This window comes from Pleurodeles waltl, chromosome 7 (genome assembly GCF_031143425.1).
Source record: "Pleurodeles waltl isolate 20211129_DDA chromosome 7, aPleWal1.hap1.20221129, whole genome shotgun sequence".
Classification (NCBI taxonomy): domain Eukaryota; kingdom Metazoa; phylum Chordata; class Amphibia; order Caudata; family Salamandridae; genus Pleurodeles; species Pleurodeles waltl.
The window spans coordinates 371,750,541-371,822,629 of NC_090446.1; positions in this window are offsets into that span (position 1 = coordinate 371,750,541).

Here is a 72,089-nt window from a genome sequence, read left to right on the forward strand (position 1 = left end):
GAGAGAGCACATGGACTTTAGCACGGATTAGCAGTGGTAAAGTGTGCAGAGTCCGAAAGTCAGCAAAAATGAAGTCAGAAAAAGAGAAGGAGGAAGGCAAAAGGTTTGGGGGTGACCCTGCAGAAAGGCCATTTCCAACATATCCTCCTTCCAGGCTAAAGCCAGCGTAGGCTAATCAACACTCTGATGGACTTCCCTGCTTCAGGCGATAGAACATGGACAATGGCCCACTACTGCAGGGGTACTTGCCAGTTCTACGCCATTCTGAACTCAGTGAGGCTCCTCTGTCTATACTCTCTGGGGCCACTGAACTGACCGATGGGGAATCCTTCTCCTCATCTAAGGACCCCATCTGTGAAGCTCCTAACTTTAATTTGCTCTCAGATGCTTCCCAGTATGCGAACAGTACCACCATGGCCAACAAAGTGATGTGGCCCATTCCACCCCTTGGGTCTGACTTCTGTCCCCAAACCAGGGAGAACTCTGTCCACAAGGACAACAAGCAAAAGAGGCCACTGACTGCTGTCAGTGTCAGGAGCCAGGACCCAGGCCATCCTCTGCTAAGTGGGGGCCCTGAGGGGGGCCTTTGGATAAGCTTCTCCTCCAGCTGTGGGGCTGGCAGGGAGCTCCCAAGGGGCTCCTGAGGCATCTCAGAATGGGGGGGGCAGTAACCCCAGGCGTCTGGAACCTTTCTCCATTGTACCTCCCACCAGTTCAGGGGTGGTACCCTGACACTGGTCAATCAGCCCAGGGTCTGTACCCTGAGGCTGTACAGGGGACAAGGGTGAGTCCTTCCTCATCTTGCCCTTACCTTTGGACTTCCATGCCCTCCTCTGGGGAGTGGTACTGCCAGACAAGTGAACTTTCAGGGTCCCCTTAGGGGTCATCCCACTCAGCTCTCCTGACACTGGGGAGCTCTCATAAGGGGAAGGTCTCTCGGTGCAGACTAGGTTACCCTGCTTGGGTCCCCTGTGGGAACAGTGCAAGCAGTGGGGCTGGAAATAGGGTACCATGGGCCTCTGCCCACCCCACCTCTCCTCCTACCTTTAGAAGGGACATGGGACCCATTTCCCCCCTTACCATTATGGGACCTATCTGGGTCACTTTGTACCCCCCCCCCACTCTGTTGAGGGGAACCTAAACCACTCTCCTTAGGATCACTCCCAAATGCCTTTTCAGACACTCTGATACACACCCAGAGGTCTGCCTCCTTTATAAGTTCCCTGGGGTCAGAGAACTTACAATCAACCAAATGTTGGCGTAGCCCTGGAAAAAAGTTACTGAACATGTGCTCTCTGGCCATCAAATTTTACAGTACCTCAAAAGTGTTTACCATACTCCCCTTCACCCAGCCATCCAGTGCCTTGCAAATGTGTCCCACAAAATCTTCCCATGACTGGTGAGGCAGTTTCCTACTGCCCCTGAATCTCAACCTCCACTTCTGTGGGGTGTAGCCATACTTCTTCACAAGGGTCTCCTTTGTGGTTGGATAGCTCAATCTGTCTCTCCCATCTAGGGCCAGAAGGGCATCCCTCTCTGGGTGGGTTGACCCCTATCTCAGCACTCAACATTGTAGTTTTGCTGCCACCACTGGACTCTACTTGTTGTGTTTTTAAGTCCAGTTCCTTCAGACTCAGTTCATGAGCCAACAAGATTTTTCTTTCTGCTAAGGCCCTCTCAGCCTCAGCTCTTCCCTCCTCTGCTAGGGCTTTGTCAACCCCAAATCTTCTCTCCTCTGCTAGGGCTTTGTTAGCCTCAGCTCTTCTCTCCTCTGCAGCCAGTTGAGCTAGCTCCAGCCCCAGGTCCCTCTCAGCCTGTCTGTCCCTAAGCTCCTTAGGGGACAGGGCATAGGAGGAAACACTGCTTCCTGCATATGATCCAGTGGGGGACTCACTCTCTGTGGGTTCCCTTTTCTCCTCTGGAGCCACTGCTAAGTCATTTTCGCCTCCTCCTCATTACAATTTTCACGGCCATCAACCCTTTGGGCCTTTGCTGCCCGTTCCTCTTACCAGGGTGCTTCCTCAAAGGCTAAAAAGGCATCCTGCAGTTCCTGCTTAGTAGATCTCTTTAACACAGCCAGCCCCCCCTCTTTGCAAATCTCCCTCAGCTCAGCCTTGGTGAGGGTTTCAATGGGGACAAGGTCTGACGTGTCGTAGTCTTCTGTGAAGCTGGAATCCATTTCCAAGCTGTTCTTAGATATCAAAGGCACAACACAAAGTTCCAAGTTTACGAAGGAGAGGTAGGATTCAAATTTGAAAAAATGACCAAAGGAGAGAAAAAAGGAGAAAAAAACTCCCAATTACCTTTAACTGTGGGTAGGTAGTGTACACATAGCTATTGTATGTCAGTGCACAAATACAAGTCCTATCCTCACCGCTGATCACCAATGTTAGAAATGGGGACTTTGGCAGTCAGGTTACCCCCTGTCCAAGCAAGGACCCTCACTGTAGTCAGGGTAAGTCACACACAATTCAAATTATCCTGTGCCCACCCTCTGGTAGCTTGGCACTGAGCAGTCAGGCTTAACTTAGAAGGCAATGTGTAAAGTATTTGTACAATAAATCATGCAGTAACACATTTGAACATCACAAAAATACACTACACAGTTTTTAGAAATATATATAATATTTATCTGGTAAGATACAGGTCAAAACGATCAAGATTCAATAAGTATACGTTGAAATATCACTGTAAAAATGTTATAAAGTGTCTTTAGTCTTTAAAAAGCAACAAGTGTCTCTTGCAAGCACAAAGTACCTGGCTTGCATTCAAATTCTCCGCAAGGGACCGCAGAGGAGGAGATTCCTGGAAAACGGGGAGGTGTGTGTCGATTTTTCTGGCACACACAGACAATGTGTCAGTGAGTTTTCACGCAGGGCTGGCTTTGTGTCGATTCCCGGTGCTTCGGCTGGAATCCTCTTCAGGTTGTGTGGTTTTTGGATGCCCTGGACATGATGCGTTGAAATCCTGGGCATGCAGTACGAAGTCGCAGGGGCTGCATTGATCCAGTGGGCGATGTGTGGAAATTTCTGCAGCAAGGCAGGCGCTGCGTCGATACCTCTCAGGAAGTCAGGCTTTGTCCTTCTGGCTTAGCTTTGCATCAATCCAGTGGGCCGTGCGTCAAATTTCCAGTCGCAACTCTGGTGCTGTGTCGTTCTCCTCTTCGGGAAGTCGGGCTACGGTTCAGCGTGCAGTGATTTTCTCACCGGGATGCAGGCTGTGCGTCATTTCTTGCAGGCTGTGCATTATTTTTCGCCGCATAAGGAGTTCTTTTGCAGAAATGAAGTCTTTTTGGTTCTGAGACTTCAGGAAACAGGAGGCAAACTCTATCCAAGCCCTTGGAGAGCACTTCTCAGCAGAGCCAGAGGACAGCAAGGCAGCAGGGCAACAGCAGGGCAGCAGTCCTTTGTAGAAAAGCAGTCAGGTGAGTCCTTTGGGCAGCCAGACAGTTCCTCTTGGTAGGTTGCAGGTTCTGGTTCAGGGATTCTTCTCCAGTGGTATCTTGTCCAGAAGTGTCTGAGTTGGTAGGGTCAGAGACCCTGCTTCAATACCCAAATGTTCCTTTGAAGTGGGAGAGACTTCAAAGATTGGCTTAGAAGTGCACAAGGTCCCCTTTAAGTTCCAGTTCCATCCTGTCTGCCAGGGTCCCAGTAGGGAGTGTGGCAGTCCTTTGTGTGAGGGCAGGCTACTTTCCTTTGGCATTTAAGTGTCAAACCCTCCACCCTCCCTGCCCAGGAAGACCCATTCAATATGCAGATGTATGAAAGTGTGACTGAGCATCCTGTCTTTGGGGTTTGTCTGAGTGAATGCATAAGGGAGCTGTCAATTAAAGCTAGCCAACGCAGATTGTAAGGCACAGAAGGATTTAAGTGCAGAGAAATGCTCACTTTCTAAAAGTGGCATTTCTAAAATAGTAATATTAAATCCAACTTCACCAGTCAGCAGTATTTAGTATTACCATTCTGGCCATAGTAAATATGACCTTGATACTCCTTTCAGATCAGATGCTACCACTCAAACAGTATATGAGGATAGCCCTAATGTTAGCCATGAAAGGAGCAGGCCTCACAGCAGTGCAAAACAAATGTAGGAGTTTTACACTACCAGGACATGTAAACTACACAGGTACATGTCCTACCTTTTGCCTACACAGCCCCCTGCCTTATGAGTTACCTAGGGCCTACGTTAGGGGTGACATATGTAGAAAAAGGAGAGTTTTAGGCCTGGCAGGTACTTTTAAATGCCAAGTCGAATTGACAGTGAAACTGCACACACAGGCACTGCAGAGGCAGGCCTGAGACATGGTTAGGGGGCTACTTATGTGGGTGGCACAACCAGTGCTGCAGCCCACTAGTATCATTTAATTTACAGGCCCTGGGCACATGTAGTGCATTTGACTAGGGACTTACAAGTAAATTAACTAAGCCAATTGGGTATGAGCCAATGTCACCATGTTTTAAGGAGAGAGCACATGCACTTTAGCACTGATTAGCAGTGGTAAAGTGTGCAGAGTCCTAAAGCCAGCAAAAATGAGGTCAGAAAAAGAGAAGGAGGAAGGCAAAAAGTTTGGGGGAGACCCTGCAAAAAGGCCATTTTCAACACTCCTCATCTGAACTGTCACTCGTCCAATCATCATTTATCCTATTCTCACTGTGTAACGGGAATTGGTGCACTGTGTTATTATTTATGTTATGCCTTTGACCTGTGACCTGTTGAAAAAGCATCATCTGTTGCTGCTCCATTGGGCTTGAGGTATTTGAGTTTGCTGTCTAGATACCATGGGAACCTGGTGTTCCATTGGCTGCAATTGTGACACTTGTGCAGAAGGCATTGACACCTGCTGCATGGCTGCAAATTCTGCACTCGATTCACATCATTCTGAAAATTTGGATTTGGACCCCCTACTCTCGGTCCTCTCACATTCTGGAACGAATTGATGTCATTACTCTGCTGAACAACACCTTCCTGCACCATCATCTGACACTCCCGTTTCCAATGTCCAACGGACCCGTAAATATGACATGGCAATAGCTTCTTCATTCCCTTCACATCATTCTGAACCACTAAAGTATTCAAGTCTGGACCAGGAATCATATTGCCTCCAAAACCTCTATGTCTTTTCTCAGACTGAAACATGATGTTTCCCTGATGCTGCTGCGACAACTGCTATGAAAAAATTCCTTGCACTCCTATCTCAGCGGCTTTAATCTGCATCACCATTGCCTTCTCTTTCAACTTTTTTCTGCTTCAACTCAATCTCATTACTACAGTATTTCGAATACGGCAACACCTCATCAATCGGCTTTGCTTGCCAAGAAATCAAATGACTCTTAATCATCTGGCTGATTTCAGGTCTCAATCCTTCCACAAATCTGAACACAAAATGAAGTATGTCTTTTGCCTCAATTGTCTCTATACCACTGTAATGCTTGAATGCATGTAACAATCTTTCATAATATGCATGTATCAACTCTTTTGCTTCCTGAGCTGTTTTGTCAATCCTCTGCCAATCAATATTTTTGGGCAAAATCCTTGATTTCAGAAATTCAGTCCCAATATATTAATATTTCATTACATCAGGGTATGGTGCACCTGTATTCTTGTCTCTCTCTGGTTCACTTGTTGGCTAGTCTACACTCCTCTTACACTCGATCCACAGATCAGCTGGAACCACTATCTTCCCACAAACACTTTGCAAGTTTCACAAATCTGTCTGTCTGATGATACCACTCTACTGGCTTTTCTTTCAATTTTGGATAATGATTTGTGATGATAAAATGTCACTTCTGCCCCAAGGTACGTGAACAAACCTTCCCCCTGGAATCTCTCTCATTGGTAAAATCTTTACCAGATCTTTCTCTTGCTGCACATTTTCAGTCAGCTCCAAAGAGTCCCTTTTTCTCTTGTCTTTTTCCTTTACCCATCTGACTTCCCATTTGTCTAAAGCTCCCCAGGTCGGAGCACTTTGAAGCAATTCCTTAAGGTGTACTTTCATTCCGGCAGATCTCATGTGTTCAAAATATTTCGCCTCAAAATCTAATCTGTAACTCCTTTTCAAATGCTTTGTTTTCTCTATGTCGTATTTCTCTGCCAGGTCTGCTAATCTCTGATGCACCTTGCTCACTTCTCTCATAATCTTTGGGCACAGATATCTCAACTCTGCCTCTGTGTAGGATTCCAACCTATTCACTCCCATAGTTCCTTCAATGAGTTCACCCGCTTCCATGCTTAGCCTAGCACAATTCAAATACTCCTCTCTTTTAGGGGCACTCTGTGGGGTATTCAGCTTGTCTACCATTCAATTAATTGCTGGCCTGTCAATCCTTGTAATGAAGTGTTACTCACTTGGGCCAATGGCACCTGCTGTGCAACTGCATTCGAAGTCTGCGGTGTCAATAATTTCAAGTTCTGGCTAACATTTGTCCCTGTCACCATTTCTGGAAGTTCTACGAATGGACTAAGGTCTAGCAATGATCTGGATCCGTCAAAAGTCTGACCCACAGGAGAGACTACCTGAACGTGTTCATTATGTCCTCCCCTCATTAGGCTCTGGGACATTGCTCCCTGTTCAATTACAGTCATTCCCTTTTGTGCAAATAATGATACAGCTGGACAAACAGTAATAGGTATCAATGTAGCACCTGGGGCTCCTCTAGCTCCTACGCTCTGTGGGAGAGCAACTCGCATATTCTGATTCATCATCAAAGTCATATCTGACTGTGTCCCTGTCACTGGAGTAAATCTCGGCATTACCTACGGCTGCACTTGGGGCAACAAAATCAGAGTCGGCACAGTCTGAACCAGTATTGGACTTTGGAAGACCTGCTCTGTGAATCTGGGTCTGCACTACAGGAGTAGTAGGCACATTAAGACTACTTTGTACCGCATTCTGTGTCAGGTTAGCATTTACCTGCACTGGACTCACTGTCCCATTAACCTGTGTCGGGGCTGTCGGATCAACACTGGTACTTTGACCACTCTCATGTACTGTACATGATTGTGGTCGATTTCTCAATAACTGTATAATGAACTCATCATCGTCTGATTACTCCTCCACAGTTTAAGACTTTCTAGCCTCCTTACTCTCAGACGGACTTTTACTAGTTTTCCTAGTATCTTTCTTTCCTTTCTTCTCATTCTCCTGCGTAATTGCCGGGAATAACTTAATCCCCTGCAAAGTCTCCATTCTCCATGCCTTCTGAACACAATCCCATCTAGCCTCCGCTAGAGTCTTTTCTACCTTTCTCATCCTCCTCTCAAATTTCAATTGCTGTTGCTATCTAGCTACAAGCTCCCAAATCACTAATGCCTCAAACGGTGCTGGCCTCAGAAGGGGCTTTGATTAATATAACACCTTCCGTAAATGCTCCAAAACCCTCAAATTGAACGTCCCATCTGTAGGAAACGCTAAGGTCCCATCTTTCTCTGTCAATTTGCACCATTGCTTCTCTTCCATTAGAATGTGAGCTGGTGTACTCTCTGGCGGTGTAGCCACGCCTACACTCGCTGTAATGTATGTATCTGCCCTTAGGGCACTTTTTAACCCCTTCGCTGCCAGGCCTTTTCCCCCTCCTGTGCCAGGCCTTTTTTTTGCCTATTTGGAATAGTTCACGCTTAGGCCCTCATAACTTTTTGTCCACATAAGCTACCCATGCCAAATTTGCAGCTTTTTTTTCCAACAACCTAGGGATTCTAGAGGTACACAGACTTTGTGGGTTCCCCTGAAGTAGGCCAATAAATTTGCCAAAATACAGTGAAAATTTAGTTTTTAAAAAAAAAATGGGAAAAAAGGGCTGCAGAAGAAGGCTTGTGTTTTCTCCCCTGAAAATGGCATCAACAAAGGGTTTGCGGTGCTACAAATCACCAGCTTCCCAGCTTTCAGGAACAGGCAGACTTGAATCTTAAAACCCGATTTTTCAACACAATTTTGGCATTTTACTGGGACATACCCCATTTTTACGATTATTTGTGCTTTCAGCCTCCTTCCAGTCAGTGACAGAAATGGGTGTGAAACCGATGCTGGATCCCAGAAACCTAAACATTTCTGAAAGGTAGACAACATTCTGAATTCAGCAAGGGGTAATTTGTGTAGATCCTACTACGGTTTCCTACAGAAAATAACAAATGAAAAAAATAATATTGAAATTGAGGTGAAAAAAACAGCAATTTTTCTCTACGTTTTACTCTGTAACTGTTTCCTGCAATGTCAGATTTTTTAAAGCAATATACCGTTACATCTGCTGGACTCTTCTGGTTGCAGGGATATACAGGGCTTGTAGGTTCATGAAGAACGCTAGGTACCCAGAGCCAATAAATGAGCTGCACCCTGCAGTGGGTTTTCATTCTATACTGGGTATACAGCAATTCATTTGCTGAAATATAAAGAAAAAATAGCTATCAAGAAAACCTTTGTATTTCCAAAATGGGCACAAGATAAGGTGTTGAGGAGCAGTGGTTATTTGCACATCTCTGAATTCTGGGGTGCCCATACTAGCACGTGAATTACAGGGCATTTCTCAAATAGACTTCTTTTTTACACACTCTCTTATATTTGGAAGGAAAAAATGTAGAGAAAGACAAGGGGAAATAACAGTTTTTTTGCTATTCTATGTTCCCCAAAGTCTCCCGATAAAAATGATACCTCACTTGTGTGGGTAGGCCTAGCACCCGCGACAGGAAATGCCCCAAAACACAACGTGGACACATCCCATTTTTTGACAGAAAACAGAGGTGTTTTTTGCAAAGTGCCTACATGTAGATTTTGGCCTCTAACTCAGCCGGCACCTAGGGAAACCTACCAAAGCTGTGCATTTTTTGAAACTAGAGACCTAGGGGAATCCATGATATGGTGACTTGTGGGGCTCTGACCAGGTTCTGTTACCCAGAATCCTTTGCAAACCTCAACATTTGGCTAAAAAAACAAGTTTTGCTCACATTTCGGTGACAGAAAGTTCTGGAATCTGAGAGGAGCCACAAATTTCCTTTCACCCAGCGTTCCCCCAAGTCTCCCGATACAAATGACACCTCACTTGTGTGGGTAGGCAAAGCACCCGCGACAGGATATGCCCCAAAACACAACTTCCACACATGCCATTTTTTGACAGAAAAAAATAGGTGATTTTTGCAAAGTGCCTACCTGTAGATTTTGGCCTCTAGCTCAGCCGGCACCTAGGGAAACCTACCAAACCTGTGCATTTTTTAAAACTAGAAACCATGGGGAATCCAGGATGGGGTGACTTGTGGGGCTCTGACCAGCTTCTGTTACCCAGAATCCTTTGCAAACCTCAAAATTTGGATAAAAAAACACATTTTCCTCACATTTCGGTGACAGAAAGTTCTGGAATCTGAGAGGAGCCACCAATTTCCTTCCACCCAGTGTTTCCCCAAGTCTCCCGATAAAAATGATACCTCACTTGTGTGGGTGGGCCAGGTGCCTGCAACAGAAAAAGGCCACAAACTTGTAGAGATTATTGGGATAGCACAGCGAGTTGATAAGCACATATTCTTCTTTTATACACCTTTAGACTCACTCTGCTTTGGGGACACACACAAGTGAGGTGTCATTTTACTTGGGAGACTGAGGGGAACGCTGGGGAGTAGGAATTTTGTGCTGGAGCAGTGATCGTACAAACGAAAGTCAGGAAAATATGCTTTTTTAAGCAAATTTTGAGGTTTGCAGAGGAGTCTGGGTAAGAAAATGTTGGGGGATCCACGCAAGCCACACCTCCCTGGACTCCTTGGGGTGTCTAGTTTAAAAAAAAATCTGGGTTTGGTAGGTTTCCCTAGATGAAGGCCACACCCAGGACCAAAAACAGAGGTGCCCCCTGCCCCCAAACACAGGTAGTTTTGTAATATATCATTTTGATGTGTCCACATGCATCTGTGATGTGCCAAACACTAAAATTGTGAAAAGAAACACACTTAGGTGATGTGAAAAAGACCCCTCACCCACCAACCAAGTTGGTGGCATGCTTCATCATCGGGGTCCCACCTGAGACACCTAGCATGTCACAAGTGTGCTGCGACGCCTGATTACAGCGGAGCAGGTTTTGTCATTTGTACCACACATACTGGTTGGATTTGGCACGAGGGTGAATGATGGTTCAGTAGATCAAATTTTATTAACAAGAGATTTCACAAAAGAGAAATGCACTGGTAATAACTGAAAGGCACCAACTGCTTTTCAGTCCATTCACACACCTTTCATACATGACATGCACAAGACCATTCACGCCGCCAGCCACGGGCCCAGCACATTACAACACTCGCATCGACATAAGCGCCAGTCAAGGGCCCATCACTTTCATACGCCCACATGCCTGATACAGCAATCACACCAGCTGATGAGTGTGTGGACTGGTGTTTGGCTGGCACCGCTAGCCAAGCGCCACCCCACCCATACTGCCAGCCAAGCGCCACCCCAAGCACACCGCCAGCCAAGTGACACACCACCCATACCGCCAGCCAAGCACCACTCCATGCACACTGCCAGCCAAGCACCACCCCAAGCACACTGCCAGCCAAGCGCCACCCCACCCATACCGCCAGCCAAGCGCCACCCCAAGCACACCGCCAGCCAAGCGCCACCCCACCCATACCGGCAGCCAAGCGCCACCCCAAGCACACCGCCAGCCAAGCGCCACCCCACCCATACCACCAGCCAAGCGCCACCCCACACACACCACCATCACTTTTCTTTTGTTTACAAACAACAAAGAAACAACTAACTAATTATAAAATAAGTACAAAACTACAAACACAAAAGCTCTAACTAAATACATGACAGTAATGCCAAACGTGAAACTGAACATATGAAAATATAAAATAGGCAGTTTATGCTCACGGTATTTCCCAAAAAGTTTTCCTTGTGTGGTAACTTCTAAAACAGCTGGACACACACAGCCCAGGCTTTAAAGGGCATTCAGGGCAGTACATCCGGCTCTCCCTCCGGATTGATCTCCGGGCACATACTCTACATTTCTTAGTGGGCAAGTCTTTTTTGGGAGTGGGAGGAATGTGATCTGGAAAGTGGCGATCTTTTAATCTAGCCACTTCCTCCACCACTTCTGCTCTAGGAACTGTTGCCCGTTCCATCACAATAAGGCTCTCTATCACTGACTCCTGAAATTTAACAAATGTCATCCTTGACTCAGGTGAACAATCCTTGAACACAATAAAAGCAAGGCACTGCACTGTCCCCTCTCAAGTTTTTTACAGACAAGCTCCCTTGGATAGCCTTTCCGGTTAGAACAGATTGTGCCACAAGCAACAGTGTCCACTCTAAACAACTCCTTGAACAACTTCACTCCAGTGTAGAAATTATCTACGTACAAATGGTGACCGTTGTTAAACAGTCGTCTACCAAGTTCCCACACAATTTTTTCGCTAACTCCAAAAGTGGCCAGACAACCAGGAGGGTCAATACTGGAATCCCTACCAGTGTATACCTGGAAATTATACACATATCCTGTACTGCTTTCTGACAGCATATACAATTTAATCCCATACCGTGCCCTCTTACTAGGAATGTACTGCTTAAAAACTAGATGCCCCTTGACAAGGACCAAAGACTCATCCACACTTATCTCTTTGCCTGGAACACAGACCTCTGAAAAACGATCTACAAAATGATCAAGGACAGGCCTAATCTTAAAAAGACGGTCACAATCAGGGTGATCTTGTGGCAAGGCTAAAGCATTGTCTACAAAATGCAGCATACGAAGAAGAAGCAAATAGCGATTACGTGTCATAGTTGCAGGAAATATAGCTGTTGCCATCAAGGGACTAGTAGACCAATAAGAAGCCAGTGACCGCTTCCTGATCAACCCCATCAAAAAAGTCAAACCTAAAAACGTTTTCATCTCTTCCAGATATGTGGGAACCCAATGAGTAGCTCTAGGCTGAGGCCTGAGTCTGGCAGCGTTGCCCCTCAAATATTGCTCTGCATACAAATTAGTCTGCTCCACAATCTTTTCCAAAAATACATAGTCCATAAACAAGTGAAAGAAATGGACAGGCAAAAAGTTTTCCGTATTGACTCTACACCGTAGGAGACCAGTAAATGCAGGTAACTGTGGCTGCTCCATGTTTAGGGCAATCCAGGTGTCAGGTCTTCTAATGGGAAACCCTTCAGCCCCAGGCTGCTGCACTCTTGGCACATCAATGTCCTCCTCTAAAACAGGCCCTTCATCTGCACTGAGAGTAGCTTCCTCATCAGAAGAATACTCTCGGACAGAAAACTCACTGCCAGAATCTCTCACTTTCTCCTCTGCCTCAGATTCAGGTCAGTCTCGTAATCATGGTCTGAAGACGACTCATAGAGCATGACAACAACCTGCTGAGCGGTCACTCTGCGGCTAGCCATGATCCTCACTAACAACAAATGGATTGCCAACAACAACTATCACTAAAATAAGTAGTAAACAAAGTGTAGCTTTATCACAAAGAGTTATGTACTAAAAAAAACATACCACTCACTTGCCTGAACAAGCTACTCACCAGCAACTACTCTGCACAGACACAGCAATCACCAATGATATCCCACTAAAAAGAAAAAAGAAAAAAGCAAATTAGACATATGACAACACAAATATCATTGTGCTCAAATCTAAGGACAGTTTCACACACAAAACTGCATTTAGTACAAAACCTACAATCATGTCATTCATGCATGTCAACAATACTCCTTTGGAGTAAATTGCTTTCACTTACCTAAAACATGCAACTATGCAAACCGGAGGACAACTACTGCCAAAACTGCAAGGATCCACAGCAAAGGAAGCAAAAGCTTTGAACTAGAACAAAAAGAAGAAATAAACTGTTATAATCACAAATACAAATACTTATCCAGTTGACAAAGACCCCGCCACCAAGAACTTAGAAATTGTCCCTGGTGCCTAACTGGCTTCTGCCCCACTAGGAAGCAGATGGGCCTAAAAAAAATAGGCTGATCTGCCTCCAAGGTGGGCAGAAATGGCCATCACTAATGTGCCCCCTTAGGGGGGGCGACCCTTGCTAAAGGTGCCGCCCCCCCACACAAAACACACAGACACACAGGATCTCTGGTGCCCAAGTGGTTTCTGCCCCCCTTGGGGGCAGATGGGAGTAAAACAATTGGCCGATCTGCCCCCAAAGAGGGCAGAAATGGCCAACAGCTCTGTACCCCCTTTAGGGGGCGACCCTTGCCAAAGGGGGTAAACGGGGGACACCCCCAGCACTAAACAAATAAAGGGGAACCCCCCAAAAAAAATCCCTGCGGTATTGGTGCTTTCTGCCCTCCTTGGGGGCAGATGGGCTTACAAAAATACGCTGGGGGCAGAGATGGCCAATACGATATTTCCCCCCTTTGGGGGGCGACCCTTGCCCAAGGGGTCCCTGGTGCCTAGTGGGTTTCAACCCCTCCCCAGGGGCCAGAATGGCCAAAAACATGGCCTATCTAGCCCCGGGGGGGCCGAAACATATAAAAAAATTATTGCCCCCGGGGCAGCGAGCCATGCCTAAGGGGTCGCTGCCCTAAAACAATAAAAATAATTTCCCTGGTGCCTAGTGGTTTTCGGAACCCCCTGGGGGCAGATTGGCCGAAAAATCTGCCGATCTGACCCCAGGGGGGCCGAAATAAGAATTTTTTTTAGCCCCCAATGAAAGCGACCCTTGCCAAAGGGGTCGCTCCCTAAAATACATGCCCAACATAATTTCCCTGGTGTCTAGTGGATTTCGGGCCCCCGGGGGCAGATTGGCCAAAAAATCGGCCGATCTGCCCGGGGGAGGGCCGAAATATGGAAAAAATTAGCCCCCCATGGGAGCGACCCTTGCCCGAGGGGTCGCTCCCTAAAAAACATTTCAAACATTCTAAAAATAATGTCACTGGTGTCTAGTGGATTTTGCCCCCCGACCCCCGAGGGCAGATCCGCCGAAAAATCAGCCAATCTGCCCCCTGGGGGGGCCGAAATTCAGAAAAAATTAGACCCCATGGGAGCGACCCTTGCTCAAGGGGTCGCTCCCAAATCTAACACCCAAAAGAGCTCCGTGGTGCCTAGTGGGGATTCCTGCTCCACGATCGCGAGCCCCTCCCGCGATTGTGGAGCAGGAATCCACTGAAAACAGGGACAGGGGGAAAGAAAAAACCCTCTCTTACCTTTTATCTCCTTTCTTCTCGATGTCCCTCAGCAATATTTGATGACGTCAGCGCACTGTAAGCGCGCTGACGTCATCGGATTGCCGAGGGGGGGGGGGTCGGGGGTGGAAGGGGAAGAAATTCCCCTTCCATCCTCGACGGGTGTGTGTGGGTGGGGGGCCCGGGGGGGGCGCTAGCGCTCCCCCCGGTTCCCGGGTGCAGTACGAGGTGATCTCGTCCACGGCACCTGGGAACTAGTGCCTTGGACGAGATCACCTTGTCCAAGGCACCCTACGGGTTAATGAATTGAAAAACTTCATCTTTTCTATCCTTTTGTTATTTAAAATCAAATCAGGAAGTGACTTTTAATCTCAAGATTCCTTTCACCTACGTTCTCAACCAATTGCTCCTCACGGATGGCGGCCAATCCGTGCGTGACCCTTCTCACTAACTGACCTATCCCATTGCAGCTCCAATGACGTCACACTCACACGTACTGCAGCTGACAAAGTTTTGCGCCTTGTCCTCCTAAACTCCAATTCACACAAAACAAATGCAAAATATTGCGAACACTAATCAAAAAACAAAAAACAAAAACAAATCTGGTTTACTACAGGAAAGGTAACACAATTGCTTCAGAAACCTTATGGATTTTTCACAGATGGCTCTTCGCACACTTACAGCTACTGCTTCTTTCTCGATCTCCCAGATTCGCAAGACCGGTAAATGTTACTCTCAACTGATTAATGGGTCTGTCCTGGTGCAAGTAGGACTAACCAAATCTCAGTTTAAATTTTCTTTTACTCACTTTAACTCACACACTGACTTGTTGACCACGCCCGATCAACCTTCTAAAAGAGACAGATTACAACATAAAACCATGTGTCTCATACACTTTCATTATACTCCCGAGTCTTAGACCATGCAGGGTCTGTACATCAACAACCACCTGGACAATTTTTCAGCACAAAGCCGCACACACATATGAAGTTTGACGACTTCCCTACTCTCACACTGCGGAGTATGCACACTCCTACTACAATTTCATTAGGAGTACTCAAACTCCCTAAAATCCTCACAAACATCACACTTCACCTGTGATTCGCATAAGCTGTGCAAGCGCAATTTATTACACTCACACTATCACAAGAACACCGGGAACATCCTTAAACACCCATTAGCAGGATCCAGGATCTCTGAAAGTCATTTCTGGGCTTAAGGGAACATCATTTTCTCTCCAATTATCATCATTAAAAAAACAAAATCCAAATTTCAATAATAATGAACTCTCAGAGAACAAACTCATTAAGCTGCTACCATCTCTGGGAACACCTGCTACTGTGTACTGCACATCTATGGTAAGCTCCAAAGGAGACAAACCATCAGTCTCTTACCATCTCTGTTATCACTCTGTACTGGAAATCTATGGCAAGCTCTTAAGTAGACTAACCATCCTCTACTACTATCACTGTTAGCGCGCCTGACCTTAATAAGTAAACTTACAGGGGGACGCAAATAGGTCAATGAACCTTTTGACTCGCAATTAAGATGTTCTTACCATAGCTCCAGTACATAATCAATGATCAATACACAATAATCAACAATCATTAGTAATCAATAAAATCAATAATCAATGGAGTCAGTAGTTGTCACGCACCATATCCTTTCAGCCATGAATAACCACACCTTTTAGTAAAAGTTTAGAATAATTATTTCCCTATATTAGGAATGCTAGGGTCATGTAGGTTAATCTCAAAATCAGATGAAACTCATACAGAAACAGCACTGGTTGTCCTTGGAAGAAACGTAACCTAATCAAAGCTTGAACTACAACACATTCTAAGGTTATGGTTCAAATCAATAGCAAACTCAACAGCGTCAGTGTTATAACATACATGGAATTCAGCAGAGAAATTCCTCAAGCATTAGTCCCTGTTATCGTAAGTGAGGATCCTTAACTAATGTCAGATTAGCATCAGCATGTTGGGCTTCATGCAAAACAATTTAGTGACAGAAATTTGGAGAACACCTAACTATGGTTCTATCAAAATAGCGCAGTAGGTACCTAGAAAGAAAAAGCAAATATGCATGGTAATCACAGTTCAAAATATACTTATCCTCAGGGTGGATCAGCAAAGCAGAATCAGTCTTTGTCTGCAGGACATCGGTCGATCAGCAAAGCTTCAGAATTATAAAGGGCAAAGTCATTAAGTATTAAAGTTAAGCATGTCTCTAGTAAAGACACATAAGAAATATAGACCTTTTGGTGAGCAAGCAAATGTGCAAAAATGTCTGCATGAAGGCAAGGGCAGAATGTCTAACTTCTCACTGTGCAGTGTTGTTATATCAAAGTTACCTAAACTATCCTCTAATTCCCTATTGGTCAGTTAATCGTATGCTCATTCTCTGTCCAATAAAACTACTATCCCAAATCTATAAATTCTAATATTTCTCTGTTCTCATATTGTTGATTGGTTCGTCTTGCGATGTCCTCGCCATCTGGCTTGTCAGGTAACAATATTGTTGCAGCTTCTACTCTAGTCAGTATCTTCATTGTTCTTAACCTGGGAAAGTCAGTCTCACATTACACATAAAATGTTGCATTAGCAAGAATATCATCTCCTAGTAGTCGGTTCACACGTAAAGCTTTCGTTATGAGCACATTTAAATAATACAATAGACATTTCACAGTTTAATTCACTTGGCCAGCATTTTCAAACGCTAAGAAATACAGCTTTACATGAGGCCGGGCAAATAAGCCAATACACTCGCTAAATTAAGGCCTACAATTAATAAGCTAAAGCATACTTCATAACCCTCAATATAACATATTACTGCATTAGTCTAACATATATTCAATATTTCATACTATTTAATCATTGATGAATACATTTCATTAACATTGGTGGCCATTCTTCGTAATCACATTTTCAAATGTGTGCATTATTTTCTCTGTTATTACATTTTCTACATCAACTTATTATTCAAAATACATGAACACTCATTAATAATTTTCTTTAAAACACCTACGCTAGCACTTTCAAGAGCTTCCCTTGTGAGAGAACTGAACCAAAGTGCTACAATTTTGTGGACGATCCTGCCAGGCATCAGAAAGGGTATAAAGATAAGAGAAACACCATAGGGAACCACAGCGAAGACACTGGAGTACTCGACAGATGTCTAAATCAACAGACTTTTAATGGTGAAGCCACAGGAGAACAATTGAGATGCTCAAACATATCTCAAATAGATCAGGTGACTCCAGTTGCCTGTGAAACATTCATAATTTAAGCGGTTACAAGTTATTTGAACCCAGAGGGTCGTTTTCAACTCGACGCTATACAACTGAAAACTAGCAAGGTCTGAGCAACCTTCTGAATGTAGAAATGGCTACAAGTAACGGGTGCAGCAACACAATTAAACATTTTTTCAGCTAAATTGACTGTGTGGTATTAATATGGCTACAGGATTATTTTGAAGGACAATGAGGCCTCTTTAGGGCGAAGCGTGTGCTGCGCAGCCACTGAGTGGAATTAATTTAATCATGATACAAGCACGTGCAGCGCGAACATTACCGATGCCTGATATTCTCCGCTGAATAAGAGAACCTGCAATCTCTGCTCAGGCCACTGCTCAAGTCTGTGTAGAAATCAGTGTCTACAACAATTATGGGGGTCATTCTGATCTTGGCGGGTGGCGGGAGCGCCAGAAGACCGTACCGCGGTCAAAAGACCGCGGCGGTCATTCTGAGTTTCCCGCTGGGCTGGCGGGCGACCGCCAGAAGGCCGCCCGCCCAGCAGAAAACCCCCTTCCACGGGGATGCCGGCTCCGAATGGAGCCGGCGGAGTGGGAAGGGTGCGACGGGTGTAGTTGCACCCGTCGCGATTTTCAGTGTCTGCTATGCAGACACTGAAAATCTTTGTGGGGCCCTGTTAGGGGGCCCCACGACACCCGTTCCTGCCAGCCAGGTTCTGGCCGTCAAAACCGCCAGAGCCAGGCTGGCGGGAAGGTGGTCGGAATCCCCATGGCGGCGCTGCCTGCAGCGCCGCCATGGAGGATTCTTCAGGCCAGGGGAAAACCGGCGGGAAACCGCCGGCTTCCCTTTTCTGACCGCGACTTTACAGCCGCGGTCAGAATTGGCCTGGATGCACCGCCAGCCTGTTGGCAGTGCATCCGCGGTCCCCGGCCCTGGCGGTCTATGACCGCCAGGGTCGGAATGACCGCCTATGTCATTGTTCAAGCACATGCGGCACAAACATTACTGTAACCAAATACGCTCTGCTGAGTGAAAATGGATACGGTCTCTGCTCAGGCCTTATCAACGTACCTGTGAAATTCAGCATCGACACGATTTAAACGGAGCAGTGCAGTATCATTTGCCATTACGCATACACTTTAAGAAAACACTATGCAATGAATGTAACAAATGCCATAGTGACACCCCCACCATACTTTATTATACCTGGAGACCCACCTGTAGTGTGGTAGGGCTCGAGTGATTGCTATGAAAATTACCTAGTGGCTCTTGATGGCACCAGGTTGTCCTCAATAAGAAAGAAGGCGTTATTGTTTGTTGTGGCTATTAGGGAAAGAAGGCCAACATATATAGATACTTTGCATGCATAGTTAAAGAGGAAGATGTATACAAGGAGGCAGTACTAAGATTGCAATCTAGGGGCCAGTTTTATTGAACTTTCCCTGCGCCCCTCAGCACCCCCCTACCGCCACCATGTGTGTGCCATATTTAAAATACAGCACACCATTGCACAGGGTAGGGGGCAATAGCATAATTTTCGTACTCTGCAGGAGTAGCACCAAACTGTTGCCGCTACTCCTCCAGAGTACATAGGGGCCCATTATAAAGAATGGAAGTCCCCTTTTTACGCCGGCTAAAAGCAGGCGTTAAAAGTGCTGTAAAAAATGGTGCAAGGAAATCTCATAGATTTCTTTGTGCCATTTTTTCGGGCCTCCTAATGGGAGAACACCCCCTTTGTATAATAATGTACTGCAAAGAATTACAGAGTGGCGCACTGCATGTATTGTGCCACTCTGTAAAAACGGCGCAAGATTTTGGCCTTGTTGGGCCACATTAATGTAAAAAATAGTTACGTTAATGTGGCGCAAGGTGACGCTAGGGGATTACAAATATACCCCTAGGTTTGCTAAACAAGTAAATGTAGTCCTGTCTTGGCACAAATTTTATACATGGCCACAGTGTCCTGCTGAATCTATTGATGATTTTGTGGCCAGATTGAGAGAGTTATCTGTGAAGTGTCAGTTTGGACAAATGACGGAGGAAACAATGAGGGATCAATTGATTGTTCAATGAACTAGCAAGAAGATACAAGAAAGATTCTGTGCTGCTAGTAACTCTACTTAAAATGATGCTATAGCCATTGTTAAGGTGGTTAAAGAGTCAGAGCGGTTCATGCGTGAGATGAAAAGGGCAATTCAGCTGGCCGAGGGCAGATCCAACAAGGGCACAGGCAGAATCAGAGCACACAAAGGTGGTGACGGAAATACAGCACACGTGTACCCTACCACTGAGTACAAAATGGGCTGAGCTGGCTCACACCCTTGAAGATCAAGATGACTCTTCCCTTTAATCTGTGCCTGGTGAGGAGTCTGAAAAGGGGCAACTGGTGACTCCGATGACCACAGACCTGCTTGTATGAATCTGCAAATTTCAAGGGCCTGTCAGGTGAAGCTGAGCCATGTGCTGGACATGAAAGACCTGACTCTTCAAGGACTCCGGTGGGCATGAGTGGATATACCAGAAGGGTCACACTCTCGCACATCAATGGACATCTGAGAATCTGTTGTAGAAGCATAGCTTTCTGAATTACTTCAAATTTTATCAAAACATTGGGGTGACAGGCATCTCAGGCATTAGGGTGGTGGGTAGTTTTAAGGCCACAGTGCAAGGTGATTAGGAGTTGTGTGTTCAGGATACAGGGTTTGTTTCAACGAGGACATGCACAAGATGACAAAAATTCAGACGGGCTGGAATGGACAGATGCAATGAAGACTCCAAGGGCCAATGGAGGATGAGAAGAAAGAGGTCCTGAGCCGGGTCTTGACCCTGAAGCTTCACTCATGGAATGTTAATGGCCTGGGAACAAACTCAAGAGAGGGATGGTAAGAAAGTGCCTGATCCAACATGACTAGACATAATCCTGTTATAGGAAACTCACTTGCTAGGCAACAATTGTTAGTTCCTTGGTAAAGGCAGGTAAAAGGTATTGACACACACAGGATTCACGAAGGGATCAGGGGTTGGGATTCCTGATTCTCCACTCGTTACCACTGGAGTCCTCTGTACCTGGGACAATAAACACAGCTGTCAGGCTGCGATCCATGGCTGCTGCTAAGGGAGGATGTGGTCATTGGTCTTATAAATGAAATAATCCTTATGTTGTGGTCATTGGGTCATGGTACTCTCCCCTAGGACTACAATCTAGGAGTCTGGAGTGTATAGGGGTCTGGCTGACAAGTTGCCCGGACGCATTGACCATCATTGGTGGGGACCTCAATCTGACATTACAAGGGGACATGGACAGGGTGACCAAATCTGGAGACCTGGCGAGACCTGACACGAGACTGGCCACTTCTGTGGAATCTATGGGCCTGGTTGATTTGTAGCTAGCGACAAACCTTGATACACGCCAATACTCACACACAGCGAAGTCACTGGGAGTTATGACCCAACTGGACTACTTTTTAGGTCCCACATTTAAGATGGCTAGGTTCTCTGGAACCGCCTTTCTCCCCTGGGGCATATTGGACCATTCACCACTGCTCACCAAGGTTCACATAGGTGTCCCGAGCTGAAAGGGAGCTTGGAGGATGTATGGGAACCGAAAGATAGAGAGACAAAAACAATGGTGGCTACAGTGACAGCCAGCTACTTCACAGAAAATGATGGTAATGGCCGATCAGCCACGACCTATAGCAGGCATATGACGTGGTCTTGAGGGGACAATTGACTGCGCGTAGGGTAGGCCTGAGAAGGGATAGGGATGAGGAATACCGGAAGCTGGAGGAGAAGTTTTTGCAGTTTGAGGCCGATCATGTGTCCACCCTCAATGGATTGCCTAGCATGGTTGGCAAAAAAGGTAGAGGGGCAGCCCTGTGTCAATGGGTTTAGGACAGAAGGCATGGCTTTGTGGACACCCTGGGCTATTGCACAAGAAGGGAGATGTAATGGCAGCTATCTCACAGCTGAACAATGGTAAAACTCTGAGTTCCAATGGCTTCCCCATGGAATTCTATAAATGTGTCACATCAAAAATGGTGACGCAGATGCTGTCATGTTTAATGCAGCCTGGGAAGTGGGCATCCTGCCGCATAATCTTCGAGAAACCACATTTGTCTTGATCCATAAAGAGGGGAGGGCACCTGACGATTGTGTCTCATACAGACCAATCTCTCTGATCAATACAGAGACTAAGGTGGTCATTATGACTTTGGAGGTCTTTAAGGAAGACCGCCAAAGCCACAGGTGCAAGAAGACCACTGGTGGTCTTCCAGCCACCATATTAGGCGATCTGCTAGACTTCCGCTACACTTTGGGTGGAAATCCATCAGTAGTCGTGCTTGTGGGCAGAGGCGCTGGGGCAGTTCCACTACTGGCCCCCCCTGCCAGAAGGACCCTGCCTGCTGTATCATGTGGAATAATATGGTCTGGTGGTGCCCTGGAAGTGGGGCACTGCCGGAGGTGGAAGCACCTGTTCCCGACCCCTGCCAGATGACCTCCTCTCTGGACCAGATAAGTCGATCGTCCAACATGGGATGGGGAGAGAGAGGGGTGCTGTGTCTGGTGGGGGGCGCTGTGTACGGTGGGGGTATGGGAGGTGCTGTGTCTGGAGAGGGGTCGGGGAAGTAGGGCGCTCTGTCTGGAGGAGGGTTGGGGGGGTTTAGTGCTTGGTGGGGGGGAGTTGCCTACCGGTGACAGTGAAGAAATTCCCTGTCACCGTTATCCTTTCTACCAGGGTTTTCGTGGCGGTGCTTCTGCTGCGGACACCCTGGTGGAAAGGTGTCCCGTAATACCGCCAACAGTTTTCTGTGGACCGTCGTGTCAGAGATGCACATCTCTGTCCCAGCGGCTCCGACTGCCATAGCGGAATGAGCAGAGATGTGGCGGCTTGGCAGAGGCCAACCCGCCACACTCATAATGTGCCGGTCTTTACCACCAGCCTGTTGGCGGTGAGACCGCCACCTTTGCCCTGGCGGTCAGACCACCAGGGTGATAATGACCCCATAAGACTTTGACCAAGATTCCAGCAAGCCACTTAAAACAGCAGATCGACTCCCTTAATGCTCCTGATCAATCCACCTTCATGCTGTACAGAGGCATGAGGCATAATCTGAAGAGATTAATGTGCCACTTGGCCCACAGTGAGTGCCTGCAGGAGCTGGGGGTCTTATTGGCTTTGGATGCTGAGAAAGCCTTTGACTCCCTAGAATGGCCATACATGTTGCCCGTTCTTCAGAAGATGGGCTTAGGTCCGTATTCCTGTCCTGGAACAGCCTACTATATAAAGACACAACGGTACAGGTCTGAGTGAATGGGGTCCTATTGGATCAATTCCGTCTGTCTGGGGTTATGAGGCAGGATTGCCCGCTCTCCCCCCTGATATTTGTGGTGGTCCTCGAACACCTGGCTTCGTAGATCAGGGTGGACGCACAAATCAGGGGCCTTTGGTGGGACCCGGGGTTGGAGGATGTTGTGTCTTTATCTGCTGATGCCTGGAGGACCCCCAGCAATCAATACCAAGAATCTTGGATGTCCTAACAATCTTTAGGTCCTGTGAGGGTTCCCACATTAATTGGCATAAGTCAGTGGCCTTTCCAGTGAGGAAAGATGCCCTGGCAATGGTGGGGAACCACCCATTCTCATGGCAACCCAGGGCTTCCGATATCTGGGTATTTTTGTAACATCGGTTGTAGTCCAAAGCATACAGGAGAATCTAGAGAGGGTTTTGGACACCTACCACAGGGACGGAAAGAGATGGAGAAAGCTTCTGCTTTCTGTCTTCGGATGAGCATCCCTTTATAAGATGATCTACTTACCCTAATTCCAATATATCCTACAGAATACCCCCTATCCAGTCCCAGACACCTTCTTTTGCAGGGTGGTTAGTACTACTAGAGTGCTGCTCTGGGATGTCAGGATACCTAAATTAGCCCTACCAATACTGACCAGATGCCAAACAGAGGGGGCATTGCCCTTCCAAATCTTTGGCTCTGCTACTGGACCTCACAGTTGTTGACTGTTAATGACTGGGTCCACTTGTCCCAATAGGAACATTCCCTGCAGACAGATCGCACTGCCTTGGCCTCAGAGGGATACCTCTGGAGACTTCATGTGGGGGGGGGGTGCTCCCCTCCCCATCCCAATAAAGGCAGTAGTACACATTTGGAGGAGGGCAACAGGTGTGTTGGGGTGGCTGGGCAGGGTGCCATTGCAGACCTCCCTCTGGGACTCGGATCTCTTCCACGGCCTAAGGAACATAGAGAATCATCAAAAATGGGACCTGTTGGGGATTTCCCAACTTGATGATGTGTGGAGGGACAGTGCAGTAATCCTTTTTGATGACCTGAGTGCGAAATGTCAAGTAGTCCATTTTTTAGATGCCAACAGAGGCAGTTTTTGCTCAGCATATGTGAAGCACTACAGTCTGAGAGAGAGGAGGAATCCCGGTTGGAATGTAGGTTTTTGGGTTCTTGACAAATCTGGGTAACCTGGAGGGTGATGACTGAAGCCAGGCATGCACGTATCCCGGAGAAGTTGCGATCAAGTTGGGTTTCCGCCTGATGCAATTGAAAATCCTGCATAGGGCCTACTACACGAGATCCCAGCTGTTTAATATGGGCCTGGCTCCTGGGGATGTCACATGAGGCGCACCCTAATCCAAACGCTCTGGGAGTGCCCGAGGTAGGGGGCATATTGGAAGAGGATGGGCAAAAAGATTTTGGAGACCCTGGGTGAGGAAGTGAAGCTCATGCAGCAGCTGGTGTCCCTGGGAATCTGGGGTGACAAAACCTTGAACCACTAAAGCTTGCTGTTCAGCAACTTGGCCCTGGTGGTGGCCCAGAGAGATATCCTGAAACACTGGGAGGTGTTCACCTTGAACACTGTGAGGGAATCAGGAGGAGGACCTAGACCAGTGTATGGGGTTGGGAAAATTGGTATATCAGGAGCAAGGCTGTCCATGCAAATTTTAGAAAGTCTGGGGCCCATGAAGAGAGAAGAGAGAACAGGAATATTAGGGGAGACTGGAGGACGCCTGCCCCACAGACAGGTGCACTAGACCTCAACTGTGGGTTGACTGAGGGGATCCCCTGACCTGCTGAAATGATCAACTAGAAAAAGTCTTATTTGCCACACTATTATCCGGTCCTAACCCACCCTGAGTGGTTACATGTAATTTTGAATGTATACTATATACTGCCAGTCCTCGAAGTTGGGGGAGTGTGCTTTGTTGTTTGCCTTTATGCAAAACTAAAATAGAGTTTTAAAAAAAATTGCAATTCAGGAGAAAGCTTCAAATGTGGCAGCAGTGCGGGATGACAGTGACCAGGTCAATGTGGTCAAGAACAAATTTCAGACTACCAAGTATAGTACAACAAGAGGCTCTCCGCTGTCAAATTCTCCAGGGAAGGTTACGCCTTGTGTCTGTCACAGGTGTGGCAGCAACTATTACTTTGCAGATTCAAAAATTGATTTGTGCTGATTAAAGATTGTCACAAGTGCAGCAAGAAAGAACCCTTTGTACTCGTGTAAAGGTGTGGAGAAGGAGGAAGCGTTTGCGGGTGAGGGGGAATCTGAACACAGAGTACTCAGGGTAGTGATTGTAGTATTGGTCTTGAAAAGTGAAGGACATGTCCCAAAGCTGAATTTGAAGTCAACTAGAAAATGTTATTACTGGTGGTAGATACAGGGACTTGTCCACGATAATACCAAAAAGGATGTACAATGCTGCATGGCCAGGAGGACAGTTGGTGTCCACTGATGTCAATTTGAAACGATACCAAGGAGCTGACAATGGAGTCCTGGGTTTTATAGTGGTGTTGATCAAGTTTGTAGCACAGCAGAGGATAGAAAAAGTGTATGTTGCTCCTGATGATCCTTTAGTTCTAGGATGGTCACATCAATATGATCTCCATATTAAGGTGAACCCAAGAGCAGACAACCAAGTTATGGTGATTGATGAAAGGGACTAGAAGGATATGTTACTCCAACATGAATGCTTCCTTGAAAATAAATTGGGAGAAGCAAAAGAGTACATGCATGAGATCAAGTTTAGGGAAAATTCAGTTCCTGTTAAACAGGTTGCCAGAAAGATTCAGATGGCAGTAAGAACACAGGTGAAAAACATAATACAACAACTCTTGGATGACAAAGTAATAGAACAAGTGGAAGCAGCTGAATGTTTATTCACATCAGTTTCAACTAAGAAATCTGAGAACTCCCTCAGATTTTGTGTTGTTGTGCTCAGTTTAAATGAGAATGTGATTAATCTCGTGTAAAGAGAAGTGTGTCGACCTTATGCAAGAGGTGAAGTATTTTGGGTTGCCTCCTCACATGGGAGGGGGTGAAGCCTAAACACAATTTGGGGAGTGCCATTGTGAATGCCAAAGCCCCAAATCAGAGGGATAAACTTAGATCTTTTATGGGCCTAGTGGATGATTACTCCAAGTTTGTGCAAGATTTCACAAATAAAATAGAGCCTTTGAGAGCATTATTGCATAAGGCCAATACATTCATAGGGCAAACAAGAACAAGCAGCCTTTTCACTGGTCAAAGACAATATTGCCCATGCAGGGGTTTTAATACCATTCCAATCTGCTTTAAAAAGCAATGGGATGGTTTTAGCAAAACTGCATGTTAAGTTATAAAAAACTATGGGCTTTGCTTCACTCTCGTTGACAGATACTGAAATGAATTATTCCATCATTGAGCGGGAAGCATTGGCAGCTCCTTGGGCAACTATGTATTTCAGGGTGTTTCTATGGTGAAGTGTGTTTTTCTTAAGGATGGATCTCAAACTCTCCTTAAAGTTTTGGGAACTGGTGGCACAAAGAATTGTTCAGGGTGGTTAGCAAGACTTGCAGACAAGTTACAGGAATATGAGTCTAGAGTGGAGTTTGTGCCGGTATAGAAAAATAAAGGAGTTGAGTATCTCTCTAGATTGCCTGACAAAGCTACTGAACTGTCGGAGTTGGCAACTGAAGAAGTGGTGGCCAGCCGAGATGATGCCACAGAAGGGTAGGCTGTTCAGTACCGAAAAAGTATTGAACCAGAGCGATGGAGCAGGTTGATATCCTTAAAAGTGTTGTGAAAGTGGTGAGAGGACGGAGAGTACAATACTGGATAGGATAAAGCCATTAGTCAATATGACTGATGGACTTTCTGTTCATGATGATTGATTACTGATGAGAGGAAAAAGATGTGTTCCTCCAGAAGCAATTATATCTTAGCTAATTAGACTGGGACACGAGAGACACCTGGGGGAGACGTTGTCCATCATGACAGTTAAGGAGATGTTTTGGTGGGCAATAATGGACAATCAAGTCAAAGAATAGGTGGAAAGGTGTGACATCTACAAAGATTCTGAAAAAGGTTGAGACTGGGTATTGGCAAGGTGGAAGGGAACAGCATATGCTAGAAGCTGATGAGGTGTCGCAGGAACTATGTTAAGATTTTTCTGGGCCGTTTCATTTTTCTCCCTGATCATAACAAGTTTGCTGCTGCATTGGTGGATGCAAATTGAAAATGAGTTGAGGTAGTTTTTATGAAGTGTATCACTGCAAGTGCAACCATTGACTTTTTGAGTGAGGTGTTCATAAGGGAGGACATATCCACAGTACTACTTACAGATATAGGCACACAATTTATTTAGCAGGAGATTGGTTGTTTTTTAGACATTTCTTGTGTAAGGCATGCATGTACATCATTATATAATCCCCAAGGAAATGGACTAGTCAAGAGGGTCAACACAACGGTGAACACTACTATGCAATTACTGTGTAGTGCAGGTTCACCAGTGCAGGATGCGGTCAAAGACATGCTAAAGGAATTTTGCTACATAGTGAATGCTAGTACAGGGAAAAGTCCCTATGAAATGATGAGGGGTAGGCAACCTGGGACCAAATTGTTTCCATCTTTGATACGTGAAGGTACTTCAGGAAAAAAAAACAGGACTGCTTGAAAGAAGATTTACAGAAAAGGCTCATTCAGTTTGAAGATTGGGATAAAGTTAAACCCTGTAGTGTTGGAAAGGGTTTGACGAGCTTTCGAGGTCCGTACAGAGTTAATTCTGTTGGCAGGAATGGGGTCAAATTAGATAATGGTAAACCTGGAATTTCCGAAGGGTAGGTTTGTACCAAATTCAGGATGGGATGGTAAGGACATTGGGTGATGTTGCAGGTCAATCATCTCATTGGCTATTAATGAATGACCAGGAATTTACAACTCTTCCAGAAAAAGTCAGGCCCCAGGTAACAGCAGATAGTCATTGTTAGAAATGGAGTCTTTGGTTGGCAGTCAGGTTACCCCCTGTCCAAGCAACAAATGTACTGCAACAAAAGTGCCAGTTTCCCACATGTGAGAATCCTGAACCAGAGTACTATAGTGTGGTTGCTCTAGATTGGAGAATGGTTCCCCATTAGGCTTACACCCTACCACTCTGTTTATCCATGATCTTACTGTTGTTACTGAGCCTTTCAACCACGGAATAGTGTAATAGTCCCTGCTCTGCATCCCATTGGTCTTGCCCTTCAACATGAAGCATCTCAGCACTGCTCTTGCATTCAGTTGACTGCCTCATGCTGCCAGTTACTAGGTTCATACAAACCCATCAAAGGGTATGTCCAAATAACCCAGATATGACAGGTCATGGGATAACTTAATCAAATGTTAGGAGACGTGCTGAGGAAGTAGCATATATGATTATTCAGCACAGTGAGACCCTAAATTAGTCACTGAGTAGATCAATGAATGTCATGAAAGATTTATTTTTCAGCCTAGTATTATTTTTATGTGTGTCTATCCCAATCACTTTGAAGCCCCATCGGATTTGCCGGATATTGATTGATGCTCGATTCAACCAAAGCCCATTGAAACTGGGTTTGTGGCACTGTCATCAGAGATCTCTCTCAAAATTAGCCCTCCCTGTCCTGCTCCAGATAAGCCATCTTCAGAAACTAATTCTGACATAAATTGCAGTAATAGTATTCAGGGTTTGCAGTTATCTTGGAACATGGCAAGGGTTTGTGACAAACTTCTTAACAAGGACTGACTGAATTACATTACTAATTTCAACATTATGGCCCTCATTCTAACCGCGGCGGGCGGTGGTAGCCGCCCGCAATGCGCTAACCGCCATATGGCCGCTCCACGGTCAAAAGACCGCTGGGGCCATTTCAACTTTCCCGCTTGGCCGGCGGGCGCTAGCCAAGTTAGCGCCCGCCGGCGCAGCGGGAAAGGGGCCTACAACACTGAAGCCGGCTCCGAATGGTGTTGCAGGTGTGCGACGGGTGCAGTAGCACCCGTCGCGCTTTTCACTGTCTGCTAGGCAGACAGTGAAAAGCAGGCTGGGGTCCTGTTAGGGGGCCCCTGCACTGCCCATGCCATTGGCAGTTAGGGGGCCCCAGGACACCCGTTCCCGCCATCCTGTTCCTGGCGGTAAAAACCGCCAGAAACAGGGTGGCGGGAAGGGGGTCAGAATCCCCATGGCGGCGCTGCTTGCAGCGCCGCCATGGCGGATTTGGGCAACCGGGGGAAATCCAGCGGGAAACCGCCGGACCCGGTTTTCTGACCGCGGCGGTCAGAATGGCCCAGGAAGCACCGCCAGCCTGTTGGCGGTGCTTCCGTCACCCGCGGCCCTGGCGGTCTATGCCCACCAGGGTCGGAATGAGGGCCTATATGTTGCCAGGAAACATGAGCCTCCAATTCTGTTATATTAAATGTGTGTATATCTCATTGCTCGCCCATGTTCCATCGCCTTCAGTAAGAGGGAAGGGGGGCTTAGCAATTTTATTATTGTGTGCATTGGATAACCTAAAGGTTAAGGTGACAGCTCCCACCCCTAATTTTCAAGTCCTATATCTGCAAGAACTTAAAGTGCTAAACCTGATTTTAATAAATTTTTATCATAATGATTTTGCCTCAAAAGCAGCTGTGATTGTTGAGGACTTGGAGAAGACACTGGCAGTGTTCCATAATAGACAAGAGAAACCTTTTGTCCCATTAAAATGGGCAAATGATTTTAATATTACAAAATGTCGGTTTAGCAAGGAACGCATTTGTGAGATGTATGATTCACAGGGGGATGTTAATGGCCATTTTTTCCATTCTGCGTATGGTGAAACCATATGACACCAGGCCCCCTACATTGATGGGGAGAGGCAGGGGAGGCACAATTGATTTTGTTCTAATATCTTCTATTTTGGCACATAGGGGGTCATTCCGACCCCGGCGGTCAAGGACCGCCGGGGCCGGGGATGCGCGAGCACCGCCAACAGGCTGGCGGTGCTCCTCAGGACATTCTGACCGCGGCGGTTCAGCCGCGGTCAGAAGAGGAAAACCGGCGGTCTCCTGCCGGTTTTCCGCTGTCCTGCAGAATCCTCAACTGCGCCGCCATGGGGATTCTGACACCCCATACCGCCATCCTGTTCCTGGCGGGTCGCCCGCCAGGAACAGGATGGCGGTATGGGGTGTTGTGGGGCCCCTGGAGGCCCCTGCAGTGCCCATGCCAATGGCATGGGCACTGCAGGGGCCCCCGTAAGAGGGCCCCACTTTGTATTTCAGTGTCTGCTTTGCAGACACTGAAATACGCGACGGGTGCCACTGCACCCGTCGCACATACCCACTCCGCCGGCTCCATTCGGAGCCGGCTTCCTCGTGGGGAGGGGTTTCCCGCTGGGCTGGCGGGCGGCCTTCTGGCGGTCGCCCGCCAGCCCAGCGGGAAAGCCAGAATGGCCTCGGAGCGGCCATATGGCGGCTCCCTCCAGGCGGGCGGCGACCGCCGCCCGCGGGGGTCAGAATGACCCCCTTAGTGTGGTTTTTTTTTTAATGTGCACTGCTTACCATTCAGTGCTTGGTAATTATCAACCCAGCTTAGTTGAAGGCCATTGTACACTGAAGAAGGACACATTGTAAGGGCCCTCAACATGGTTTCAGTGCTGAGCTTTATGTGGCTTGATAACATATCAGAGGTAAGAACATGCTTAATATGGCTAACTAATCCCCAGCATAGGTTTTATATGACAAGGTTGAGGTTTAATTTAATTCACTATCTGGTCGTCACTTTTCCAGTGGCCGGTCAAGAGAAACTATTGCACCCGATGTCCCTGTGATAGTTTCAACCCAATCTATGACCCACTTTATGCTCGTCTGTAAATTGTACTCTGTGTTAAGGGGATATTTTCTTTGGCTCATATTAAAACACATGCACTTTACATCTCATATACATGGCTTGAGGTACTTGCAATCTGCTGCCACACAAAAAGTCTGCTATGCTTTTGTGAGTTTCATTAGGGCCGCCTTAAAATCATGGAAGTTATATGGTAATGCGGCTTGAATGTTTACACTGCTTTAACTCATTATGTCTAGGATAAAGTTTTAAGCAATTTTAGAATGTGGGGGTCATTCCGACCCCGGCGGTCAAGGACCGCCGGAGCCGGGGATGCGGGAGCACCACCAACAGGCTGGCGGTGCCCCGCAGGGCATTCTGACCGTGGCGGTTTGGCCGCGGTCAGTAGAGGAAAACCGGCGGTCTTCCGCCGGTTTTCCGCTGCCCTGGGAATCCCCCATGGCGGTGCAGCTTGCTGCGCCGCCATGGGGGATTCCGACCCCCTCACCGCCATCCTGTTCCTGGCGGCTCCGGCCGCCAGGAACAGGATGGCGGTGAGGGGTGTCGTGGGGCCCCTGGGGGCCCCTGCAGTGCCCATGCCAATGGCATGGGCACTGCAGGGGCCCCCGTAAGAGGGCCCCACTTTGTATTTCAGTGTCTGCATTACAGACACTGAAATACGCGATGGGTGCCACTGCACCCGTCGCACATACCCACTCCGCCGGCTCCATTCAGAGCCGGCTTCCTCGTGGGGAGGGGTTTCCCGCTGGGCTGGCGGGCAGCCTTCTGCCGGTCGCCCGCCAGCCCAGCGGGAAAGCCAGAATGGCCTCGGAGCGGCCATATGGCGGCTCCCTCCAGGCGGGCGGCGACCGCCGCCCGCGGGGGTCAGAATGACCCCCTTAGTGTGTTTTTTTTTTTAATGTGCACTGCTTACCATTCAGTGCTTGGTAATTATCAACCCAGCTTAGTTGAAGGCCATTTGTTTACCTATTGCATAACAAGCAAATAAAGGGGTTCGAAGTGGAATAATGTCAATCCAGATGCCTTTTTTAACAATTTAATTAAAAATGGGATGAATTATTTATTTCCTGTGTGTTCCTAGATAGGCCCCCTAAAGACATTCCTTGGAGTTTTTGTAATATTAGTAGGGAGGTGGCATGTCAATTAACTTCTAAAATGCAGCTAAGAGAAGGTTTCAACAAAATCTTGGTTGAACCATGAGTGCACAGCAGCGCTTAAAGCACTAAAAAAGACTATTACCTCCATGCCACCTAACCCAGAGGCCATAGACAGCACTTGAAGGGCTTACAAAACAAGCTGTATTAAAAAGGAAAAATGAGCTGAGGATCAAGGCCTGGGAGGATCCTGATAGAGCTGCCAAGTTAAATGACAGTAAACTTTTCTGGGAGACTGTTAACCAACCGCTTTTTACAAATGATTTTTCTTCCAGGATTGAGTGTCATATCAGCAGCCAGGATTGGTTAGACCATTATTCTGTTATCTTTAATTCTGAGTAAGCTCCAGAAATACAAACATAAGCCTTAGATTCCTTACCTAATACAGTTAGCTAAGAATGGTTAGTTGATCTCATTAACTACACTTCTGTTGTTAATGCAATGAAGAGTGCAGCTAACCGCAAGGCTCCAGATGGGTTCACAATTGACTTATATAAACATAATATCAATTTGTGGACCCCTCTAATGAATAATGTGCTCAGGGCAGCTGTTAAAGGCAACCTGAAGGATTCTTGGAAATAAGCTATCATTGTTCCCATTATAAAAAAAGGTGACTGGAGTCTGCCTATGTATTATCGCTCGATCTCCGTATTAGATTCTACAGTGAAGATCCTCGGGCAGATAATTCTAGACAAATTAGAGACCTGGGTTAAATCTTCTGCCGTATTTTTCCCATTACAATATGGTTTTAGATCAAACTTGGGGATAGTAGAGCAGACGTTAAATTTGACTCTTGACTTGGGGAAGTGCATCAAAGCCAGGAGAGGTTCTCTTCACATGGCATACATGGACCTCTTTGCATTTAATTTAGTGGATTGGGTAATTTTATAGGACCTAATGCATCAGGCAGACATCGACCTCTCACTTGTGGAATTAGTGCAACATTTATTTACATACAGGTACAACCACAAAGGTGTGCTATACACTTTCTGGTGAATGTAAGGAATCATTTGGGGGATCCAGAGGTGTGAGACAGGGTTGTATTTTAGCTCCTTTTTTGTTCTTATTGCATGTTAATTCCTTAGGCCCCTTTTTAGAACCATATAGCCCATATATTCCCCGAGTTGGTGCACTGGCGGTTCCAGTCCTTCTCTACGCAGATGATGCTGTCCTCTTGTCACTAAGTGCTAAAGGTCTTCAAAAACTGCTGAATGGGTTTTATGACTTCATGTCTAAATTAAAACATAAGGTCAATTTTCAAAAATTGTTTATTATGACCTGCAGCCCCAACGCTACAAAAACTAAGGCCTTCTCTATAGGAGGAACTAAAATATTAAAATTGTCCTTTTTTGGTACTTGGGTATTCTCTTTGATACCCGTTGGCCTTGGCAGAGGCAGATTGCCCAAAGAGTACTTAACATGGGGGCAGCCTCTGACGCCCTATTGAGATTTGCTAATCGGCTTGTCTGCAAACCTATTCGGGAACTGGTTAAGCAGTCCACAAGTGATGCTTCTCACTTGGGGTGACTAGTGCTCATGTGTGGGGCTGTGTATCACTGGGGCAAGTGTAAGGTGTTAAGAATAAATTCCGCTGTCGACTGTTAGCGCTACCACAAAGTACACTAAGGGCCTGATTCTGACCCCGGCGGTCACGGACCGCCGGGGCCAGGGTCGGCGGGAGCACCGCCAACAGGCTGGCGGTGCTCCTCAGGACATTCTGACCGCGGCGGTTCAGCCGCGGTCAGAAGAGGAAAACCGGCGGTCTCCTGCCGGTTTTCCGCCGTCCTGCAGAATCCTCCATGGCGGCGCAGCTTGCTGCGCCGCCATGGGGATTCTGACACCCCATACCGCCATCCTGTGGAACAGGATGGCAGTATGGGGTGTCGTGGGGCCCCTGGGGGCACCTGCAGTGCCCATGCCAATGGCATGGATGCTGCAGGGGCCCCCGTAAGAGGGCCCCACAAAGAATGTCAGTGTCTGCTTTGCAGACACTGAAATTCGCGACGGGTGCAACTGCACCCGTCGCACCTTCCCACTCCGCCGGCTCCATTCGGAGCCGGCTTCCTCGTGGGAAGGGTGTTTCCCACTGGGCTGGCGGGCGGCCTTTTGGCGGTCACCCGCCAGCCCAGTGGGAAACCCAGAATAACCGCAGCGGTCTTCTGACCGCGGTGCGGTATTCTGGAGGGGGGAACTCTGGCGGGCGGCCTCCGCCGCCCGCCAGAGTTAGAATGACCCCCTAAGTTCTATCCTATACCTTGAATTAGGCGTGGACTATATTGAGGATTTTGTGGGTATGGGGCCCTTGTAGTTTTAGATATAAATTAGGGGTACCCCAAAGGCTAAATTCTCTTGCCTGGTATTAGCATATTGTTTAAAGGTGGATAATTGGCATACCATTCTATGGCTGGCATATGTCAAAAGCCTTTTTTACAATCTTGACCTGAATGCACTTTTCAATTTTCCTGACAAGATCCGGCCCCAGTTCAAAGAATGGGTCAAAAGGCGCTTTCTGCATTACACTGAAGAAGGACACATTGTAAGGGCCCTCAACATGGTTTCAGTGCTGAACTTTATGTGGCTTGATAACATATCAGAGGTAAGAACATGCTTAATATGGCTAACTAATCCCCAGCATAGGTTTTATATGACAAGGTTGAGGTTTAATTTAATTCACTATCTGGTCGTCACTTTTCCAGTGGCCGGTCAAGAGAAACTATTGCACCCGATGTCCCTGTGATAGTTTCAACCCAATCTATGACCCACTTTATGCTCGTCTGTAAATTGTACTCTGTGTTAAGGGGATATTTTCTTTGGCTCATATTAAAACACATGCACTTTACATCTCATATACATGGCTTGAGGTACTTGCAATCTGCTGCCACACAAAAAGTCTGCTATGCTTTTGTGAGTTTCATTAGGGCCGCCTTAAAATCATGGAAGTTAAATGGTAATGCGGCTTGAATGTTTACACTGCTTTAACTCATTATGTCTAGGATAAAGTTTTAAGCAATTTTAGAATGTGGGGGTCATTCCGACCCCGGCGGTCAAGGACCGCCGGAGCCGGGGATGCGGGAGCACCGCCAACAGGCTGGCGGTGCCCCGCAGGGCATTCTGACCGTGGCGGTTTGGCCGCGGTCAGTAGAGGAAAACCGGCGGTCTTCCGCCGGTTTTCCGCTGCCCTGGGAATCCCCCATGGCGGTGCAGCTTGCTGCGCCGCCATGGGGGATTCCGACCCCCTCACCGCCATCCTGTTCCTGGCGGCTCCGGCCGCCAGGAACAGGATGGCGGTGAGGGGTGTCGTGGGGCCCCTGGGGGCCCCTGCAGTGCCCATGCCAATGGCATGGGCACTGCAGGGGCCCCCGTAAGAGGGCCCCACTTTGTATTTCAGTGTCTGCATTACAGACACTGAAATACGCGATGGGTGCCACTGCACCCGTCGCACATACCCACTCCGCCGGCTCCATTCAGAGCCGGCTTCCTCGTGGGGAGGGGTTTCCCGCTGGGCTGGCGGGCGGCCTTCTGGCGGTCGCCCGCCAGCCCAGCGGGAAAGCCAGAATGGCCTCCGCGGTCTTTCGACCGCGGAGCGGCCATATGGCGGCTCCCTCCAGGCGGGCGGCGACCGCCGCCCGCGGGGGTCAGAATGACCCCCTGTGTCTTCATGTTTTATTTTTTTGTAGATTGCTAAGGTTGGTGTTATACTTTTTTTATTATTATCTTTTCATAGGACCTATTTAGCTTGAGACATTGATAATTGTGGTTTTAAACATTTGGAGATGACATGTTTTTATGAATTAAATGGTGGGTCGATCATAGTTTTACGACAATGACGATTGTTCTATGTCTTATCAGTCTTGATGGGCAGAAATGTAACATATTTTAATGTCAAAGTGACCTGCTCCTATTTTGACTTTGCTCATAAGCCGGTTCAGCCATGAAATATTTGGATGGCTCATACCTTTGATCAATATGCATAAAATGCCTGCCTTTAATCATGTTCAGATTCAGATTTAGAGGTTCATTCTGACCCGGGCGCCCCGTGGTCAAAAGACCGCGGGGGCCATTCTGACTTTCCCGCTGGGCTGGCGGGCGCCCGCCAAGGGAGCGCCCGCCGGCCCAGCGGGAAAGGGCCTGCAACACAGAAGCCGGCTCCGAATGGAGCTGGCGGTGTTGCAGGTGTGCGACGGGTGCAGTAGCACCCGTCGCGATTTTCACTGTCTGCTATGCAGACAGTGAAAATCATGCTGGGGCCCTGTTAGGGGGCCCCTGCAATGCCCATGCCAGTGGCATGGGCAGTGCAGGGGCCCCCAGGGGCCCCACGACACCCGTTCCCGCCATCCTGTTCCTGGCGGTAAAAACCGCCAGAAACAGGCTGGCGGGAAGGGGGTCAGAATCCCCATGGCGGCGCTGCTTGCAGCGCCGCCATGGAGGTTCAGCCCAGCCAGGGGAAATCCGGCGGGAAACCGCCGGATCCCCTTTTCTGACTGCGGCTTTACCGCCGCGGTCAGAATGGGCAATGAAGCACCGCCAGCCTGTTGGCGGTGCTACCGTTGCCCGCGGCCCTGGCTGTCTTGGACCGCCAGGGTCGGAATCAGGGCCTTAGTTTTTAGATTTTTATGAATATGTTGATGCCTTAATTTTACTTTTATGGTCTAACTGGGACTTAATAAAGTTATTGAATTATTTTTTTTAATTAACTGACTGGCATCACACCATGTGGCAATAATGCCTACTATTATGTCTATATTGTCCATAAAATTAAACTTTGGATTTCCTCTTGTCTGACTCATTCAAACAAAAAGTGTTGACGTGTTTTGGTGGCCCCTAAAGCTTCTGGTCCCCCTCAGGATTTAGGGACAGGTGAAATGACCTAGTGATTAAACATCAAATGTATTTAAATAAAATTGACATATAACCACATCTAGTGCTAAGGACACCCAGGTGAATCCTTTATTCCTAGTGAGTAGCCAAAATAAAAAAGTGAAATCTCACATGCCATCCGTGCGCCAACCGTGAAGCTCACAGCCATCCCTGAAGACCCAACAACCAAGTGTATCCTATCAAAACATATCCATAGGTATATTTTCCTGCTCCTTGGGCAGATATATGTTGTGTATGGAAATAGTCCCAGATGCCATAGCTTTAACAGTTAATAGCATCACCCATGCACACATGGACACAGAGTAGGTGCAGTGGTACCTTTCATTGCAAAATTGCCATCCCTTAACAAGACACATTAAATATTTGTGCCTCATTATTCATTTTTTAGGAGAAAAGGAAAAACTCTCAATAACTTCTTAAAGAGGAGCCAAACACTGACCAACTTACGTATGACAAAATTCCTGGTCGAACTGTTTTAGAAGAAAAGGACAGAAAACTATTCCCAGGTCAAAATAGAAGATCATTGTGAAGTAATTCTGGAGTTATCTGATTACTCCATCCTCCAGTAAACTCTAATTGTCTGTTAAAATCAACCCAAGCCATCCTGAAGCACGTGTATAGGGTGAAATATTTAAATGAGATGACTCCAGAGTCATCACAAAAACTGCTCTGGGATGAGCTTCTGATTACTTCAATTGAAAGTGTGTGATTATCTTCTACTACTGTAGGAATACCAACTGACAACTTCAGGAAGAGTTTTTATTACTTCAGGATGATACCAAGACAGCTTCAACATAAGAGCAGGTTACTCTAGGGTGAATCTGTGACAACTTTTGGATGAGTGTACATTACACTAGGATGACTTTGTTACAACTTCAGGATGAGTGCAGATTGCTCCACAATGAATGTAAGATAACTTCAGGATGGGTGCAGATCACGCCAGGATGAGTCAGTTTCAGTTTCAGGATGAGTGCAGATTACTCCAGGGTGATTGTAAAACAACTTCAGGATGGGTGAAGAAGATTCCAGGATGATTGTACGAGAACATCAGTATGAGTGAAGAGTACTTCAGGATGATTGTCGAAAAACTTAAGGATGAAAGTAGAATACTCTAGGAAGATTCTGTGACAACTTTAGGATGAGAATCAATGACAACATTAGAATGAGTTACAATTGTGCCATGATATTGTTACCACTTCAGAATAAGTGAAGTCAATAGAATAATCAAAAAACCAAACATCTGATGGCACCAAACAAGAGAAGCGAGTGAGACAGACCCTCCACAGAAGAACCCCCTTATCACTGCCATCCAAGCACCTATCTATTAATTCTTTCACCCTTCCATCCACCCACTAATATCCACCATTTCAGCTTTAGATGCAGTCATCCATTCACTCTTTCACCATTCACTGGCACCACACTAAAACTGAAGCGCAAACTACAACGAATCCAGAACTCAGCAGCACGACTCATCCTCGACCTCCCCCGACACGAACACATCTCACCACACCTCAGATCGCTCCACTGGCTCCCCATAGACACAAGGATCACCTTTAAGACTCTCATCCTCACACACAAATCACTCCACAACACGGGCCCTGCCTACCTTAACGAAAGAGTGACCTTCCACACGCCCACACGCCACCTCCGCTCTGCCGACCTCTCTCTCGCCTCTGTCCCTTGCATCAAGCACACCACCACCGGAGGCAGATCCTTCTCCTACCTATCCCCCAAGGCCTGGAACTCCCTCCCCACCCACCTCCGCAAGAGCCAAGACCTACTACTTTTCAGGAAGAGCCTCAAGACCTGGCTTTTCGAACAGTGATCCCCCTGCCCCTACCCCTCTCCCACCCCCCCAGTGCCTTGAGACCCTCACGGGTGAGTAGCGCGCTCTATAAATCTCTTTGATTGATTGATTGATTGATTCAGCTTTTTGCCATTCCACTCAACCGCTCCATCCATCTTTTCACTCATCCTTTACCCATCCACCGTTTTTTCCATCCTTTCACCCATTCACCTACCTATGCATTCTCTCACCCAATCGCCCATCCAAGCATCCTTTCACCCACTTGCCCACTGAGACATCCTTTCACCCATTTGTCCACTCATGCATCCTTTCACCCATCAACCCTTTCGCCCATGCTTTTCATCACCCATGCATTCTTTTATCTAGTCATCCTTTCACATATCTTTCATTCATTCACATATCTGTTCACCCAAAGACCCTATCACCCATTCTTTCATCTATCCACTATTCACCCATCTTTTACCTACCCATGCAACCTTTCACTTCTATCTTTTCTTTTTTCGATCAATCCATCTTTCTTTAGCTTTAATTATGAGCTGTTGTCTTCCTAGTTTCAGAGAGCCGAGACCCATAAAGATCCCCACCCCACTGTAGCTGCTAAAATGTGTGTGTGTCATAGGGAGTGGGGTTCATGATGCCCCTGAGTGAGATGTTCTACTTGATGATTCCAACACAATGTCAGAATACAGCAGAGATATTCAATGATGAGCTCCCTCCTCGCCCCCCATTTTTGTCAGGGTAATGACAGAGGCAGCCACCTTCATGTCCTCCACCCAGTGGCTTTTAAGTCCTCCACAACTAAAGACTGTTATCCTCGCAGTTATGTCATCCAAGGCAAACTTCTAACTTGTATCCTATCATTCCGTGTCAGCATTTGAGCATCACCCCTTCACCACTCAGATAAAGAATATTGCTAAGTAGTAACAAAGGTAAGTGTGATAAGGTTAAATGTGGTGAAATGGCAGGAGGCTCTGCTAGTGACATTTTTATGAGAAGACAGAGCAATATGGCATGCTTAGCATTAGAAGGAGAGCAATAGAGACTGAGCAAAGTTGTAAAAGAGTAGCTTTAAGTTAGCAAATGAATTGGAAGGAGAATTTGTAGAAGAGTGATGAAGGCTTGGGAAGCAGTGAGTGAATGATTGTGGGTCAAAGACAAAGGGTGAGCAAAATTGCAAGAAAGTGGACAAGCTCATAGAGAAGTTGAAGGAAATATTGTGAGTGGACTTGAGGGCAGGGAATGACCATTTGTAGATGAGCAGGTAAGGTAAGTTGTGAATGGCCTATTGCTTATTGGTGAGCAAAAGGGAAGATGGAGTGTTGTGCTAGACGGTCTAATATCAAGGAAATGGGAAATGTGGTGAACATAGGGAGAGTAAAGAGGTTAGGTCATTGCGTTTTGGGGACAATGTATGTGTGCAAATATGGGTGTGCATAAAAGAGTCTGGGATCCTACAAGTGACTGAGCATCTCTAACATAGCATGAAAAAACACAGATCACTGCAAATAACAGAGTTTGTAGGTGGCTCTTAGAAGCAAGATAGGCTGAGAATCTCGAGAAATGCCTGTTGGTTGTTCAAGTTAGGAGAATACCTTATGTGTGGTGTACTAGGTGACTAATTTAGGTAAAGAAAGTTGTAATCGATTGTCTATAGGTGAACTATGTAGGCCTGTGGAAAAAGTAGATGAAATTTGCAGGTGAGTGTAGTGAGGTGATTGAAGGCAGGAGAATCTGAGTTTGTTAATGTCTCAAGGAGCAAATTAAGAAGGAAGGTGTGGGTTCCTGTGGTTGAGGTGCTAGTAACTAATCCAGTTTTGTTTTTCATTTGCATCTGGATATTTTTTAGTTCTGTTTTTTTCAATTATGAACACATGATTGGAAGTAACAGAATGCAAAGAAAAACCGGGGTAGATTACCTTCTCATATTTAGCAAGAGATTACATAAGACCTCTGCTTTTGAGGACAGAAGATGATGTGAGATGCTAGGTACAGTGGCAGGCCTGGATGCCTCTGGAGGCTTAGCCCCAATGTGTGTAGAATCCTTACAGAGTTTATACCTGCTTGCCGATATGGTTGTCTGAAGTCAGCATTTAGGCTCAAGCACCATAGTGGGTATTGGAGTCTGAGCCCCATGTTTTTGAGAGATTTGGGAGCTTGGGAACTATGGCGGTCATTACAATATTGGCGGTAAAAGGCACTTACCGCCATCCAGAAGACCGGCAACACACCGCCGGGGAATTCCACCAGAACTATTATGACCCACATCTCGGAATCTGGCAAAAGTCAGACACCCACACAAGTCCGCCACACCAAAGGTCAGTTATAAACTGGCGAAAACAAAACCTCCACCGTCACACCAACAGAAATACGCCCACACTATCACGACACACGAATCCAGGCGGCGGTCTTTCAACCGCGATATTCCACTGATGGTACACACCGCCGCGCTCATAATACACACACATATACAAAACACAGCCACATTGGACAATTCAAAATACACACACCTGATACATATACACACACCACTCCCACACCAAATACAATATAAAACACACACCCACATCACCCACAAACCCCTATGACCAAAAATTCAGAAAGAAGGCCAGAGAGAGACACCACCAGCAAGAACAACAGCATCCACAGGCACACAACACCATTACCCACACAACTTCCACGCACCTAACACACCTCACACAACACACCACTACATATCACCAGACTTCTCACCACACACTCCACCCCACACATCACCTACACCACCCCATGGCACGGCAAAGACACCCCAGGTTCTCGAAGGAGGAGGAAATCGTCCGGGTAGAGCCACAGCTATTCGGATCACAGGTGCAGCACACCTCCATAGCTAGGAGATGGAGCTATGGCGAAGAATAGTGGACAGGGTCAACGCAGTGGGACAACACCCAAGAAATCGGGAGGACATCAGGAAGAGGTGGAACGACCTACGGGGAAGGTGTGTTCCGTGGTCTCAAGACACCACCTGGCGGTTCAGCGGACTGGCGGCAGACCCCCACCTCCTCCCCCACAACTAACAACATGGGAGGAGCATGTCTTGGCGATTCTGCATCCTGAGGGCCTCGCAGGAGTAGGTGGAAGAATGGACTCTGTTAAAACAAAGCTTTACTATTACATCCCCCACCCTACCTGCATGCTATCACATACCCCCACCCTCACCCTCCCCACCAGCACCCCAACTCCTCACATATGTCCCAACATCACAAACCACACATCCCAACACCAAGCCCTGCATGCAACAACAAAGCATGGACACCCATCACCAAAGCATGCCCACTGCACATACCCATACACCCCCCTAAACCATCATCACACAAGCTCCCACATAGGAATGCTGGCACTGGGGTACACGGTCACCCACCCATTGCACACCATTACACACACAGATTTAATAAACATCCTTTTATACCCTTGCAGGACCCTTACCCAACGTCACCGGACAGGAGGGTCCACACATGTCCACACCACCAACCGAAGAGGCCCACAGTGATGACAGCACCTCTGTCCAACTGGATCTAGATGATCAGCCCGGACCATCGGGGACCTCTGGACAGTCGGTTCCCCTCACAAAGGCACAGGCCACCACAGACCTTCCACCCTCTGGAAACACCAGCACAGCACCCACCCAGTGGGCCCATACCTCCGTCCCCAGGCCACGTCAATCAGCTGTATGTCCACCACTACAAGGAACCCAGGATAACCCACCACCCCAACAACAACAGGGACCTGCGGGCAGTGGTAGGGGGCACACGGTCCAGGGGACGGAGGCCCAGGAACACAGGGGAACTGGGAGGGCTGCTGTGCGACAGGGGCCAAGGGAACCCACTCTCCATGAGGCCCTCTCCTCCATCATGGGAGCCTACCACCACTCCCAGGTGACGATGGCAACGGTACTGGCCAAGTTTCAGAAGACCCAGTGCATGCAGGAGGAACAGTATATGGGCTTCAGGGAGGAACTCAGAACCATCAGCTCCACCCTGGGCACCATCGTAGGGGTGCTGAAGGAAGTACTCAACACCAGGAGGGACACTGTGGCACTACAAGGGGCGCCTGACACTAGCATGGACGATGAACTGCCCACCACCTCCGCCGGCGCTAGTGGACAGGTCGCCCCGCCACAGGACCACCACACCAGCACCCCACCCCCTGCAGAGGGAGAACCACCCCGCAAACAGTCACTGAGTTCCAGGACAAAGATAGAGCACAATGCCAAGACCCCTGCCAAGAAATGAGACCACCCTAATTGTCATCCTACTGTCCCACTTTGTCACCCTGTCCATAATTAAACTGCCCCAGCTCCACTTCCTATGCCCATATGGGCAATGCACCTGTGTCTCACTGGAAATATTGCAGGATCACTGAGTCCCTGTTCTGCATGTCTTCTTCCTCTGCTTCCTCCTCATCACTGTCCACAGGCTCCACAGCTGCAACAACACCGCCATCTGGACCATCCTCCTGCAGAAAAGGCACCTGGCATCGCAAAGCCAAGTTGTGAAGCATACAGCAGGCCACGATGATCTGGCACACCTTCTTTGGTGAGTAGAATAGGGATCCACCTGTCATATGGAGGCACCTGAACCTGGCCTTCAGGAGGCCGAAGATCCGCTCGATCACCCTCCTAGTTCGCCCATGGGCCTCATTGTAGCGTTCCTCTGCCCTTATCCTGGGATTCCTCACTGGGGTCAATAGCCATGCCAGGTTGGGGTAACCAGAGTCACCTGCAAACGGCGAGGGGCAACTGTTAGACACACACTAACCTGGAGGGATAACCCCAGACCCAGACAACCATTCCCACTGACTAGCTTCCAGGTGCTCACCTAATAGCCACACACGGTGCCTCTGGAGTTGCCCCATCACATAAGGGATGCTGCTATTCCACAGGATGTAGGCGTCATGCACTGAGCCAGGGAACATGGCATTCACATGGGAGATGTACTGGTCTGCCAAACATACTATCTGTACATTCATAGAATGATAACTCTTCCGGTTTCTGTACACCTGTTCACTACTGTGGGGGGGGGACCAAAGCCACATGGGTCCCTTCAATGGCACCTACGATGTTGGGGATATGTCCCAGGGCATAGAAATCACCTTTCACTCTAGGCAAATCCTCCACCTGAGGGAAAACGATGTAGCGCCGCATGTGTTTCAGAAGGGCAGACAACACTCTGGACAATACGTTGGAAAACATAGGCTGGGACATCCCTGATGCCATGGCCACAGTTGAAAAGAGCCACTTGCAAGGAAATGGAGCGCTGACGGCACCTGCACTTGAGAGGGGATTCCTGTGGGATGGCGGATTGCTGACATCAGGTCTGGCTCCAACTGGGCACACAGTTCCTTGATTGTGGCACGGTCAAGCCTGTAGGTGATTATCAAATGTCGCTCCTCCATTGTCGACAGGTCCACTAACGGTCGGTACACCGTAGGATGCCGCCATCTCCTCACATGTCCCAGCGGACGGTGCCTACGAAGGACAACAGCGAGCACAGAGTCAAACAACTCAGAGGTACGTACCCACAGTTTACCCAGAACACCAATCATACACAAAAGGTGGCCTGTATGTGTGTTGAGTCTAGGCCTAGGTATGTGTGATGCAGTTGAAAATGAAGCCATGTGGGCCCCTGCCTGACCTGTAAAGTGGGACAATGGGATGTGAGGTAACTGCGCTGGCGTTGTGCAAGGTCGTGGTAGGCGGTCGAAGACCGTGGCGCAATGCTGCATTGGTTAACATTGGACCCTAAGGGTTCCAGGAGCCAATGTCGATGTACGCCGGCGGTGACGGTACACACCGCATCGGACGTGAACACCATTTTCTATCTGTGCAATCACTCGATACCTGATCTTCGACAGGAGAGGACCTACACTGCAAGTGCTGCTGTGACCTCGGTCTGGAAGAGACAATGGCTCGTGCGTCTGGGGAAAGGGCCCCTGCCTTCACATCGGAGGAGTTGGAGAAGCTCGTGGATGGGTTCCTCCCCCAGTACACGCTACTGTACGATCCTCAAGACAAACAGGTAAGTACCTAGGGAGCATGTAATATGGGCTATGCCTGTGTGGAGAGGGCTGGATGTAAGAAGGAAGGGGCAGAGTGCTGCGTGCATGAAAGACAGTGAATGCATGTGCCACATGGCAAGGGTAGGGATGGGGGCCAATCACTTTGACGTAGCAGTTGGTAATGACTTCTCTTCTTCGCCTGTACATTTCATGTAGGTCAGTGCCCACCAGAAGAAAGATATTTGGCGTACCATCGCCAAGGACGTCCGGACCCTGGGGGTCTACCACAGACGGAGCACCCACTGCCGGAAAAGATGGGAGGACATTCGCCGCTGGAGCAAGAAGACGGCGGAGGCTCAGCTGGGGCTGGCCTCCCAACGTGGGAGGGGTGCCCGTCGCACCATGACCCCCCTGATGTTCAGGATCCTGGTGGTGGCCTACCCGGAGTTGGATGGGCGCTTGAGGGCATCACAGCAGACACAAGGGGGTGAGTACACTCTCATTCTGCTGACTTTGCGCGCAATGGAGATGTCTGGGTGGGGGAGGAGGGCTGTGGGTTTCCCTGGGCAAGGGCGAGTTCCGTAGGCAAGGCCCCTCCATAAGGCAGGCTAGGTGGCACCCCACCCCACCTCTGTAGAGTGACAACTACACCTAGTCATGCCCCTGTATCATCTATGTGTGCAGATGTCATCCATAGCCTTGTAGGCCATTTCCCAGGAATTGAACAGTGGAGCCCAAGAGCGTAGTGCAAGGGGCTTCTGTGTCTGTCGTGTCCGCCAACGGTAGCGGTAATCCATGCACTCAACATGTCTTTCTTCTGTCGTCCCCCCTTTTTGTGGTCTCCCTGTTCTTGTGTGCATTAGCATCATCAGACGGAGGAGCAGTGGCACCAGAGCACGAGGGAGCTGCATCCCACATGGCCCTGGAGGGCGAGACTACGGACTCGGAATTCATCAGTGGGACGGAGGGCGAGGGGAGCTCCACGGCGGGGACAGCCGCTACCAGCACCGCCCTCCCAGCAGCCCTTCAGCCTTCGCCCCGTGCCCGCTCAGCCAGGAGGTTGGGCATCACCTTCGCCCCAGGCACCTCAGGCCCTGCCCTAATCTCCCCTGCTGCCCTCAGTGAGGAGGCCATTGACCTCCTCAGGTCCCACATTGTTGGGCAGTCTACCATTTTGAATGCCATCCAGGGTGAAGAAAGGCAGTTGCAACAAACTAATGCATTCCTGGAGGGCATTCATTCTGGTCAGGCGGCCCTTCACCGAGCTTTTCAAATTCTGGCCTCAGCACTGATGGCAGCCATTGTCCCCGTCTCTAGCCTCCCCCCTCCAACTTCCTCCACCCAGACCCAATCCCCTGTACCTCTCCCTATCCCAAGCACACCATCAGACCAGCCTGCACACACCTCAACACACAAGGGAAGCTCTGGCAAACATAAGCACCACACATCCCACAGGCACTCACGCAAGCAACACACACATGCAGACACACCAACATCCACTGCCTCTACTGTGTCCCCCTCCTCTCCCAGTGTGTCTGTGACGCCCCCTCCCAAGATACACAAACGGAGGCACACACCCACCCAACAGCCATCCACCTCATGACAGCCTCCAGCGCATGCACCTTCACCCAGTCACCAAACGAACACCTCCTACTACCACCACCTCTTCCTCCACTCCCAAACCCCATCCAGCTACCCGTCCTGGTGTTTCCAAAAAACTTTTCCTGTCCAGCCTTGACCTTTTTCCCACACCTCCCCACCCCGTCCATCTCATAGGTCCTGAAGTAGCACCTCAGCCAAAACATCTCCGGTACCAGTGCTGCCTGTAGTCACCGGTATGTGGAGTGCTCCGACCACCAGGACAGCCAGTGTGGCACGAAGCCACAGCACAGACAGTCCCCCACCTGTGAAGCATCAGAAGTTGGCCAGTGCCCAGTGGGAGAGGGAAAAGACTCCAGCCACCAAAGCCGCTTCCAGGGGTCCCGGTGGGAGTGCGGAGTCAGCTGTGACACCTTCCAAGGTGGGAAAGGGCCACAAGAAACCCGGCAAGTCTGGGAAGAGCTGCACGGCGGAAAAGACCACCACCATCCCCGCTGGACAGGAGGCCACCACCAGCACCAGCCCCGCTGGGCCATGAAGGACCGCTAGCACAAGCCCCGCTGGGCCATGAAGGACAACCAGCAAAAGCCCTGCTGGGCCATGAAGGACCGCCAGCAAAAGCCCCCCTGGGCCATGAAGGACCGCCAGCAAACCCCCCGCTGGGCCATGAAGGACCGCCAGCAAAAGCCCCTCTGGGCCATGAAGGACCACCAACTCAAGCACCGCTGAACAGGGCACCGCCAACTCAAGCACTGCTGAACAGGGCACTGCCAACTCAAGCACCGCTGAACAGGGCACCGCCAACTCAAGCACCGCTGAACAGGGCACTGCCAACTCAAGCACCTCTAGCCCATGAGCGGCAGGGGCACGGGGTGAGTGATGCACTCTGGCACCAGTCCCCCTCCGGAACCAGTGGAGTGATCCTTCCACTACCTCTGTCCTTAACAGGATGAAGCACTCTGGGCACCAGTCCCCCTCCAGAACCAGTGGAGAGATCCATCCACTACCTCTGTCCTTAACAGGATGAAGCACTCTGGGCACCAGTCCCCCTCCAGAACCAGTGGAGAGATCCATCCACTACCTCTGTCCTTAACAGGATGAAGCACTCTAGGCACCAGTCCCCCTCCAGAACCAGTGGAGAGATCCATCCACTACCTCTGTCCATCACAGGATGAAGCACTCTGGGCACCATGCCCCCTCCAGAACCAGTGGAGACTGTTATCCACTTGAGAGACTGTGGCTTTGTACTCCCCAGGATTGAACAGTGGGCAAGCCACCCACTGTAGAGACTTGAGAGACTGTGGCTTTGCACTTCCCAGGATTGAACAGTGGGCAAGCGACCCACTGTAGAGACTTGAGAGACTGTGGCTTTGCACTCCCCAAGATTGAACAGTGGGCAAACCACCCACTGTAGAGACTTGAGAGACTGTGGCTTTGCACTCCCCAGGATTGAACAGTGGGCAAACCACCCACTGTAGAGACTTGAGAGACTGTGGCTTTGCACTCCCCAGGATTGAACAGTGGGCACACCACCCACTGTAGAGACTTGAGAGACTGTGGCTTTGGGGGGCGTGGCCAACTGCCTGGAGATGGCGCACGCTTAATCTCCTCGCTCCGGAGGGGCCGCTTTAATTTATGCCTATAAGCGTGCAATGCCCGGGCAATTCAATGCCTGAAGGCGACTGCTGAACTGGGGACGGGCCCTGGATGCGGCCGGGTCCCCGCCCTGAATCTGGGACCTGCAGGGTCGCAAATTCGGCCCACCTGCTCCGAGGCTGGCCTGCGGCCTTTCCCGCCACGGTGAGCCGGGGCCTCAGGTGGGGCCAAGAGCCGCGGCCGGGCAAGCGCAACCGGCATGGACTGGTGAGGCAGAACCGGCCGGGTGATTCCTAGTGCGGGTGGCCGGAAACCGGGAAACTCCTCTGGGAAGAAGCGGAGGCGGGACTGGGCGCCACCCGGTCTCAGGTGGAGCGGTGTGAACCGGAGGTGCCCGAAGGAGGGGACTCGGGCCGCCCTCTCGCCCGATGGGGTCCGGGGCTCCGAGGACGGTCCCGGAGGAGCGTGGGAGATGGCGCTGGGCGGCTGGGGAGCCCCCCAGAGAGACGCCATCCCGGGGGGGGGCAAGAAAAACTCTGAAAAAAAAAAGAGTTAAAGAACTCTACTGAAGGGAAAACAAAAAAAAAAGGAAAAGAAGAGTGGTAGAAACCAAAAAAAAAAGAAAACAAAGAAGAAAATAGAGGCCACCCTGACGGGAGCCCCCTGGGGACTATTGCCAGAGTGGCTGAAGACAGAGCCCAGCAACGGGCGGAAGGTGTGGATTCTTCCGGCACTGTGACAAACAGGCCCTGCCCAGCGCCCGTCCGGAGTCCGAGATCAGGTCCGCGCTTGGCACGGTACGAGACCACGGGGGAAAGAGGGCCTGTGAAGAAGCTCGGGCCTGCGCCTTGGTGGTGCGGTCCTCCCCACCCATCCTTGCCGATGCCCTCCAAGGCCCGTCACAAGAAGAAAATCATGGACACCGCGTCCCCACCTGCACGCAAAGAAATTGAAGAACAGTCCCACCCACAATCCAACGTGCAGGAAACCCTGGACAGAATACTGGGGGCTCCAGGTGGGACGGCCCGTTGGTGAGAACGCGACTGCGGGCCGGGCTCGCCGGGCTCCCGGGGCGTGGAGACCCGGGAATCGACCGAGGCTGGCGCCAACACAAACGCAAAAGGAAAAAGACAAGAGGGCGGCTCTGGAGGCGGCGGCCCGAGTCAGTGGTGGCACCTCCCCCCCTGGGGGCTCGGGAGAGGATTCAGATGATACAGTGGTGTCTTCGGCTGGGGACTCAGTCTGCTCGACACGTGCTCCCGGGGTGACGCCGCGGACCGCTGATGAGCTTGGATAAACATTGCACGAGTGGACCTGGCGATGCGCCACAACAGAAAAACGTGAGGCCCCTCCGGACCTGACCGCCCCCCGATCCAGTACCTCAATGGTCTGGCTAGCCTGGCGAGAACTGTAGCTATATATTTCAACAAGTTGCACTGTTGCGTGATTTTCTGGGCTACCTGCAGGTTAGTTGGTGCCCTGGGGTGGGGGAGTTGGGTTTTACAGTTATCAGTTAACACGGCTAAGTGGGTGGCGATATGCGATGGTAGTAAAGGGTTGAACATGGGTAGGAATAGAGCAGTAATCTGGGGGCACCAGGGACGCTATTATCAAATTACTTTATTAATGTGGCAGACTATAATCTTTTAACATGGAATGTCAGGGGGATGAGCACTCCGGCCAAAAGACACAGAATCCTCTCCTACTTGAAGAGAGGAGGGGTGCAGGTGGCAATGCTGCAAGAGACCCACTTAATAGCTGGAGAGGTTGAGAAACTGAGACGCAGATGGAGGGGACAGGTGTTTGCCACAGAGTACTCAGCTTATGCGAGGGGAGCCTTGATATGGGTCAGGGCCGGGGTCCCACTGATAATAGACTCATCTGACATAGATCGAGAGGGCAAGTTTGTGGTGGTGGAAGGGAGACTACATGGTATTTCAGTTGTCATGAGTTGCATTTATGCTCCCAATCAGGACCAAGTCCCCTTCCTGACCAAGCTATCGAGCCACCTCACTCGCCAATGCGCAGGAGAATTGCTAATGTGGGGGGACTTCAATGCAATATTGGACATTAACAGGGCGCAGTGTCCACTAGAATAGCCAAAAATCTCGAATGGCTGGACTCCTGGGGGCTTGTGGATGTCTGGCGGGAACAACACCCAAAAGACAGTGACTATTCTTATTATTCAGGCCTCCACCGGCTGCACACTAGAATTGATAGAATGACATGCACTGTGGGCCTTGCGCATTATGTGACCCACTCAGAGTAGCTTGGTCGCACACTGTCAGACCATAACCCCTTGCTGGTGACACTGAGTATTTTAGAGGACAGAACCCCAATACCATCATGGAGACTGTCCCCCACTGCGTTGGAGGATCAGTCGTATAGAGAGGCCCTTAGTTGCCACTTGACAGAACATATCAAGATTAATAGTGGATCCACCACGTCTAGAGCCACAGAATGGGAAACACTTAAAGTGGTAATGAGGGGCTTCTGCCTGGGTCAATCAGTGGGGGTGAAACGCACACTTGAAAGGGAACTGACCTCCTTAGAGAAGAAAATACATGAGTGGGAAGTGAGACAGGATTCTGAAGCCCAAGAGAACGAGGAATATAAACGTGGTCTTCGCCGCCGGCATTCGTGCTCCTGGTAGAGGAGCAGGAAGACTATCGCAGGTAGGATTTGGAGTTCCGGTTCCATGGTGTCCCCGTTTCTCTTGGAGTGTGTAGAGGTGAGCGTTTTCCCTTCGAAATTCCTGTTTCCGCCGTGTTTTTATCCATGGTGAATCCTCCCCGGAAAAGGTGGTGGATTGGCCTGTCATAATAGTGTGGGCTGTACATTGTCTCCCGCCTGTCTGTTGGCGTTGACCGCCACGCTGTTTGTTTGTACCACCGTGGCGGTCGGAGTGTTAAAGTGGCTGTCTTTGTTGCCGGTTTCTGCCACGGTCGTAATTGCAATTTTTTTACCGCCGACCTGTTGGCAGTCTTACCGCCGCTTTAACACCGTCCGCCAGGGTTATAATGACCACCTATGTGTCATGGTTGTGTTGGAGGATTTAGCCCAAGTTCTGGAACTGGGAGTCTATCACTATGTCTGTATATCCTACCAGGTGATAAGCCGCACTATGCAAATCTACATAACATACCATGATACATGTATCAGTACCAGGAGTGTGGCACTTCTGTCAGTGATGGGAAAGTAGCATCTTTGAGGTAGGGGCAGAAGTTCATATGTTAAAGACAGACAGCCAACATCCCCATGTCAGGCGTGGAAATCGAATGCCACTTTGTCAGAGGAGGACATCCAACGCTCCTCTGTCAAAAGCATGGATTATAGTCCAGGACCTGAGCTGCTTCTGGGGGTAGGGACATAGTCTAGGGCCTGGGTTGTGCCTCAATGCACAGACCCTTGAACCTCTATAGTGTGCTGGTTGTCAGATACCAGGGCCTGTTTGGTGTGTCAGTCGTGAGAGAACAGGGATTGTGCCAACAATATATGTCATGTATTGGTGGTCAGAGCCCAGGGCCTGTGTAATGTGCTGAGCATAAGACCCCAGGGCATAGAATACTTAGGACCAGTTTTACTAATATTTAACGCACTGCCTTGTGTCATTCTAATAAAGTAAAAATGTGTATTATCTACTAAGATATGGGACATTTTTCCTCTCACCTAGCACTGGCATAATTTTCTCTCTTTGCTTGTGTCCTGTACAATGCAGCACACATGCAAAGTTGAAAAAATAATGGAGAAATCAAAATATTCCTCCTTTTTACTCCTGCCTCAAGGAGGCATAAAGTTTTGACAAAATCCAAATTTTTGTTAGAGTGGAGGTTGTGTCAAAACCCATGATTAGTTGCATGGGAACACCCATAGAAAACTATTTTGACGTTGACACATAGCACAACTTTAGATTGCTTTGAGGAACTTTCCAACACAAATCCTTGGTTGCATAGTAAGTCCCACCACAACTCCTTTTGCTTAGTTTGTGTCACTCTTGTTTCCAGTGCAAAGCTTTAGTATATTTGGGCCTCAGAGTGCAATGGGTTATTATTTTAAACTTCAGGGCTGAAAAAAGTGTCTTGGTGATTGGCGTAGTCTTGCTCTACTTTGGTTGGGGACAAGGGAGTAGCCAGAAAATTAAACTATCCTCCCCAACTTCGAACCAAAGTACCAAGCAAGTGACGCAAGTAATCCCATAACTCAGCAGAAAAGCTTTCTTGCACCCTCCATCCAAGAGTCTATCTATTCATTCTTTCAAATACCCATTGATTTCCACCATTTCACCTTTACATTCTGTCATACGTTCATTTTTTCATCCATCATTCAGTCATTCATCATTCCGTTTGCCTGTCCATCGTCCACTCATCTATTTCTAAACCTATCCATTCATCTCCTAATCTATCTATCAAATGTATCCATCCATCCACCCCTACACTTATCCATCCATCCACCCTTTCACACACCCATCCATCCACACTTTCACTCATCCATCCACTCATTCATCCATCCACCCTTACACTCCATCCATCCAACCACCTATCAATACCCCTCTCACTCATCCATCCATCATTTCACTCAACTATCCATTCACCCATACATCAATCTACTCATCCATCCATTTACCCTTTCATTCATCTAACATTTCATCCATTCATCCATCCATCCTTTCACCTCATTCATCCATTCACACTTTCACTCATATATTCAGTCATCCATCCAACCTTTCACCCATCCATCCTCCCTTTTACTCATCCATCCATTCTTTTAGTCATCTATCAATACTTGCATCCTTTAACCCATTCACCCATTCATTTATCCCCCTTTTACTCACCCATCCATTCATTGTTTGACCCATCCACCCATTCTTTCTCTCATTGATCCAGTCTTCCACCCATCCATCCATCCATGCATCCACACACTCATGTATCCACTCTTTCACATTAATTATGGGTGTTTGTCTACTGAGTTGCAGACAGAAGCGGCCCATCAAGAGTTCTACCCCCACCATAGCTGCTAAAGCACTGGATTCAGAATGCCCTGGTTGGGGATCTGAGTTGTGAGTCAGCAGGAATGTCTGGGTTTCTCAAAAGGAAAGCGTTTGTCAACATGCACCTAGCTTAGAATTTGTGTATGGGTGTCAGAATTAAGAGTCAGGGAATTAGTATCTTGGTGGGAATTGAGTCTTTGAGCCTGGATTGGGTTTCAGAATGGCTGGCCAAAGAGTTGCTACCTGACCGGTATTGGTCTTTATGTTTAGGTTCATGCAAGTAAAGTTAAAAAAGCATATTTGGAAAAGCAGTGGCATTTTCCATTTTTGAATTAAAAACCTAAAACAGCAAACACATGAGCAAATAACTCAAAATGTGTCTGAAATTTCTCTAAATTATGTTTAAAGCAAACGGGAATACAATAGAATAATGACGAAATCACTTAAATTATTTTTAAACCTAGAAGCGCAAAAGTAAACAAATGCCCTATATTGTTTCTGAGAATGGTGGAAACTCGAACTGACGGGAGTTCAATTTTATGTGGTGTAAGGGGTCTGTGCTATATGTCCTGGGGCAATTCTAGGTGTCTGTATGCCAGACAGGATGTGTATTTTGGGTACAGTATTAGAGACATGTATATCCCTATGTCTCGATCAGTTATGACTTCTTCGTCAGGGGCACTTTGCATGTGAATATGAGCCTTGAACTCCCGACTTTAACTTTCCCAAAACAGGCAAGGAAAAACAAAACAAAGAAAAGGGTCATGAAAGGGCCAAAACACTAGGACACTTTAAAGCTCTGGACATGCATACAATTTGCACTGTCCTCAGTCCACTCTTCCCTTTTAATGCCAACCTCTTGCAGCCTGTCCAGTGAATGCCGAACAACCATTGGGGGTACGGACAGCCACGGTCAGCAATGGGCCCCGCCAAAAACAACTCTACACATTGGCAAGTTTGAAAAGCACACACCTGACCCACATCCACAACACTTTAAAACACACACATACACATCCCACAATGCTTTGCAATACCAATAGCACAACAGATATTGACAACACAACAATGCACACTGAAGTCACCATCACACAAGTCACACACACAGAAACACCACCAAAACACAGACATAGCACAACAACTGTCACAAGCCATACACCCAACAACACAACAGCTCCCTCACCAATACACCTACAACACACCACCCACAACAGACACCATGGCACCCCCTAAGCAACTCCGCTTCACAGATAGAGAGCTAAGGATCATGTCAGACGAAATACTCAGGGTCGAACCACAGCTATTTGGAGCACAGGTGCAGCAGACACCTGTGGCCAGGAAGATGGAGCTATTGCAGACTATAGCCAACAAGGTCAACGCAGTGGGAAACCATCCACCCACAAGGGAGGACATCAGGAAGAGATGGAATGACGTTTGTGGGAAGGGTCGGTCCATGGTATCCAGGCACAACATCGCCGTACAGAAGACTGGCTATCCTGTACCCGGACAGTCTTACTGGACTCACTGGAGGACTGTACTAGGGTAAGTCAACTACAATACCTTAACAGTCACCACACCTATAATGCATATATCACCCCATCCCTCTCACTACCACCAGGACCCCATCCCCTACCCAGTCCACAACACCCACACACTCACATCCAAGTCACCTGCATGCTCACAATCCCCCTTACAAATCACCATCCAGCCCCCTGTGTGCAGTCACCAAACCATGCATGGAATGCCAGTGACACTACAACACCCACACTGCACCACCACCACCCTCAATAAATGCATCTAAATGTACACCAAGGAACCTTGCATGCCACTACACGGTAATCCAACCACCAAATACTGCTGACCAGTGCTGCAATTGACAGGAAAGTGCAGGACACCCACATCTCTATTCTCTCACACACAGGCACCACCACCCATGCCACCTGGACGGAGACATCAAGGAGTGCCAGTCCTCCAAATAACGACAGAGGACCCTCTCAGGACAGTGTAGAGGGATGTCTGGACACAGAGGAAATCCCTAGCCCATCCCACACCCTTGGACAGTCACCCTCCAGAAGTCCCACCCAGGACACCACTGACACCCCTACCACTCAGCCACCACCATCAGCTCTGGCAAAGCTTCCCCACGCCATTGTCAGAAGGCCACGGACTGGCTGCCCACATGTACAGAGGCCAGAGTCTCCACCCACCACCAGGCAGGATGATGAAGGGCCAACTGCAAGTGGGACTGCCAGACCTGTGAGGGGGACACAGGCATGGGGGCCTAGGGCCAGTGGGAGGGCATCAGTGGCACAGGGGGTGGCCCAAGGATGGATGCAGCAGCCCGGGAGGTGTTTTTAGGTCCTGGGAGCATACCACCATTCCCACAACAGGATGGGCTAGATCCTGGCCACCTTGGAGCAGAATCAGAGGCTGCAGGTAGCACACCACCATGAGGCCATGGAGCAATGAAGGCAGCTCAATGCCATTTCAGGGGTGCTGCAACACCAGACAAACATCCAGCATGAGTCCTCCAACAGCCTGCAGGCCACTTCCAGTAGCCAGGACACTGCCCTGCCATCTACATCTGCAGAATTCACTGGACTGGTGGCACCGCTGAGGACTCAGAGGACATCGGCACCCCTACCCCTGCAGCCCAGCTGCACCTTCACAAACATATCCTCAGACCCAGACATCCCCCTGAAACACCAGCCAAGACAAAGCCCAGTGCCAGAAGGTGAGTCTACTCTGAACTTACTCCCTTGTGTGCCACTGACCTACCTAGTTGACATACCACTGCCATCTCACCATCTCCCAATGGCCCCATGGATGATACTCTTGTGCAACCAACAGCTGAGCATTTGTACCTGAGTATGTTGTTCACCATGTGCCCACTACCTTCCACTGTCCCAACACTCATGGATGTTTTTACTTTGAATAAATACACCTGTGCACTCAAAATATATCTTCTTAATCAATATGAGAGATCAATTGTGAATGTGAATGCATTACCAAGTTACCATCAAAATGCCACTTTTATTGCAGAGGGGATCCAATACACTGTAGTGTCTGAAGTATGTCACACTGTACATCTCATTGCGTGCACTGGCATCCGCCACTTCAGTCATGATTTTGCATTTTCACTGGTAAAGGACACCACAATACTTAGTACATGAGTCAGACTGAAACAATGCAGTGAAGCCATCCACATCATAGAACGGTACCTGAGAGTCACTGGAAGTATAGGATGATTAGCTGGGTCCTGGAGTTGATATTTTCCCCCTCTTCTTCACCATCACTCATCCCTCCTCTGAGGTGGCATGGTTGGTTAGACAGCATCATCCTCTTCCAGAAGTGAGCTAGGTTTTCTGATAGCCAAGTTGTGCAGCATGCAGCAGGCCACCACTATCTTACACACCTTGTCAGGGATATAGCACAGGGATCCTCCAGAGAAATGGAGGCAACAAAATCTTGCTTTTAGAAGTACTATGGTGTGCTCAGTCACCCTCCTAGTATGACCATGAGCCTCATTATAATTCCTCTCTCCATCTGTCCTGGGATTCCTCACAGGTGTCAGTAGCCATTGCATGTTGGGATAGCCAGAATCCCCTGCAGTAGTGGGTGAAAGAGGGTTAAAACGCACGTTACTTACATACAGGCTGGCTGTCAGCCATGTAACTGATCCAGTGTCATACACACTCACCTATGAGCCAAGCTCTGTCCCCCTGTAGTTGTCCCATCATGAGCGGCACACTGATGTTTCTCAGGTCAAAAGGATCATGGACTGATCCTGGGAACCTTGCATTGACATGTGAAATGTACTGATCAGCAGTACACACCAATTGGACATTCATGGAGTGATAGTTTTTACGATTCAGATACACCTGTTAATTCACTCTTGGGTATAGTAGGGCTATGTGGGTTCCATCAATGGCACCTACCACATGGGGGATATTAGCAACGGCATAGAATCCTGATTTGATGGCAGTAAGACCAGCCCTTTGGAGAAACTGGACATAACTTTACAAGTGTTGAACAAATGCATCCAGGAAATTGGACAGGACGTGGCTGAACATTGGCTGAGATACCCCTGAAACCATGCCCACTGTCACTTGAAATGAGCCTGGGGCCAAAAAACGGAGTACAGATAGCAGCTGTACAGTTGTAGTTATGGCATGGTGATTCCTATTGCCCGGCTTCAGAACAAAATCCTTTACTGCACAGAGTCAAGGATTGTAGCTCGATTAAGTAGGTAAATTATGATGATGTGATGTTTCTCCATGGTGGCCAGATCTACTAGGGGTCTGTAAACAGATGGGGCTCTGCGTCACCACATGGGTCTGTACCTATGGGTGATGAAAGAACACATTTTGAGTTTGGACATACACTTGCATCACATGGTGTCACAATACATGTCTACAATCGACACATATGTAATGCACACACACACACACACAAAGAATGAGGTGGTACCTCAGGCTAATGTGTAGTGAGGTGTCTCAGTCATACTGGCATCGCAGTGTAGACACACTTCCAACCATGATTATATGTGGGGGACCAGTACTCATGTCAGTACTCGACAAAGGGAGAGATAATGGGGCCATGGATGAGGCCCGTGGCCAGGCTATGGTGATGTAGTGGAAGCAAAATGGCAGCCTCCTGCCATCCAGGTATTGTAGTGTGGAAGTGACTTAATTCCACTGGCGTTAGTAGTCATGGCGGTAGGCAGTGTACACCGGTGTGCTCCTGATCATTGGATTACATGGTTGTCAATGGGGAACCTGGGCCCCTCATGATAGCCGCCAGCAGTGACGATGCACACCGCCGCGGTATCTACCGCCATTGTGACAGACCCGAGACACTTGACTCCTGCATTACGAGAAGGGATAAACTCCACTAAGTGTGCTGCTGTGTCCTGACTCTGGTCCCTGAGATGGCATGTGTGACAGGGGAACGGGCCCGGCCTTCGCTGTGGAGGAGCTTGAGAAGCTGGTGGACGGGGTCTTACCCCTGTATTCCTAGTTGTATTGGCGACCAGAGGAACAGGTGAGTTGCTATCTGTTCTCCTTAGATATGTGTGAATGTGGCAGATGCCTTTATGCATTTTTGTTCACTGTGTGACTGCTCACCCGTAGTGTGTCTGGCAGTTTCTGCTTGTAATTTGTTAATATGCATGTCTTTATGGGCCATGTAAGTATGAATGGGGATGGCATTTGTGTATGGGGTACCCACACTGATTTCTGTTTCTTTACTCTGTGTGTCCCATGCAGGTCAGCGCCCATCAGAACAGGGGCCCATGGCAAGCCATGGCCAGGAAGTGGGGTCCCTGGGGGTCTACAACCGACAGATCACCCACTGCAGGAAGCGGTGGAAGGCGATGAGGCACTGGGCCAGGAAGACCAGAGAGGCCCAGCTGGGTAAGGCCTCCCAACAAGGGAGGGGTGCCCAATGGACCCCGACCCCCCTAATGGCCCGCATTCTGGCGGTGGACTATCTGGATTTGGATAGGCGCTTGAAGGCAACACAGCAGCCACAAGGGGGGGAGTGCCAACACTGTTGTGATGCCACTATGATGAGTGTAGGTAGATGCTAAGGGGTGCATGCATAGTAGTGCCAGGCTCATAGGCAGTTGTGTCCCTGCAGTCCTGCCCCCCTCCAAGTCTGTGGGATAGTGTCATAGCTAGTTTTGGCAGGGTCTGTAGGGGTCCCCTGTTTGTACCATTGAATTCAATGTAGCCTCATAAACTTGTAGATGTGTTGGCTTGCCATCGTCTCTCATTGGTTCACTTCACAAAGTGTATCAGAGTAGTGGTACAGGATGGGAATATAGTGTATTGTGGGCTCATGCCTACTAGTCAGGGGCACATTAATAACATGTGTTGTGTCTGCTGAGGGTTTGTGACTGAGTTGGGTGGGAGTGTATGTGTCCCAACATGTACATATTTCCTGGAATTGACATACGTCTTTCTTGTTTTGTTTCCCAACCCCTGTGCTCTTGTGTCCCTGTGTACATTAGCATCTGGCGAGGGAGCTGAGGCACCGGTGAGTGGGGATGCTGCAGCCCACAGTTCCCAGGAGGCAGAGTCAACCGATGCCAAGGGGACCAGTGGGTTGAAGGGTGAGGGGAGTAGCATGGGGAGGCAACTACCACTTGAGTTAGTGACTCCGATACCTCCTCCAATGACAGCTACCTGGTCGTGGTGAACCCTACTTGGCCCACCCTTTCTTTTTCATCTCCCCCCATACCATCACTGCCCTCCCAGTTGCTCCCCACTGAGTTGCCCGTGTCCGCTCACCCAGGAGAGTGGGCGTCTCCTTCGCCCTAGGTACCTCATCCCCTGGCCCAGTCAGCCCTACTACCCTCACAGAGGAGGCTATTGACCTCCTGAGAAATCTCTGTAGGGCAGACAACCATTGTAAATGCCATACAGGGGCTAGCATCCCAGATGCAGCAATGCAATGCTTTCCTGGAGGGCATTCACCGTGCCTTATCTGGCCTACAGGGATCTTCTCAGACTCTGGCCTTCTCTTTGATGACAGCCAGTATCCCTGGTCATTCCGTCCCCCCTCCCACCAACTCTACCCCTTCCAACACCCCACTCCCTTCACCCACCCCAAGCACACATACAGACAGTCATGCACACAGATCAACACACAAGAAGCAAACAGAGAAACACAAGCACCACACTTCCCACCACAGGCAGGCACACACCCAACATACCAAAGCAAACCAAAGCACACACAACAACATCCACCTCCCCCACTGTGTCAGCATCCCCCTCCTCCTTGTCTGTAACTTCACCATGCACACCAACATGCACTGCACCCTCAGTCACTGCTGCTGCCCCCATTCTTGCAGTCACAACAACATCTGACATCCAGTCATGCACCCCAGACACCACACCTGCACTCACCACGACTACAATCATAAACACTTGCAGCACACTCACCAGATCTGTAGACACCCACACAAAATCCATCTACACTGGCAGCCTATCTTCTCCCACTGTGCCCACCCCCCTCCTCCCAAAACACTCAAACACTTACACTCATCCACACAACACACATCCACCATACATAAGCATACTAAGCAGGCACCTACATCCAGGTCCAGCACACCTCATACCACCACTTCCCAACCTCCTTACCCAGACCTGGCTCCAAATCCTCTCCAACTGCACCTAAGAAGCTTTTTCTCTCCCGTGTTGACCTGTTTGAACCCACTGGCCCACCCGTCTTGTCCTAAACGTTCCCAAGCCCTAGCCCAGTCCACTCCGTCCTCGTCTAAGTCCGCCCCAGTTCACCCTTCCCAATCCTGTGCCCCTTCCATATGGAGGAAGAAGCACTGTGTTGCCCCAGGTCCCTCTGTGACCCCCCCAGTCCAGCCCAAACCCTCTCCTCCTCTAACCCCTAAACCTAAGCCCAAGACCCACCCTTCAAGAACTAAGTCCCCACCCGCCACCCCCTGCCCCTATTCCCTGAGGTACCTGGCTGCCCCATTGATGCCCTTTCTCAGTGGAGTTTCCTTTGATGCACGTGGGCCTTAGGGGAGGCAGATTGCCCAAGGAGTACTTAACATGGGGGCAGCCTCTGACGCCCTATTTATATTTGCTAATCGGCTTGGCTGCAAACCTATTAGGAAGCTGGTTCAGGTGTACAGAAGTAAATGCTTCTCACTTGGGGTATATGGTGCTGGTGTGTGGGCCTGTGTAACACTGGGGTGAATGTAAGCTGTTGAGTATAAATTCCTCTGTCGACTGTGAGTGTTACCACAAAGTACAGTAAGTTTTATCCTACACCTTAAATTAGGCGTCAACTATATTGAAGATTTTGTGGATATGACTCCCTTGTAGTTATGGATAAAAATTAGGGGTACCCCAAAGGCTAAATTCTCTTGCGTAGTATTAGCATATTGTTTAAAGGTGGATAATTGGCATACCATTCTATGGCTGGCATATGTCAAAAGCCTTTTTAACAATCTTGACCTGAATGCACTTTTCAATTCTTCTGACAAGATCCGGCCCCAGTTAAAAGAATGTGTCAAAAGGCTCTATCTGTCTTACACTGAATAAGGGCACATTGTAAGGGCCCTCTACATGGTTTCAGTGCTGAACTTTATGTGGCTTGATAACATTTCACGGTAAGGACGTGCTTAATATGGCTAACTAATCCCCAGCATAGGTTTTACATGACGAGGTTGAGGCTTAATTTAATTCACTATCTGGTTGTTGCTTTTCTAGTGGCCGGTTCAATAAAAACAATTTGCACCGGATGTCCCTGTGATAGCGTTTCAACCCAATCTACGATCCACTTTATGCTCTTCTGTAAATTGTACTCTGTGTTCTGGGGATATTTTCTTCAGCTCATTTTAAAACAAATGTACTTTACGTCTCAGATCCATGGCTTGAGATACTTGCAATCTGCTGCCACACCCGAAGTCTGTCATGCTGTTGTGAGTTTCATTAGGGCCGCCTTAAAATCATGGAAGTTATATGGTACTAGGGCTTGAATGTTTAGACCTGTTTTAACTCATTATGTCTAGGATAATGTTTTAAGCAATTTTAGAATGTGTCATTAAGTTTTTTTTTTTTTTTTGCTAAGGTTGGTGTTATTCTTTTTTCTTATTATCTTTTCATAAGACCTATTTAGCTTGAGACATTGATAATTGTGGTTTTAAACATTTGGAGATTACACATTTTTATGATTTAAAAGGTGGGCCAATCCTAGTTTTAAGACAAAGACGATTGTTCTATGTCTTGTCAGTTTTGATGGGTGGCAATGTAACACATTTTAATGTCAAAGTGACCTGCTCCTATTTTGACTTTGCTTTGGGGGGGGAGTCACTCATAAGCCGGTTCAGCCATGAAATATTTGGATGGTTCATACCTTTGATCAATATGCATAAAATGCCTGCCTTTAATGATTTTCAGCTTTGTATTTAGTTTTTGATTTTTTATGAATATGTTGATGCCTTCGTTTTACTTTTATGGTCTAACTGGGACTGAATAAAGTTATTGACTGATTTTTATAATTAACTGACTGGCATCACATCATGAGGCAATTATGCCTATTATTATGTCTATGTTGCCCATAAAATTAATCTTGGGATTTACTCTGGCTCCTCCAAACGAAAAATGTTGATGTGTTTTGGCCCCTAAAGCTTCTGGGCCTACTCAGGATTTAAGCACAGGTGAAATGAACTAATGAATAAACACCAAATGTATATACACAAAATCTAACGGAGGGGCCTAGCCTACAGAATGCGCCCTGGCCTGGAGATAGCCACAGCCCTCCTCCCCCACCCAGACACCTTCACTGCGCGCAAAGATAGCAGAATGTGCTGATACTCACCCCCTTGTGTCTGCTGTGATGTCCTCACGCGCCCATCCAAATCGGGGTAGGCCACCGCCAGGATCCGGGACATCAGGGGGGTCAATTAGCGGCTGGCACCCCTCCTACGTTGGGAGGCCATCCCCAGCAGAGACTCGGCGGTCTTTCTGGTCCCGCGGCGGATGTCCTCCCACCTCTTTTGGCAGTGGGTGCCCCGTCTGTTGTGGACCCCCAGGGCCCGGACGTCCTTGGCGATGGCACGCCAGATGTCGATCTTCTGATGGGCGCTGACCTATGTGACATGTACAGGGTGGTCAAGGAAATTGCATCAGTTTTCTGCCTGGTCAATGTGAGTGGCCCCCCCCCTCCCCAACCTTGCCATGTGGCACATGCTCTCATCTTTCGTGCGTTGCACTCCTCATTCGCTCCCCTCCCCACCATCTTACATACACCCCACTCAACACAGGCATAGCCCATTCAATGTGCACCCTGTGTACTAACCTGTTGGTCTGGAGGACCGTAGAGTAGCGCATACTGGGGGAGGACCCCATCAACAATTTTCTCCAATTCTTCGGAAGTGAAGGCAGGGGCCCTTTCCCCAGTCGCAGCAGCCATTGTATCTCCCAGACTGAGGTCACAGCAGCACTTGCAGTATAGGTCCTCTCCTGTGGATGATCAGGTCTCGAGTGATTAATCAGATAGAAAATGGCGGTCACGCCCGCGGCGGTGCGTACCGCGGCGGTGCGTACCGCGACCGCCGGCGCACATCGTCATTGGCTCCTGAGACCCATAGGGTTCAATGTTAACCAATGCTGCTTTGCGCCGCGGTCTTCGACCGCCTACCGCCACGGTGTGCCACGCCAGCGCAGTGACCTCACATTCCACTGTCACACTTCACAGGTCAGGCAGCCGCCATTTCAAGGGCCCACATGGCATGATTTCTACTGCGTCACACAGGCCTAGGCCTTGCATTACCACTCATACAAGCCATTCAATGCATAGCGATTCGTGTACTGTGCAAGCTGTGTGAACGAACCTGTGGGTTGCTTGACTCTGTGCTCCATGTTGTCCTTCCTAGGCACTGTCCGCTGGGACTTGCGAGGAGAAGGATGAATCCTCCTGTGTACCGACCACTGGTGGACCTGTCGACAATGGAAGAACGACATATCATACTTACATACCGGCTTGACAGAGCAACTATACATGAACTATGTGCCCAGCTGGAGCCAGACCTGATGTCCCCCATCCGCCAACCCACAGGGATTCCCCCTCTGGTGCAGGTTCTGTCAGTACTCCATTTTTTGGCAAGTGGGTCTTTTCAGACAACAGTGGCCATATCATCTGGGTTGTCTCAGCCTATGTTTACTAAGGTTTTGTCCAGAGTGTTGTCTGCCCTGATGAAATACATGCGGAGCTACATTATTTTCCCTGAGGTGGGCGAATTGGCTACAGTGAAGGGTGATTTCTATGCCCTTGGACACATCCCCAACATCATTGGTGCCATTGATGGGACCCATGTGGCTTTGGTTCCCCGCAAAGAAAGTGAGCAGGTGTACCGTAACAGAAAAAGTTATCATTCGATGAATGTCCAGGTGGTCTGTTTGGCTGACCAGTACATCTCCCATGTAAATTCCAAGTTCCCTGGGTCAGTGCATGACGCGTATGTCATGCGAAATAGCAGCATCCCTTATGTGATGGAACAGCTACAGAGACACCGTGTGTGGCTAATTGGTGACTCTGGTTACCCCAACCTGTTGTGGCTACTGACCCCAGTGAGGAATCCCCGGACCAGGGCAGAGGAACGGTACAATGAGGCCCATGGGCGATCTGGGAGGATCATAGAAAGGACCTTCGGGGTCCTGAAGGCCAGGTTTAGGTGCCTGCATATGACAGGGGGATCCCTCATGTACTCACCAAAGAAGGTGTGCCAGATCATCGTGGCCTGCTGTATGCTTCACAATCTTGCATTGCGACGCCAGGTGCCTTTTCTGCAGGTGGATGGTCCAGATGGTGGTGTTGTAGCAGCTGTGGAGCCTGTGGAGAGTCAAGAGGAGGAAGACGACGGGGACGACACGGAAAACAGGGAGACATTCATACAACAATACTCTCAGTAGCACACAGGTAAGAATCAGCCACCCCATTTTACATTTACTTAAGGCCTCATGCGTCTCCACTGTCTGTGTTTCCCCCCAGTTCCTGTTAACTGATTTGTGACTTTCCCTTCCCTTTTCAGAGCTGTATGACCCACTGCCTGACTTCAGCTTTGTTTGCCCATGGACTAAAGCTTATTGAAATTGGTATGTTGTCATCACAAAGTAACTGGACATTATTGCACCGTTATGTGTAATACATTTGTTAAGAATACAAGCAGACTCCTGTTTTTTTAAGTGGAATAAGTGATTTATTTTAAGTGCTACATATAGGTACATGATTGGGAAACGGTGATGGGTGGGGGTGGAGTAATGTCCATGGCAGAGTCCAGTTCTCAGTCGCACAGGTGCATTGTCCATATGCCTGGGGAAGGATGGAGCAGGGGCAGTTCAAGGTTGGACAGGGTGACAATGTGGGACAGTGGGATGACATCAGGGGGTATCTTAGGCTGGCGGGGGTCTTGCAATCCTACTCTGTCTTCTTGTGAGATCTCAGGTTCCGCTTGCGGGGTGGTTCTTCTTCTGCAGGAGGTGGGGTTCTGGTGGCCTGTCGTTGTGTGGGGGCCTCCTGTCCACTAGCGCCGGCGGAGGTGGTAGGCTGTTCCTGGCCTGGGCTAGTGACAGGGGCCCTTTGGGGTGCCACATGGTCCCGCAATGTGGTGACGATCTGGGTAAGGGCCACAACGATGGTCCCCATTGCGGAACCGATGTTCCTCAGTTCCTCCCTGAACCCCATGTACCGTTCCTCCTGCAGTTCCTGGATCTCCTGGAACCGGGCCAGTACCGTCGCCATCGTCTCCTGGGAGCCGTGGTATGCTCCCATGATGGAGGCAAGGGCCTCTTGGAGAGTCGGTTCCCCGGACCTGTCCCCCCCCTGTCGCACAGCAGCCCTCCCAGTTCCCCTGTGTTCCTGGGCCTCTGTTCCCTGGACGGTGTGCCCACTACCACTGCCCCCAGGTCCCTGTTGTTGTTGGGGTGGTGGGTCAACCTGGGTGCCCTGTAGTGGTGGACACACCGCTGATTTACGTGTCCTGGAGACAGAGGCATGGGCCCGCTGGGTGGGAGCTGTGCTGGTGTTCCCAGAGGGGGTTGGGTCTGGTGTAGCCTGTGGCTGTCTGTGGGGAACCGACTGTCCAGAGGTCCCCGATGGGCCGGGCTGGTCGTCTGGCTCCAGGGAGACAGAGCTGCTGTCATCGCTGGGGGCCTCTTCTGGGGGTGGGATGGACATCTCTGGACCCTCCGTGGCGGTGTGGTGGCGTTCGGGTCCTGCAGGGGTATAAAGGTATGGTTATTGCTTCTGTGTGTGGCATTTCGTGTGATGGGTGGGTGTCCGTGTACCCATGTGCAGGCATTTCCTTGTGGGGGCTTTTGTGAGTGTGGCTTGTGGGGGTGATGTGGGGGTGCAGTGGGCATGCTTTGGTGATGGGTGTCCATGCTTTTTGTTCGCATGCAGGGCTTGGTGTTGGGATGGGTGGGTTGTGATGGTGAGCCTTTTGCTAGGGGTTGGTGTGATGGGGGAGGGGGTGAGGGTGGGGTATGATTTGGCATGCAGGTGGGGTGGGGGTGGGAAGCAGTAGTGAAGATTTGCCTTACCAGAGTCCATTCCTCCGCCTACTCCTGCGAGGCCCTCAGGATGCAGGATGTGCAAGACTTCCTCCTCCCAGGCGGTAAATTCTGGGGGAGTAGGTGGGGGTCCGCCGCCAGTCTTCTGCACCGCAATGTTGTGCCTTGATACCATGGAACGCAGCTTCCCCCGTAGGTCGTTCCATCTCTTCCTGATGTCCTCCCGATTGCGTGGCTGCTGTCCCACGCGTTAACCCTGTCCACTATCCTTTGCCATAGCTCCATCTTCCTGGCAATTGTGGTGTGCTGCACCTGTGCCCCGAAGAGCTGGGGCTCTACACGGACTATTTCCTCCACCATGACCCTGAGTTCGGCGTCACTGAACCTGGGGTGTCTTTGGGGTGCCATGGGGTGGTGTGGTTGAGGTGTGGGGTGGCGTTTGTGGTGATGAGTGTGGTGCGTATGGTGGTGTGTGGTGTTTGGTGCGTGGATTCTGTGTGGGTGATGGTGTTGTGTGCCTCTGTGTTGTGGGATTGTCTATTCTGTGCTCTCTCTCTAGCCTTCGTCAATGATTTCGGGTCGTAGGGGCTTGTGGGTGATGTGGGTGTGTGTTTTATATTGTGTTGGGTGTGTGGGAGTGGTGTTAGTATGTGTATCAGGTGTGTGTATTTCAAACTGACCAATGTGGCTGAATTTTCTATGTGTGTGTGTATTTTGACCGCAGCGGTGTGTACCGCCAATGGAATACCGCGTTTGAAAGAGCGCCGCGTGGATTTGTGGGCCGGAATGGTATGGACGTATTTCTGTTGGCGTGACGGTGGAGGTTTGGTCATCGCCATTTTTTCACTGAGCTTTGGTGTGGCGGACTTTTGTGGATGTCGGGTTTTTGGCGGTTTGCCAGTTGCGGGTCAGAATGACCGTGGCGGTTTACCACGGCTGCGGCGGTGTTATGGCGGTCTTCTGACCGGCGGTAAGCGCCTTTTACCGCCGAGGTCAGAATGGCCCCCATAGACTAGAGCCTGGGTTGTGCCTCAATACACAGAGCCCAAAACGTGTATAGTGTGCTGGTTGTCAGAGACCAGGGCCTGTGTGGTGTATCAATGGTGAGAGAACAGGGATTATGCCAATAATATATGTCATGTACTGGAGGTCAGAGCCCAGGGCCTGTGCAATGTGCTGATCATAAGAACTCAGGGCATAGAATACTTAGGACCAGTTTTACTAATATTTAGCACACTGCTGCACTGCCTTGTGTCAAAATAATAAAGGAAAAATGTGTGATATCTACTAAGATATGGGACATTTGTCCTCTCCCCTAGCACTGGCATAATTTTCTCTCTTTGCTTGTGTGCTGTACAATGCAGCACACACACAAATTTGAAAAAATAATGGAGAAATTAAAATATTTCCCCTTGCTTCAAGGAGGCATAGAGTTTTGGCAAAATCCCAATTTTTGGTAGATTGGAGGTTGTGTCAAAACCCATGATTAGTTGCATGGGAACACCCATAGAAAACTCTTTTGTGGTTGATACATAGCACAACTTCAGGTTGCTTTGGGGAACTTTCCAACACAAATCCTTGGTTGCATAGTAAGTCCCACCCCAACTCCTTTTGTTTAGTTTGTGTCACTTTTGTGTCCAGTGCAAAGCTTTAGTAAATTTGGACCTCAGAGTGCATTGGGTTATTATTTTAAACTGCAGGGCTGAAAAAAGTGTCTTGGTGATTGGAGCAGTCTTGCTTTACATTGGTTGGGGACAGGGGAATAGGCGGAAAATCTAACTATTCCCCCCCAACTTTGAACCAAATACCAGGCAAGTGACGCAAGTGATCCCATAGCTTAGCAGAAAAGCTCTCTTGCGCCCTCCATCTAAGCGTCTATCTATTCATTCTTTCAAATACCCAATGATTTCCATCCATTCTTTCACTCATCCATCCATTCATTCATCCGTCCACCCTTACACTCCATCCATTCAACCATCTATGAATACCCCTTTTACTCATCCATCCATCATTTCACTCATCTATCCATTCACCCATACATCAATCTACTCATCCATCCATTTACCCTTTCATTCATCTAACATTTCATCCATCATCTCACCTCATTCATCCATTCACACTTTCACTCATCCATTCAGTCATCCATCCAGTCTTTCACCCATCCATCCTCCCTTTCACTCATTCATCCATTCTTTCAGTCACCTATCAATACTTACATCCTTTAACTTACATCCATTGATCTACCCTCTTACTCATCCATCCATTCATTTTTTGACCCATCCACCCATTCTTTCTCTCATTGATGCACACTTTCACCATCCATGCATCCACACAATCATGTGTCCACTCTTTCACGTTAATTATGGGTGTTTGTCTACTGAGTTGCAGACAGAAGTGGCCCATCAAGAACTCAACCCCCACCATAGCTGCTAAAGCACTGGATTCAGAATGCCCTGGTTGGGGATCTGAGTTGTGAGTCAGCAGGAATGTCTGGGTTTCTTAAAAGGGAAGCGTTTGTAAACATACAACTAGCTTCAAATTTGTGTATGTGTGTCAGGATTAAGAGTCAGGGAATTAGTATCTTGGTGGGTATAGGGTCTGTGAGCCTGGATTGGGTTTCAGCATGGCTGGCTGTATGGTTGCTACCTGACCAGCATTGCAGCAGCCTGGTCTTTCTGTTTAGGTTCATGCAAGCAAAGTTAAAAAAGCATACTTGGAAAAGCAGTGGCATTTTCCCTTTTGAATTAAAAACCTAAAACAGCAAACACATGAGCAAATCACTTAAAATGTGTCTGAAATTTGTCTAAATTATTTTTAAAGCAAACAGAAATACAGTAGAATAATGAGGAAATCACACAAATTATTTCTAAACCCAGAAGTTCTTGGCTCTTCCAAAAGCACAAAAGTAAGCAAATGGCCTATATTGTTTCTGAGAATGGTGGCAACTCAAACTGATGGGAGGGCAATTTTGTGTGGTGTAAGGGGTCTGTGCTATATGTCCTGGGGCTGTTCCAGGTGTCTGTATGCCAGACAGGATGTGTATTTTGGGTACTGTTTTAGAGACATGTATATCCCCATGTCTCGATCAGTTATGACGTCTTCATCAGGGGCACTTTGCATGTGAATATGAGCCTTGAACTCCCGACTTTAACTTTCCCAAAACGGACTGGGTAAAAAAACAAAGAAAAGGGGATGAAAGGGCCACGAACACTAGGACACTTTAAAGCTCTGGACATGCACACAATTTGCACTGTCCTCAGTCCACTCCACCCTTTTGATGCCCACCCCTTGCAGCCTGTCACCCCTTTTATGTGAAGATTTTCCTAAAGCTTTGATTCGGAGGGGCTGCCAGCCTGTAGACTGTATATCTTGTGTTGCAATTGATAAAGTCTCTGATATAGTGAATGGTCTCAGTGTTGTAAGTGAAAGATGTGGTTTTATTGAGAGCCAGTTGGCACGAGATACAGCAGCCACATTTGAAGAAGCCTTTGGGTTTAGCTGGGATCCAAGTTGGGGAATGTGTCTGTGTATGAGGCATGAGAAAGCTGGGGCACAGGATGTTTCTGAGGGTACGTCCCCTGCTATGTGTCATGGTTGGTGAGTTGTTGATGTAGTCCTTGAGACACGAGTCCAGCAATAGTAAGTGCCAGTGTCTTTTGAGAACACGAAGTACAGTCTTGCTAGCAGGACTGTATTGAGTGATGAAGGAGACAGGTCATTTCCTGGATGTATTAGAAGGTTTTTTGGGGCCCTTGATGAGAAGAGAGTTTTGATCCTTAGAGGATATGCGTTTGCTAGCCGTTGAGATAAGTTTCTCAGTGTAGCCACGTGCTCGGAAGTGGTGTGTCAGAATATTGAGTTCATGTTTGAAGATGTCAGAGTCGGTGCAGTTGCGTCGAACCCTAACCATTTCCCCGTAAGGAATGGCTCTGATTTGTGTCAGGGGATGAGAGCTTTGCGCATGCAGAATGGAGTTACAGGCTGTTGGTTTTCTGTACAGTCTGGAGGTGATCCTATTGTTAGTCACGTACAGGAGAAGGTCTAGGAACTCAATTTGGGCACGATCCACCTTATGTGTAAAGGTTAGGTTGAAATCGTTTGTGTTCAGATGATGTATGAGTGTGTCAAGGTCGGAAATGTTGCCTGTCCAGATCACTAGAATATCATCAATGTACCTACCCCAGTATAGAATATGTTGGGTGATGTGTGTCGGGCAGTTGGACCATAAATGTATCTTTTCAAATTGGCCCATGTACAGGTTAGCATACAATGGAGAGAATTTAGCGCCCATCGCTACCCCCTGGCATTGACGATACCAGTTACCATTATGTATGAACACATTATTCTCGAGTACCAGGCGCGTGAGATCGAGAAGCATGCATGTGTGCTCATAGAGGGTGGCATCACGCGAACTGAGAGTCAGTGAGAGCATCTCCAGGCCCCTTTCGAGAGGGATCGAGGTGTAAAGAGAACTGACATCCAGGCTGACAAACATGCAGTCATCTGTCCATTCAATGTCTTCAAGTTGACACAGTAAATCTCTAGTGTCCTGAATGTAAGAGGGAAGGTTGCGAACCATATGTTGAAGAAAGGAATCAATGTACTCAGAGATGTGTTCTGTAGGAGAGCCAATGCCTGAAATGATTGGCCTACCTGGTGGAAAGCTGCCTTTTTTATGTACCTTGGGTAAAATGTAGATACAAGGGGCTCGGGGTGCTACAACAAGTAAATACCTGTATTCAAGATCAGACAAGAGACACAGGTTTCACCAAAGGGTCAATTTGTTTTCAATTAGGGTGGTGATGCCAGGGAGAGGGTTAGACCCAATCGCAGTGTAAGCCTGTGTGTCACCCAGTTGTCTGTTTATTTCAAGTAGGTAATCAGACCTGTTCATGACGACCACGTTACCCCCTTTATCTGCTTCTTTGATTACTAAGTCTGTGCGCCTTGAGAGTCCCTTCAAGGCCAGAATTTCTTCCTGATTGAGATTGTTGTTGTGTCTGCGTGTCTGTGCCCCACGTTTATCCTTGAGGTGGAAAAGTTTGGTACTGACCGCTTTGTAGAATACGTCAATGTAGTTGTCAGGAGGTAATGTCGGGACAAAAGTGGATTTAGGTTTGAGCCCACTATCCAGATATAGGTTGGATGGAATGTCAAGCTGGGCTAGTAGTTCGTCCAGACATAGGGGAGATGAGGAGGGGTTCTCAAGTGAAAGGACTGTCTGGATGTCCTGTAGATCCTTAATGGATCTATTTCAGGTCGGTGTTGGACTGGGGGGATTTCTAGTGATATGCGTTCTATTGTGGAAAAACTTCTTGAGCTTAAGATTACGTACAAATTTAAAGAGGTCTATGTGTATGTTGGTGTAGTTAGGTGTGGAAGTAGGACAGAAGCCCAAAACTTTTTTTAAAACATTTATTTCATGAGTAGACAAACAAGAGCTCGATAGGTTGATGACCTGCACAGAGTCATCTATTGCGGTAGATGAGTTCAGACATGGTGTACTGATCACGACTTCTGAGTTCTTGAGGTGGAACGGGTTGTCACGCCCTCCCTTGTGTTTGTTGTAGTGTTTCCTCCCCCCCCTACGGGTGGGTTTGGGTTTGGACCTGATCTGTTGAAATTCTGACGTATCCCCTTCCTGTATCGGCCTAGTTCCTCAAAAAAAGAGTTAGATTGGTGAGGGGCATTTGTGAGGGCTGTGTTATCAGAGGACCTTTCCGAGGGTGTGTCCATACCGTCACTAGAGAGATTGGAAATGTCAGACAGACTGTCGGAAATTGAGACCACCGGGGTGGTATTCTTAGTGGGCTTATTGTTAGTGTCTCTATTAACCTAATTGAATCTACGGGCAAAGGTGTATATTCTCCCATTGCTGTAGTCATTCTCGTCCCTGATAAGCTTTCTCATTTATTTTGTCCTTCACATAAAGCTGATACCCATTGAGTATGTCTCTCATAATAGCATAGTTCTTGTCAGTTGCTTCTGTGAGGTTGAGGTTCTTGATCTCTTCCTCCAGAGAAGCAATGTCCACAAGTAATTTGTTACATTTTCTGTCTGCATGTTTGATAAGTATGTTAATCATGCTGAATGAGGTAGAGGAAATGAGATGTTCCCACTCCCCAAGTAGATCTGGGTCCAGGTCTTTGAATGAGGGAAATATTATGACCCGCAGTCCCCTAGGAATTTGTTTGAGTTCCAGATATCGTTTAAGGGTTGTGATGTCCCACCAGCGTGCTAGTTCTTGTTTCCTCAGTCTTTCTAGTTTAATAAATTTGTGTCTAAGTCCCTCTTTGGGTGGTGCGGGATTCGTTGTGTGCGTAACCAAAGATTTTTTGGAAAAGAGTTCAGCAGCTAGGATGTCTCAGTTGTCATCAAAGGAAGCCATGCCTAAGTACCTCGTAGGAAATGGATCAAAAGAGCAAAGAAATTGGTGTAATTCGTATTGGAGTTGACGGAGTGCAGCTCACCCCAAGCGGGCAAAAACAGGCCAAAAGCAAAAGGGTATA